Genomic DNA, 72,089 nt, shown 5'->3' with positions numbered 1-72,089 from the left:
GGAACAATTACCTCATATCGAATAAGGAGTTGTTCAACATTGTCTTGTTAAGGTTTTGGATTCACTTCTTGATCAATGATAGGTATGAGAACTTTCACATCGTCGAAAGTGATAGCAGGAACTAAGTTAGAATCCAATTCCTCCTCAAAAGCAATGTCTCTAACCTTATTTCTCCCTCCAAACTCAACATCCTCAAAAACTATTGCAGTTCCCATCTAAAAAATATTCCTAATTGTGAGATCATAAAACTTATAGCCCCTGGACCACTTAGAATAATAAATAAAATAGCTACTCACTGCTCTGGAGTCCAATTTCTTTTCATGTGGCCAATAAGGCCTTACCTCAACTGGACATCCACCAATGTGAAATTGCTTTAGACTAGGCATTCGACCTGTCCAAATCTCATAAGGTGTTTTTGTAGCTGCTTTAGTGGGTACTATATACAGAATGTAAGTTGTTCTCTTTAATTCTTCTCCCTAAAGGGACTCAGGTAAGGTAGAATAAGCTATCATACTTCTTACAATATCCTTAAGAGTCATATTTCATCTTTCAAGTACACCATTCATGCTAGGTGATCCCAGCACAGTGTATTGTGGGACAATACCGCATTCTTCTAGGAATTTCACAAATGGTCCTGGACGTTTTGCACCTGAGCCTTCATATCTACCATAGTCCTCACCACCACGATCAAATCTGATGTTCTTAATCCTTTTGTTGAGTTGGTTCTCAACTTCAACTTCATAAGCTTTGAACACGGCTAGAGACTGAGATTTCTCATAAATGAGATATAGGGACCCATAATGTGAGTAATCCTCTTTGAATGTTATGAAATATTATTAACCATTCTAGGATCCTGTAAGGAATGACTATAACACCTTATACCCGGTCCGATCGCCCAATTAAAGCTATAAGGTATTACAACTATAAAACTTTAACATCCTTCACAATTTAATAAAAAAATAACCAAATAATTCATTTGCAATCATTTTCATTCTATTCAATCAAAATGGGACCTATATCAAATTTACAGAACATTTAAAACAAACTGGAAATAATTTTGGATTAAAATAAAACTTTCACAAAAATTTAAGTAAAAAGTAAAAATAGGGGTCACACGGTTGTGTGACAGAGCTCAACCCGTGTGGCTCAATAACATGGTCGTGTGGCCAAACTGTGTAACAAACTGTGCCTGTGTAACTCAGGGTCACACGACCACGTCACCAGTCCATGTAAACCTAGGTCATATAGCTGTGTCCCTAGGTCGTGTACAAATTGTGACCGTCTGAACAAATCTACACCATAAATCAAAGATATCACAAGGTTGTGTCATACAACCATATGGGCTACACGGCAGTGTGGTAGACCGTGTCGTAGGCCATGTGTGCCCAAAAACACCTTCAAACACAGGCCAATTCACATACTAATTCTTAGGTTCCAAGCCAATCATTAACTAACACTCAAACCTATTCAAAATGTTCCAAAGCATGCCAAAATATACCAACTCACAATCAACCTATGTGCCTAAGCAATATGTCCTCATTGGCACCACATTTCAATATAAACAACAACCATACAAAATAACACATAACCAACATATCATCCTTATTCATTCATCAAATAAATTCCAAATAACATATGCCATAATCAACCATTTATACCAAACTTTCTAATGCCAATTTATCTCAACCAAAGTTTCAAAAGTTACCAAAACAAAATAGCCATTTCAACAACAAATCACCAAGAAAGACATCAAATGACAAGTTACCATTTCAAGATACCAAATACAAAAATCATGTTTACAATTTAAATAGCATAAGTCATCATCTCACAAAATAGAATCAATATGATATTCCAAATTAGTTTCACCACATCCATCCCAAGTTTATCATGAAACATTAAATTTAATATTATATACCAACTTTAACCATATTACAAATCCAACTAGAACTTTAAGTTCATCAACTTAAAAACCCTATATATATATATGCCACAAAACCGAAATAACAAATCAAAAACTACCAAAATAGAAGCTTGATAGTGTAAGCCTTGAAGTTGATCCATCTGACTAGTTCTACAAAACGTTAACTATAGAAAACAAGAACAAACAGAGTAAGTTTAAGTAGCTTAGTACGTTCATAGCTAATATTCAAATCAACTTACCTAAATTAAACATTTAAAAACTAAAATAACTTTGATTAATTAAACCTGACAATCAATTACAAGAACACATAGAATTAGTACTAAAATAATTCATCATATATTTCATGCTTATCCATGGTTTAACCAAAATCATTCATATATATACATTACATCACATCAATTCCAAAATGAACATTCTTGCATGATTATACTTTGATACAAACATTCTAATGGATAAACATTGGAAACATCAAATCATTATAAGATTAAATACAAATTTTCATAGCCCGATGAACTATAGTAACATGACTCGGATACTCAGGTAACCATATCACACTAGAGAGTATCAGAATGCTAACAGAGGCACCAAAATGCAAACAAAGTTTACCCCATTTAATAATTCAAAGGTACTTTCAGAAATACATTCGTACACATGTTGCTAAACAACTAAGTTTTTTCCAAAATCATGAAAATCATACTTCGCAAATGTTCAACAACTACCAAATATTAACTTTCTCATCTATAATTAATTACAAACAATTTATAATTTCAATTTAATCATCAAAACTAACCTTAAATACAATTAAATCAAATCAAAATAGCACAAGTTCAAAAAATTTATAGATCTATACTATGAACTTACCTAGTATATTTAGCTATTGAGTAGACTTGTAGGGACTAATCTGCGGTTTTCCCTTTTACCCGGTTATCCTCCGTATGGTTCAATTATTGATCTATATAATGATTAAATTCACTTTACCAATTTCAAATGCATTATCAAATTCATTTCTATTCACATGACCAATAAATTTCATTTTATAAATTTTCCTTGAACTTTTACACTTTGTTTAATTCATTCATTAAAATTATTAAAAACATCACAGTTGATCCGAATATACCCAAAACAAATTCAATATCACCCCAAATCAATTTTCAAACACTTGAGATTTTTCTAAATTTACATGCTAAGTTTTACTTATTTTCATATTAGCCCCTAAATTAAAAACTAATAAAATTATTTTACAAAATAGTCCTAAACAACAACTGAGTTAACAAAGTCATCATTTAATCACAAGAACACCTAGAATTCACTAATGGCGAGTTTCAAAATCTTTAATAGTATTACAAAATAGTCCATGGGTTAGCTAGATTAAACTACAATGATCTCAAAAACATAAAATTTACTAAAACTGGGTAAAGAAATCACTTACATGCAAAAGCTTCAACTTCGCTAAAAATTTCTAAAGTTAGCTATGGTAATTTCGGGTGGAAATATGAAATGGAGAAGATGACTCCTATTTTCTTCATGTTTTTATTTTATTAATATTATTATAACCTTTAAAATAACATATAATTTATGATAAAAATGCTCACGAACCGTCCACTTTAAAAACAAATGGTTTTTTTTCTAATTAAAACCTTAAACATTAATTAATTAACCATCGAAGCACTAAAATTCCCGAATCAAACCTTCACACATCAATATAAATACTCCGTAAATATTTAATAAAAATATTTACGAACTCCGTTTACAAAAGTGAGATCTTGATAGCTCATTTTTCAAAACTACTTTACTTTAAGGACAAACCACTTATACTTAACTATTTGTTCAATTATAAAAAAGTTTATCAAATCAAAATTCAATATAAACTATATTTTACTCATATGACTTAAATAATAATATCTGACTCATTTTTCAGATTTGTGGTCCCGAAACCACTATTTTTGACACCACTGAAATTAGGTTGTTACAACTCCCCCTTAGAAAATTTCATCCTCAAAATTTCTTACATGAAAATAAGTTCGGGTATTGTAACTTAATAGATTCTTTCGTCTCCCACGTAGCTTCCTTAACTCCATGCCAGTGCCATAAAACTTTAGTCAATGGTACTTATTTATTTCGCAATCCTTTCACTTCCCGAGTTAAAATTCTAATCAGTTCTTCACTATAAGTCAAATCGTGCTGCAGCTCAATCTCATCCGTAGACAATACATGTGATGGAATAAAATAATAGTGACGAAGCATCGAAACATTGAAAAAATTATGAATTTTATCAAGTTTTGGAGGTAATGCCATACTATAAGCCACCATTTTGATTCTTTCTAAGATTTCATACAATCCAATGAACCTCAGACTGAGTTTTCCTTTTTTACTGAAACGCAACACTTTTCTCCAGGGCAAGACATTTTGAAACACTTTCTCACCATCAGAAAACTCTATATATTTACATTTCAAATTAGCATAAAATTTTTAACATTCGAATGAAGTTTTCAAATTATCATGGATGGTGCGAACTTTATCTTCAGTTTCCTGAACTAGATCAACTCTAGCCAATTTTCTTTCATTCAAATCAGACAATATAATGGATTTCTATATTTATGCTCATATAAAGCCTCGTATAGTGCCATCTTTATACTCGACTTATAACTATTATTGTAAGCAAACTCAGCTAACTGATAAGTCATAAAAGTAATATGTTTTTAATCCCATTCTTGATGCATTTTTGGATGATTTATCATGTAAATTAGTGAATTTGATCTTTAAATCCATGTTTCTTTACTTAGGCGAGCATAGGATAGTGAAAGGAGTGAAAAATGGGCCAACATCAGATAAAAAGAGTTGTTTTCAAGATCCACATGACCTGGCCATTTCCAACGGGCTGAGCACCCATTTCGCACCCTACTTCTCTTTTACGTGGAAAAACCCAATTTTTAGGGTTTCTGAGCATTCTAAAGTTTATAAATACATATTAGAAGAGGACTTAAGGGGGCACACATAGAAGAACGAAGAAAAGACTCGAGGAAAGCCACCAGATTCAACTCAAAAGCGGATCTCCTTCAAGATTGAAGATCTTCGTTCAATTTCCTTAGAAGTTTTATTGGGTTTCTTTATGTCTTGTTGTTATCCTAACTTTGAGATGGTTTTATTCCAAATTATGAACTAAATTCCCTAGATACTTAGAGAAGACGAAACCTATGATAGATCTTATTATGATTTCTAAATTACATGATAAATACTTGATTCTTGTTCTCAATTATGTATGCTTATTTCTTGTTTTAATATTTTTGAGATATTGATTCAGGTTTAATGTGCTTATTTTAGTAGAGCAAAAGTCAATGTTTAAGAGTAGATCTAGCATAATTGAGTGGAGTTGCATGCAATCCTAGAAATAGGATGACATAAATCCACCGGATTAGAGTCAAATCTAATAGGGGTATCCATAGATTGAGTTAATGCGACAATAGGAGTTTTAATTAGAAAGAGATTTCAATTAATCAACCTATAGTCAGTTGTTCTTACTCTCGAAAGAGATTTTAACATAATTTAGGAATTTTTACGGATCAAGTCACAAGTGAATAATCATTTAATTCAGATTCAGATTAATAAGTGAAGTCTAGGTGGATTCTTTGCTGGGTATTGTCTATCTCATTGGTTATCTTCGTTTATTTTTCCCAATTCAATCTCTGACAATTCTTAGTTAATTTAGATTAGTAAATTTAGATTAAAATAATTCCATCAATTTATTTGCTAAATAATAGAAAAATAGTAATTACTACTACTTTTAGTCCTCGTGGATACGATATTCCCTTCTCACCATAGCTATACTATTGTTCGATAGGTGCGCTTGCCTTTGTCGTAATTATAGTTAGTTTAGTGACCATCAAGTTTTTGGCGCCGTTGTCGGGGACTAAAATATTATGAACACTTGATTTTTATTAATTTAGCCATTTATTTTTACCATATTTTTTTAGTTTAATTTTTTGTTTTCTAATTTTTCTTTTATTTGCTTCTGCCAGATTCCTTTAGTTTATGACTAGAAGAAACCCGTCGGGACCATTACTTTTTGATAGTGAAATTGAAAGTACAGCTCACAGAAATTGTAAAAAAGCAAGGCAGAGTCGACAAAGTATTGTAGATGAGCAAGAGGACGTTGTTATTATTGAGGAGATGGGTGATAATCGAAATAATCAGCTACCTCCTGTAGTTGATGCAAATCCAGATCCTACCCCTCGTACTGTGTACGATTAGGGCAAGCCCACTCTAACTGGGTCTAAATCTAGTATTGTGAGACCCACCATTACTATGAATAACTTTGAACTGAAGCCGAACACTATTTAGATGATCCAATAGTTTGTTCAGTTCGATGGTTCGCAAGACGAAGATCCAAATTCTCATTTGGCTAATTTCCTGGAAGTCTGTGCTTCTTTCAAGATAAATGGTGTTTCTGATGATGCCATTCGCTTACGGTTGTTCCCTTTCTCATTGAGGAACAAAGCTAAAAAGTGGTTGAATTCCTTACCACAAGGTTCTATCACTACATGGGACCAAATGATAGAGAAATTTTTACTCAAGTATTTCCCACCGGCTAAGATGGCCAAGTTGAGGAATGATATCTCTTCTTTCGTTCAGATTGACTTAGAGACCCTATGTGATGCATGGGAGAGGTATAAGGATTTATTTAGACGGTGCCCTCACTATGGGTTACCTTTATGGTTACATGCTCAAACCTTTCTATAATGGTTTGAATCCCTCAACTAGGTAATTGATCGATGCAGCAGTCGTTGCTACACTGAACAATAAAACACCTTAAGCGGCTTATGAGTTTAGAGAGGAAATGTCACAGAATAATTATCAGTGGCAATTCATGAGGACAAAGCCGACGAAAGTAGCTGGTGTTTTTAACCTAGACGCGGTCACCATATTATCAAATCAGGTAGAACTTTTGAATAAAAAAATTAATGGTTTATGTGTTTCTATGCAAGTACATTCGGTGATGCAATGCGACGCAAATGGAGGTGGAATAAATAATTTAGAATATTTACCCTTCGGTCCTAGCATGGAGAATGAGCAAATAAATTATATGGGTAACAATTTTAGACCTCAAAATAATCCTTATAGTAATAATTATAATGCAGGATGTAGGAACCACCCAAATTTCTTATGGGGTGGTCAAGAAAACCAAAGATCACAACCCCCTCCAGGCTTTCAAGAATAACCTTATCAGCAAGAGAAAAAACCTAACCTTGAAGAGATGCTAGCAAAATTTATTTCGGTGTCAGAGACTCGTTTTCAAAACATCGAGACAGCTTTAAAAAATCAACAAGTGTCTATTCATGGGATCGAAAATCAAATTGGACAGCTCGCTAAAATTGGTTTCAAAAAGACAGCAAGGTAGTTTATCTAGTAACATCGAACCCAACCCAAAAGAGCATGTAAAAGCAGTTACACTAAGAAATGGGAAAGTGTTGACTGAACCTGAAAAGAAGCTACAATAGGAATCTGATAAGGAAAAAGATTAGGGGTACAACCTGAAGTGAGTGAAACACAGGTACTTAAAGAATATAAACCATCGATCCCATATCCAACAAAGTTTAAGAAAGACCGCATAGATGCACAATTTGGTAATTTTTATGAACTTTTTAAATAGTTGCATATTAACTTACCTTTGTTGAAGCTATTTCGCAGATGCCAACATATGCAACATTTTTGAAAGAGCTATTAAAAAATAAAAGGAAGTTTGAAGAGCTATCCACTGTGGAACTCAACGAGGAATGTTCAGCTATTCTTCAAAATAAACTACCAACTAAGTTGAAAGATCCAGGAAGTTTTACTATTCCCTATTTTATTGATAGTTTAAATATTGAGAAAGCATTTGCTGATTTAGGTGCTAGCATTAATTTGATGCCTTATAAAATGTTCAAGCAGCTTGGTCTTGGGGAACCAAAACCCACTAGGATAAGTATTCAATTAGCTGATAGATTTGTTAAATATCCTAGGGGTATTATTAAAGATGTCCTCGTAAAAGTAGATAAATTCATTTTCCCTGTTGATTTTGTTGTGCTTGACATGGATGAGGATGTTGAGGTGCCTTTAATTTTAGGTCGTCCATTTTTAGCCACTGCCAGGGCTATCATTGATGTGGGTGATGGTAAACTTGTGCTTAGGGTAGGTGATGAAGAGATTATTTTTAAAAATATATGATGCCATGCGATTCTCTAGAGAATAAGATGATTCATGTTATTTTATTGACTCTATTGACCATGTTATTCAAGATTCATTACAGGAAATTGTTCATAAAAACACGTTGGAACTATGTCTTGTCCAAAGAGAGGAGGTAGCCGATGATATTATTGTGGTAAGTGCGACAAAAATTGATTTAGATTCTAATGAGTCTTCACTAAGACAGAAGAATTATGAGGGCATTGAGGTAAACGATAAATTAAAATTAAAACCCTCTACTGAAGAACCTCCCAAATTGGAACTGAATCAATTACCAAATCACCTAGAGTATGCATTTCTTGGAAATAATTCTACATTACTAGTGATTATTCCTTCAAACTTGTAGCCAAATGAGAAAAATGAGTTATTGCAAGTATTAAAGGAGCATAAAAGATCTATATCTTGGAAGATTTCTAACATTAGAGGGATCAGTCCTTCTTTTTGCACCCATAAGATTTTAATGGAGGATGAATACAAACCATGCGTACAAGCTCAAAGACGACTAAATCCTAACATGAAAGAAGTCATTAAGGCTGAGGTAATTAAAATTTTAGATGCTGGAGTTATTTATCCTATTTCTGACAATACTTGGGTGAGTTCAGTGCAGGTTGTTCCTAAGAAGGGAGGCGTGACTGTTGTAGCCAACGAGAAGAATGAGTTGTTTCCAACAAGAACAGTTACGAGATGGAGAGTTTGCATTGACTATAGGAAGTTGAACGATGCCACGAGAAAAGATCATTTTCCTTTGCCATTCATTGATCAAATGTTGGAAAGATTATCTGGGCATATGTATTATTGCTTCCTAGATGGACTCTCTGGCTACATTCAAATCCTGATAGCTCCCGAGGACCAAGAAAAAATGACATTTACATGTCCATATGGTACGTTTTCTTATCGAAGAATGCCTTTTGGATTATGTAATGCTTCTGCTAATTTTTAGCATTGCATGTTGGCTATTTTTGATGAACTTGTAGAAGACATTATGGAGGTATTCATGGATGACTTCTCAGTATTCGGTAATTCTTTCCATCTTTGTCTTAAAACTTAAAACGAGTTCTAATGAGATATGAGGAAACGAACCTTGTGCTTAATTGGGAAAAATGTCAATTTATGGTTCGAGAAGGGATTGTGTTGGGCCATAAAATTTCTAGTAAATGGATTGAGGTTGATAGAGAGAAAATTGAAACCATTGAAAAATTACCTCCCCCTAGTTCAGCTAAGGTTATTCGAAGCTTTTTAGGACATGTTGGGTTCTATAGAAGGTTTATTAAAGATTTTTCTAAAATAGCTAAGCCTTTAACGAATTTGCGAGAAAAAGATGTGCCCTTCTATTTTAGTCAGGAATGTTTAGAAGCATTTAATACTCTTAAAGAACAATTAATTAATGCTCCGATTGTGGTTGCACCTGATTGGAATTTACCCTTTGAGCTAATGTGTGATGCAAGTGATTTTGGAGTAGGTGCAGTTCTTGGACAGCGAAGAGACAAGCATTTTCAACCAATTTATTATGCTAGCAAGACGTTACAGAAAAAGAATTACTGGCTGTGGTTTTTGCATTCGATAAATTTAGACCATATTTGATATTATCTAAAGTTATTGTTTATACTGACCATTCAGCTCTTCGTTATCTCCTAACTAAATCAAATGCAAAACCTTTACTTATAAGATGGATTTTATTATTGTAAGAATTCGATTTAGAAATCCAAGATAAGAAGGGAGCTAAAAATCTTGCAGCAGATCACCTTTCCAAGCTAGAGAATTCACATCTCAATGAGCTTAATGAGAATGAGATACATGACTCGTTTCCTAAGGAACAAATCTTAGTTATAACCGACTCTGAAGTCCCTTGGTCTGCGGATATTACGAATTACTTAGCTGCTAACATCCTACCAAAAGGGTTGACACATCATCAAAAGAAGCGATTCTTTGCCGATGTGAAAAATTATTTTTGGGAGGATCCTTTTCTTTTTCGTGTATGTACCGATCAAGTAGTTCAGAGGTGTGTTACGAAATCAGAAGCGAGTAAAATTTTGGAACACTGCCACTCAGGACCAACAGGAGGACATTACAGTGGGACTAGGATCACACATAAAACACTTAAATCAGGTTTTTGTTGGCCCATACTGTTTAAGGACGCAAACAGGTATCTTACTTCTTGTGATAGATGCCAGAGCACAGGTAATATTTCTAAACATGATGAAATGCCTCAAACTTTTATGCTCTCATGTGAAATATTTGATGTTTGGGGCATTGATTTTATGGGCCCATTTCCTAGCTCATTTGGTAATAAATACATCCTAGTAGCGGTCGATTATATGTCAAAGTGGGTAGAAGCTCAAGCTTTACCTACTCGGAGTCAACGACAACCATGAAACAATGTCCATAGTGACACACTCCCATTTCTACTCGGGAATCATCCCAGGTTGTAACAAACCTAATGGAACCTGATGTTTGGCTTGAACTTGGTGGCATATCAAGCATCTGGATATTTCACTTTTCATTCCCAGCCACCAATAACTTTGTTTCAGATCGTTATACATTTTATTGTTTCCAAGATGAATCGAGTAAAAACTCTTGTGAACTTTGTTTAACAATTCTCATTTCAACCCAGCATCACTTGGTACACATAATCGATTACGATAGTATAAGAAATCATTAATTCCGATACAAAAATTAGTCGTCAACCATTTTTCACTAGATCCCGCATCGCTAACAACTCCAGATCTTTTTTTTTTGAAGTTCTTGAATTTGCAATAGGGATACCGGCTTCACTTCCAACTCAGCCAAAATAGAACCATCATGTTCCAACGTCAAACTTGCATTCATAGCCCTCAAAGTAAAGAGAGAGTTATGGATCAAAGCATCGGCTACTATATTAGTTTTCCTGGGATAGTAGTCAATCACTAAATCATAATTTTTTAGTAATTCAAGTCACCTACGTTGTCACAAGTTCAAATCTTTTTGAGTTATCAGATATTTTAGATTTTTATGATCAATAAAAACATGACATTTTTCACTATATAAATAATGTCGCCAAATCTTTAGAGTAAAAACAACCGCGACCAACTCTAAATCATGTGTTGAATAATTTCTCTCATGAGGCTTCAACTATCACGTGGCATAAGCAATTACTTTCCCGATCTACATCAAAACATAACCCAAACCGCAAAGGGATGCATCCCTATAAACGATAAACTCTTTCCTAATCTCAGGTTGAGTTAGAACTGGAGCCCCAGTTAACATATTCTTTAATTGTTCAAAGCCTTTTTGACATTTATCGGACCAAACGAAGATAACATCTTTTTGCAACAACTTCGTTATTGGAGATGCTATGATCGAAAAGTTTTTAACAAATCGCCGATAATACCCGGCTAAGCCTAGAAAGCTAAATACCTCAAAAACATTCTTTGGAACCTTCCAATCAACAATTGTTGATATTTCATTTGGGTCTACTCGAATGCCATCAATGAAGACTACATGACCCAGGAATCCAACTTCTTGAAGCCAAATTTACATTTACTAATTTTTTCATAAAGTTTTATGAGCCAAGTCTGCAATAGAATTCTCAAATATTCGACGTGATCTAACTTGTTCAATGAATAAATCAAAATATAATCTATAAACACCACAACAAAACGATCTAAATATGGTTGAAACACTCAATTCATTAAATCCATGAATGTGGCATGGGCTTTAGTCAAACCAAACGGTATTACTAAAAACTCATAATGGTCGTAACAAGTTTTAAATGCAGTTTTTGGTACGTCTGGTTCTTTAACTCATAACTGATAATAATTGGGTCACCAACCAATCTTCGAAAACACGGTAGCTCATTTTAACTAATCAAACAAGTCATCGAATTAAGGTAGCGAATATTTATTCTTTTCTGTAACTTAGTTCAACTGCCGGTAGTCTATGCATAATCTCCTCGATCCATCTTTCTTTTTCACGAATAATACCGGTGCACCCCAAGATGACACACTTGGTTGAATAAAATCACGATCTAACAATTCCTATAGTTGTACTTTCAACTCTTTTAACTCAGTAGGAGACATTCTGTAAGGAGCTATTGAAATCAGAGCTGTCCCAGGCACAAGTTCTATAGCAAATTTGACTTCTCGAATTGGTGGTAACCCTGGTAATTCTTTGGGAAACACATCAACAAATTCTTTAACTATTAATACCTAGTCTACTTTTATTTAGATAGCCGAGAATCAAGAATATATGCGAGATACGCTTCACACCCTTTTTTGATCAATTTTTGAGCCGATAATGTTGAAATTATATTCATCACATAACCTGTCCCAAAAGCCTCAACATGGAGAAGTTCACTATTTTTACATTTCAAAGTGATTTGTTTTTGTTGATAGTTCACTATAGCATCATCTTCAGTCCACCAATCCATACCAAAATGAGATCAAAATCAGCAAATAGTAATAGCATCAAGTCAGCAAGAGAGTGGTAACCTCGGATTTTTTTTAGTGGACACATTTTACAAATTTGATTAATTAAAACACACTGACCCAACAGATTTGTGACTCTGATATTGTAATCAATTGAGTCGATAGGTATATTCTTTTTGTTTACTAATGTAGTGCATATATTCTTTTTTGTTTACTAATGTATTGCATATATTATTTTTGTTTACTAATGTAATGCATATATAATAATGTGTTGACCTAGGGTCAATCAATGCATATACATCAATATAAAAAAGGGAGAATGTATCTGCAATAACATCAGAAGCAGAAGCTTCCTCTCGAGCTCTAATAGCATAGGCCCTAACGGGTGCTCTCGCCTCTAATCGATCGGTCCTATCATTAACTTTTCCTCATCCGATTGTGACGCCTTTACTATTTCCCGACTTCTTACCTCTCTGTGCAATATTCTCAGGTTTAGTAGTTTGATTCCCAGAGTCATTGAATCACTTTGGATAGTTCTTGAGGAAATGATCAATAGAACCACATTTGAAACAAGTTCCCTTTTTGAATCGACATTCATTGAAATGGTTTTTTACCGCAATGTTCCCAAACTAGTTTTTCCACATTTCTAACACTGCCTACACTAGCAGTTGGTGAGTTTAGAAATCTCAAATTGCTTGGTCTTCGTCTATCTCTAGTAGTGAACCCTGAAGAAGAAGCGAATCGACTAGCATCATTACGAAATTTCTTCGTTGGAAAAGTCTGAATTGATTTAGCTTGCCCTCTTTTACTAAAATCTCAAGATCTCATATTTCACGGCCTTTTATCTTTACAAATCCCTTCTATTTTCTGTGCACACTCTGACAATTCCACAAATTCTCATAATTTCAAAGCTCCGACCAACATTCAGATTTCATCAATTAACCCATCCTAAAAACGAATACACATATCTTTTTCAGTCGATACAATATTTCGAGCATATTTACTCAAACAAACAAAATCTCGTTCATACTCTGCTACTGATCGATTTCCTTGTTTCAACTCAAGAAACTATTTCTTTTTCTTCTCTAAGTATAAACGACTAACATATTTCTTTTTGAATTCCATCTAAAAATCCAAATTAATCTGATCATTCGGAACCATAATTGTCAATGTACACCACCACGAGTATGCTTTGTATTTCAGTTTCGAAATTACACATTTCAAATTGTCTTCGGGTGAACACATTAATTCTGCAAAGACTCTCTGTGTATTCTCAAACCAGTATTCAGCTTTGGTAGGATCGTCATCAACTTTACCTTTAAATTCTTCAGCCCCACACTTACGAATTTTATCAACATGGGGTCGATTAACCATTACAGGTATGCGGTTTTGAGGATACGAGGTGTTAAAAGAGGAATAGTCGTGGGTGGAGGTTGCGGAGTCGTAGGGTTAGCTCGCATAAAATTATTGAACCACTAATTCATCATACCCTAAAAGACATTTTTCATTTCATTATCGAACAATTGCGGAACTAACATACTTTGAGTCATTCCCTGACTGGAAGCTTGAACATTACTTTTGGCTTCATTCATTACGGCACAATTTGATCCAGCTGACATGTTGTGTCTAAAAGAAAAACAGAGTCAGATTGGATTAAAAGCATCGCATTATCACATGTATATGTAGCATGTATATTCTAGACTCGATACACATTATGTTAGTCCTAGAATCGATTAAACTGTAACTCTGATACCGCTAAATGCAACACCCTATACCCAGTCTGATCGCCCGGTCCAAGCTATAAGGTATTACAATTATAAAATTTTAACATCATTCACAATTTTATAAAAAATAACCAAATAATTCATTTACAATAATTTCCATGCTATTCAATTAAAATGAGACCTATATGGAGCTTACAGAACATTTAAAACAAACCAGAAACAATTCTGGACTAAAATGAAACTTTTACAAAAAATTGAGTAAAAAGTAAAAACACGGGTCACAAGGTCGAGTGACAGAGCTCAGCCCATGTGGCCAAACCGTGTAACAAATGTGCCCGTGTAAGTCAGGGTCACACGATTGTGTCGTCAGGTTGTATAAACCTAGGTCATACAGTCTTGTCCCTAGGCCGTGTAACAAACTGTGACCGTGTGGACAAACTTGAACCATAAATCAAAAAGAGCACATAGTCGTTTATACAGTTGTGTGGGACAAACGACCTTGTCACAAAATGTGATCGTGTGGACAAAACTGAACCATAAATCAAAGATACCACAAATTCGTGTCATACAATTGTATGGGACACACGACCATGTGGTAGACCGTCTCAAAAGTCGTGTGTGCCCAAAAACACCTTTAAACACAAGCCAATCCACATACCAATTCTTAGGTTCCAAGCCATGCATTAACAACACTCAAACCTATTCAAAATGTGTCAAAATATGCCAAAATATACCAAATCACAATCAACATGCGTGCCTAACCAATATGCCCTCATTGGCACTACATTTCAATATAAACAACCATATAAAATAACACATAACAAACATATCAACCTTATTCGATCATCAAATAAATTCCAAATAACATATGTCATAATCAACCATTTATACAAAACTTTCTAATGCTAATATATCTCAACCAAAGTTCCAAAAGTTACCTAAACAAAATAGCCATTTCAACAACAAATCACCAAGAAAGACATCAAATGACAAGTAACCATTTCAAGATACTAAATACTAAAATCATGTTTACAATTCAAATTACACAAGTCATCATCTCACAAAATAGAACCAATATGATATTACAAATTAGTTTCACCACATTCATCACAAGTTTATCATGAAACATTAAATTTAACATTATATACCAACTTTAACCACATTACAAATCCAACTAGAACTTTAACTGCATCAACTTCAAAACCCTGTATAGATGCCAAAAAACCAAAATAACAAATCAAAAACTACCAAAATAGAAGCTTGATAGTGTGAGCTTTGAAGTTGATCCATCTGACCAGTTCTGCAAAAACGTTAATTACAGAAAACAAGAACAAATAGAGTAAGCTTAAGAAGCTTAGTACGTTCATAGCTAATATTCAAATCAACTTACCTCAATTAAACATGTGAAAACTAAAATAACTTAGATTAATTAAAGATGTCAATCATTTACGAGAACGCATAGAATTAGTACAGAAATAGTTCATCACATATTTCATGCTCATCAATGGTTTAATCAAAATAATTCATAGATATATATATATATACATTTCATCACATCAATACAAAGTGAACATTCTTGCATGATTATACTTTAATACAAACCTTCTAATAGATAAATAGCGGTAACATCAAATCATTAAAAGATTAAATACAAATTTTCATAGCCCGATGAACTATAGTCATATGGTTCAGATACTCGGATAACCATATCACACCAGAGAGTATTGGAATGCTAACAGAGGCACCGAAGTGCAAATAGAGTTTACCCCATTTAATAATTCAAAGACACTTCCATAAATACATTTGTACACATTTTGCCAAATAACTAACTTCATTTAAAAATCATAGAAATCATACTTCCCAAATGTTCAACAACTACCAAATATTAACTTTCTCATTTGTACTTAATTACAAATAATTTATAATTTCAATTTCATTATCAAAACTAACCTTAAATAAAATTAAATCAAATCAAAATAGCACAAGTTATAAGTGTATATATATAGATCTATACAATGAACTTACCTAGTATATTTAGCTATCGAGTAGACTTGTAGGACTAATCTACAATTTTTCCTTTTCCTAATTATCCTCCGTACAATTCAATTCTTGATCTATATAATGCTTAAATTCACTTCACCAATTTCAAATGCACTATCAATTTCATTTATATGCATATGACCAATAAATTTCATTTTATTAATTTTCCTAAACTTTTACTAATCGTGTTTAATTTAGTCATTGAAATCAAAACTATTTAAAACTTCACAATTAATCCCAATATATGCAAACCAAATTAAATATCATCACAAATCAGTTTTCAAAAACATGAAATTTTTCTAAATTTACGTGCTAATTTTTACTTATTTTCATATTAGTCCCTAAATTTAAAAATCATAAAAATTCCTTTACAAAATCGCCCCAACAACAACCAAGTTCACAAATTCATCATTTAATCACAAGAATACCTAGAATTCACTATGAAAAGTTCCAAAATCTTTAACAGTTTTACAAAATAGTCTCTAGATTAGCTGGATTAAGTTACAACTATCTTAAAAACATAAATTTTACTAAAAAGGGTAAAGAAATCAGTTATGCAAAAGCTTCCACTTGGCCAAAAATTTATAAAGTTAACTGTGGTGATTTCTGGTGGAAATATGAAATTGAGAAGATGACTCCTATTTTCTTCATGTTTTTCTTTTCTTAATACTATTATAACCTTTAAAATAACATATAATTTATGATAAAAATGCTCACTAACCGTCCACTTTAAAAAGAAATGGTTTATTTGCTAATTAAAACCTTAAACATTAATTAATTAAACATTTTGGTTAATAAAAATAATAGTGATTTAGTTTTACATCTTTTACTATTTAGTTCTTTTCTTTAATTAACCATCCAAACACTAAAATTCGTGAACCGAACCTTCACATTTCAATATAAATACTGTAGATATTTAATAAAATATTTACAAACTCGGTTTAAAGAAATGAAGTCTCAATACCTCATTTTTCGAAACCATTTGACTTTAAGGACAAACCACTTATACTTAACTATGTGTTCAATTATAAAAAAATTATGACTCATATGAATTAAATAATAATTGATTAATCTCTCAGATTTGTGATCCCGAAACCACTTTTTCTGATACCACTAAAAACAGACTGTTACAATGACCCACAAATATTGGTATGAATTAATTTTAAGACATCTAAAGATCTATTGGCACCCAATCTCTTGGCTTTGGCTTGTTTTCCATTGATGCAATTGACACAGAAATCGAAGCCTGTGAAGTCAAAGGGACTCTAAAATACCATCAAACATAAGATGCTTAACTATACCATTTGAGATATGACTTAAGCGCTTATGCCATAATGATGCCAAATTTTTCTTATTTAATTTGCGTTTAATATGAAGTGATTCCACATTCAAGGTTTCATTATAGGATGCAAGTGTTTCTAGCAAATAAAGATTGTCATAAGTATTTAAAGAACTAGTTCCAACAACATTCAAATTTAAAGGCAAACTAAACTGATTGTTTCTAAATGAACAACAATATCCAAATTTTTCCAACAAAGAAACATAAACTAAATTCCGTGTAAAAGCCAATACAACAAAAGTGTCTTTTAAATCCAAATAAAAACCAGTTCCTAAAAACAACCTAAAATGCCCAATTGCTTTCACTTCTACCGATTTTTCATCACACACAAAGATGTGTCTTTCACCATCACTTGACTTACGGTAGCTTAGACAACCCTGCATAGAAACACTTATGTGAGTAGTAGCACAATAATCTATCCACCAATTGTTTCTAGGTACTAAGCTAAATTGACCTCAGAATAGACCAAAGAAAGAATTATACCTTTCTTTGCACGCCAAACATGATATTTGGCACATTTTTTCTTCATGTGTCCATACTTGTTACAAAAGAAACAACTCTCTTTAACCTCTTGTTATTTCTTTTGAGCTGGACCCTTAGCAGCTTGATTCTAATATTTTCTTTTCTTGCCCTTGTCTTTAGAGGCTTTGGCCAAATGAGTGCTTTCAGACTTATCATGCTTCAACCTTTCTTCCTCTTGCACAGAATGAGAAATGAGCTCATTTAGAGTCCATTTCTCCTTTTGACAATTGTAACTAATATTAAATTGGTTAAACTGTGCAAGAAGCGATACCAAAACTATAAGAACAAACAATTCCTTAGAAAGCTCGATTTTAAGTGTCTTAAGTCTTGAAGCAACATGGAACATCTCCATAATGTGCTCCATGTTTCCTTGACCCTTATACTTCATAGGCATCAAAGAAGTCAGAAGTGATGTCATCTTAACCTTATCATTTTTGGCAAAACGTTTCTCAATTTCGCCAAGGAAACACTTGGCCTGAGTAATCTCTTCAGATTTTGTGCCCCTAAAGGCTTCTGAAATGTTGTGCTTCATGATCATTAGACTCATGCGGTTTGAACAATCCCACCTCTCAAAATCCCTTTAAGCATCAGTGGTGCTTATTGCAGTGAGAGCTGCAAGTTGTTCTTCCCTTAGTGCAAGGTTTATGTCCATACAACCAAGCACTATAAGTAAGTTCCTTTTCCATTCCTTGAAATTAGTCCCATTAAGCAAGGGTATAAAATTTATATTAGCAGATATCGTGGCGACAGAAGATGAACTAGTTGAATACAGAACAAAATATATAAAAACAAGCTCACATCAATATTCATAAGTAAATAATAAATTTAAAATAGTGGCTAATCTCGTCTCAAGATACAAAACACAACATTAATATCGAGTCTTTGGATAGTAATATTAATAATAAGTGATACTCTTGTTTTAGCAATCAAAGATTGACAATAAACATGTATTTCATGCTAATATGATACTTTTTTCTTATATGTCGCATCAACAAATAATTTAAAAATTATAAGAATTTTAAAAATAAAATAAATATTGATAAAAATTAGCATAAGGCACACATAAATTGTTATGCGGGCCGCCATGTTTGAAAATTTAATATTTTAATTAGTATTTTCATTAAAAGAATAACAATTGAACTCTTTTTAATAGTTGATGATCAAATTCCTTTTATCAATAGAAAATACATATTTTTAACTGCAGTGAAAATCTTTAAAAAAAATTGAAACATCGCTTGAAATGAATCAAATGCATTCACTCAATTATTGAAATCTCAAGGAAAGTGTGAGAGCAAAGTGTTATCATTTTCTAGCCTGCTTTTCGACATTATGTAAACAGTAAAAGTTTCTTCTCAAGACTTTCATTTTATTTTCAAATATTTCATATCCCTTTCTACTTTTAAATTTTACGAAAAATACATAGAATTATAACTTATTTTATTTTATTTCCATTCCAATTCGTGGGTATTAATTGTAAAAGAAATTAATGCACTGATTGTTTGTTGAAGCTTTTATTTACAAATTGCAGTAATCCTTTGGCTACTAAACTTCAAAACCAAAACCAAGAAATCCTAGTTTATATTTTTGAGCTTCAAATCCTTTTGATTGTTTTCAACCAGTGAAGCATCTTCTCAGCACCAAGTCTAGTTTGATTTTGAATTTCACAAGTGAGGTAAAGCTATTTATATATGCTTCATTCCATGAATTGTGTTTAGATACATATATATTTCTTGATCTAATAATCTCTTACTATGTTTTTTTCTTGAAGCAAATCAAAGCTGAAAAAGTGTTTGGAATTTTTTCTCTTTGCAATCAAATACTTGGAATTATTACTTCATTTTGAAGAGGTAAGAGGGGAATGTTTATTATATTTTCCGTTGTTATATGTATATTATTAGTGTGAGGGTAAAATTTTAAAGAATATTGAATTACCTCTTTAAATAAGATATCTATGGACAATTACTTGAAATGATAATTACTTATGATTTGCTACAGTGTCTATTGCTAATAGCCTTGGGAGATTACAAACTCTGAAGATATGGGAGTACTGCTCCCAATTGGAAGTGTCAGACATAAACCTCCAAAGTTTAAGGGAAGTAGAAGTTAGAAACTACAATAATTTGAGGTATCCCTTCCCAATGGCTATTTCTAATAGCCTTGGGAGATTGCAAGCTTTGAAGATATGAGACTGCTCCCAATTGAAAGAACAATCCAAGGCTCAAAAGTGTCAAACATAAGCCTCCAAAGTTTAAGGGAAGTAGAAGTCAGAAACGGCAATAATTTGATGTATCTCTTCCCAATGTCTATTGCTAATAGCCTTAGGAGGTTGCAAACTCTGCAGATAAGTGATTGCTCCCAATTAGAAGAAATAATCCAAGGTTCGGAAGTGTCAAACATAAGCCTCCAAAGTTTAAGGGAAGTAAAAGTTGAAAACTGCAATAATTTGAGGTATTGGGGGATTGCAAACTCTAGAGAGGTGCTTTGGATTGGAAGAAATAATCAAAGCAAAAAAAGAGTCCAACATATGTCTCTATAGTCTAATGGAAGTATTTGTACGTGAATGCAACATGTTGACATCTCTTTCCTCATTGTCCCATGGTCGCATTTTGAAAAGTTTGACAAAACTTGAAATTTACGATTGCCTTCAATTGGAAGACACTTTTCCAATATCAATGGCTCAAGGTCTTCCTCTACTGAATGAGGTTGTGTTGGAAGATTTACCTCAATTCAAAGGAAGGGATGGAAACGAGATTGTGCTCACCCTTTCATCATTGCAGAAGTTAAAAGTGGAGAATTGTCCCGGATTGACATCTTTTATCATTTCAGCTAAATTACAAGTAAGCTTTATACATTGTTTATTAATCTTTTATTGATTTTCCCTCTTGATAATTTATTGTCTGGCTATACAAATGCTTGTATATCATTTTATAATTTTGGTCTAAAGATTCATCAAAATAAACTTTTAAATAGCAAACTAAATTGTATTACCCTTTAGCAACATAATTAATTGTAATATACGAGAAATATATTATTTATAAAGAAAACATTGTTAACACAAACTTTAGTTTTTTTAATACCTATGTAATATTATTTATGTTATTTTTAAATTTATCTTAATTATATGTATTTGTTTGAACTGTGATTTTTTTAAAAATTTGATATAATTGGCTATAAAAGATTGGAAAGAAATTTTGGGCTTATTCTTGAAGGAAAAAAATTAGATAAAAGAATTTAGCTTCGTACACAAGTGTTCAAACTTAAATAATTTGATAAATTTTTTAAATAAACCTTCATTTAAAGCAAAATTTTGTTAAATTAATAAAAGTTATGTAAGAAAATTAATTAACAAAATGAGAGATAAGTTGTTCATTGCTTTGAACATTTTGAAATTGATGACTAATGATAGGGAGAGGAGGATCATCTGTAAGTATGGAATATTTAAAAGTTTCCAATTTTAAAGAGTTCTTTGATTCTAGCTATAACCTTTCAAGCCTGAAGTTCCTAAGTTTGATGGAACTAACTGAATTGCGAGTGATATGGAATGGTTCCATCCAAGCTGTAAACTTTCAAAATCTCACTGAATTGAATGTTGGAGACTGTATAAGCTTAAGATACATCTTCTCACCTACCATTGCTCGAAATTTGCCACGATTGAGCGTGTTACGAATATCTGATTGCAAGGAATTGGAGCAAATTATTGAGAATGATCAAACGTCATCACAACATCATCTCCAACCTATTTGCTTCCCTAGTCTGGCTGAAGTTAGTATCAGGGATTGTTAAAATTTGAAATATCTCTTTCCGTTTACTTTCGCCCCTGGTGGCATTCTAAAATTGAAGACAATAAGCCTTGAAAAGGTCTCCAAATTAGAAAAGGTATTTGAAGGAGATGAAGCAAATGTAAGTAAGGATGAAGAGAAAGTGATACACCTACCTCAATTAACCGACTTAAAGCTCAGTGAGCTACCAAACCTCATGAGCTTCAGCCCTGTAAGTTATCATTTTGTTTTCCCATCATTGGAGGATTTAAAAGTAGAAGGTTGTCCCAACATAACCACAAGGTTTAGTGTTGATTCGAAGCAATCAGTGCATGCCAAAACACAGGTGCACTTCTCTCCCAAACTCAATAATGAGCTTTAAAACAAATGTTCATCTGTTGAATTATTTTCTTTGTGTATTCACCCAAACTCTTTAATTTCTATGAATTAATGAAATATTTTTGTTTTGGTTGTCTGAGGCAAATTATTTTTTATGCTTTAATTACTAAATGAAACTATCCGTTTGTTTCACTGAAAATGGCTTCTGGAAAATGATTTCTAGAAAATGACTTACTTTTCTGGAAAAGTTAATAATTTCTGATATTTGGATGAATCATGTAAAATATTTTCTTTTGTTTATGTGTTCTTTAAAAATATTTCATAAAAGTCATTTTCAATTAAACAAACATACATTTGAGATTTTTTTATTTTTATTGTTTAATTGAGTTTATTTTATATCTATAATTTTATATTTTACATTGTTTTTACATATATTAAAAATATTTTGTTAAATTTAGGTTCATTGCAATGATTATTTTTAGTTACATGACTACCAACTGAGTATTTTTTATTTAAAAATGTGACTTTAACAAAATTGACCAAAAAATGAACAATATCGCTAGTTGGACTTGATTTTCAAATCTGGAAAGTAAAGGGACTAAATTCTTGAAAATAAAAGTATAGAAACTAAATTGCAAATTTTTGAAGAATATATAGACTTATGACATATTTTAACATTTATACTACAAAACATTAATTATTAATATATTTATAATTGTAACAAATATTTAGTATTAAAATATTAATATTGATATTTTTCAATAATATGTGAATAATATTATTTAAAATTATTATTTTAAAATTTACTATTAAAATAAAATATAAATACTTATTAAAAATAATAAATTATATTAATTATATTAGTAATTTATTATATGACTAAATATAAATAATTAAATACGTATGTTTAATAATATTAAAAATATAATATTTTAAATATTTTTAAAAATAAAAATAAAATTTATTATCAATATAATAATATTAAACTTGATTTAAGTTAATTTTTATATAAAAGTAAAATTATCTATTGAGGAGATCTTTTCCGGAAAATGACTTACGCTTTTCAAAAGGGTAAGTCATTTTACAAGGAAAAAAGCTTATTTTCCGTTGACCTGTAAGTCATTTTCTGTTAACCAAGCTGTTTTCTGTGAAACAAACACAGGAAAATGCAAAAAAACATTTTTCGTAAAACCTTTTACATGTAAACAAATGGACCTGTAATTAATTTTTGTTGGCTATTAGTAGTGCTTTCTTGGATACCCACTACAGCAAAATAGACTTTTAGCGACATTTTTTTAGGCCTTTAGCGACGTTTTTAAGCTCCATGAATTAGCAGCGCTTGTAAAGCGCCGCTATAGACAACGTCATGTGAAAAAAACATAGCTAAAGACCATGACATTTAGCGGCGCCTTTATCACAAACGCCGCTAAAGACCATGACATTTAGCAGCGCTTTTATCATAATCATAAACACCGTTAAAGACCATGACCTTTCGACGCTTTTATCACAAACGCCACTAAAAACCATGACATTTAGCGACGCTTTGGTCACAAACACACTAAAGAACATGACTTTTAGCGGCGCTTTTGTCACAAACGCCGCTATATAACAAGCCTTTAGCTGCGCTTAAAAGTAGAAGGTTGTTCCATCTTTGGAGGATTTAAAAGTAGAAGGTTGTCCCAACATAACCACAAGGTTTAGTGTTGATTCGAAGCTATCAGTGCATGTCAAAACACAGGTGCACTTCTCTCCCAAACTCAATAATGAGCTTTAAAACCAAATGTTCATCTGTTGAGTTATTGTCTTTGTGTATTCACCCAAACTCTTTAATTTCTATGAATTTTTGTTGGCTATCAGTAGTTCTTTTTTGGATATCCACTACGGCAAAATAGACTTTTAGCGGCAGTTTTTTAGGCCTTTAGCGACGTTTTTAAGCACTGCTACACAAGCGCCGCAAAAAGTGCCACTATAGACAACGCCGCTAAATTTAGCGGCGTTTATGTGAAAAAAAGGTCGCTAAAGACCATGACCTTTAGTGGCGCTTTTATCACAAACGCCGCTAAAGACAATGACTTTTAGCGGTGCTTTTATCATAAACGCCGCAAAAGATGACCTTTAGCGACGCTTTTATCACAAACGCCGCTAAAGACCATGACTTTTAGCGGCGCTTTTGTCACAAACGTCGCTATAGAACAAACCTTTAGTGGCGCTTCTCACAAAAACTGCTAAAAATATAACATTTAAAAAAATTATTTTAGTCAAATAATATTTATTTTTATGATAAATATTATATTATGTTTTATTTTTAAATTTGAAATTTAAATATACTTTTAAGGATAAATAAAAAATATTATTTAAATTAAATTTTCTATAAAATTTTAACTTTAAAACTAAATATAAAAATTAATGAATTTAATTTTAGAATTTAAAATAATAAATTAATAACACAATTAAAATCCAAAAGTTAAAACTCAAGTTGTCGTAAATATTAAAGTTAAAATAAAATTTAGAATCAAAACTAAAATAAATAATACATATGAGAAACAGATTGACTAGTTGAATCTGCCTATGACTATACACATTGCAAGGTAATAAAAAATACAATGCATTTTCTTAATCAAGTAAATCTTGGTAATAAAAGATATAATACATTTACTTAATCAAGGAAATCTTGTAATGAACTCAAAGCAATGAGCCTTAGAGAAAAACTTTTAAGCATGGCTTCGAATTTGAACTGCAGATTTAGTGCCTACATGCCCATTATTATTGGCAGGCCCCATTCTCTTTATATAACTACAGCAGCTGGACTTGATTTTTAAATCTGGAAAGTAAAGGGACTAAATTCTTGAAAATAAAAGTACAGAAACTAAATTGCAAATTTTGGAAGAGTATATAGACTTATGACATATTTTAACATTTATACTACAAAACATTTAATATTAATATATTTATAATTGTAATAAATATTTAGTATTAAAATATTAATATTGATATTTTCAATAATAAGTGAATAATATTATTTAAAATTATTATTTTTAAAATTTACTATTAAAATAAAATTTAAATATTAAATAATTTATTAAAATAATAAATTATACTAATTATATTAATAATTTATTATATGACTAAATATAAATAATTAAATACATATGTTTAATAATATTAAAATATATAATATTTTATATTAATATTTTAAATATTTTTAAAAATAAAAATAAAATTTATTATCAATATAATAATATTAAACTTGATTTAAGTTAATTTTTTATATAAAAGTAAAATTATCTATTGAGGAGTACTTTTCCGGAAAATGACTTACGCTTTTCAAAAGGGTAAGTCATTTTACAAGGAAAAAAGCTTATTTTTCGTTGACCTGTAAGTCATTTTCCGTTAACCAAGCTGTTTTCTATGAAACAAACACAGGAAAATGCAGAAAATATTTTTCGTAAAACCTTTTACATGTAAACAAACGGACCTGTAATTAATTTTTGTTGGCTATCAGTAGTTCTTTTTTGGATATTCACTACTGCAAAATAGACTTTTAACGGCGTTTTTTAGGCCTTTAATAACGTTTTTAAGCGCCACTAATTAGTGGCGGTTGTGAAGTGCCGCTATAGACAACACCGTGAAAAACGCCGCTAAAGACCATGACCTTTAGCGGCGCTTTTATCACAAACGCCACTAAAAACATAACATTTTCAAAAATTTAGTCAAATAATATTTATTTTTATGATAAATATTATATTATGTTTTATTTTTTAAATTTGAACTTTAAATATAATTTTAAGGATAAATAAAAATATTATTTAAATTAAATTTTGTATGAAAATTTTAACTTTAAAACTAAATATAAAAATTAATGAATTTAGTTTTAGAATTTAAAATAATAAATTAATAACACAATTAAAATCCAAAAGTTAAAACTCAAGTTGTCGTAAATATTAAAGTAAAAATAAGAATTTAGAATCAAAACTAAAATAAATAATACATATGAGAAACAGACTGACTAGTTAAATCTGCCTATGAATATACACATTGCAAGGTAATAAATAATACAATGCATTTTCTTAATCAAGTAAATCTTGGTAATAAAAGATATAATACATTTACTTAATCAAGAAAATCTTGTAATGAACTCATTGTAATGAACTCAAAGCAATGAGCCGTAGAGAAAAACTTTTGAGCATGGCTTCGAATTTGAACTGCAGATTTAGTGCCTACATGCCCATTATTATTGGCAGGCCCTTTCTCTTTACATAACTACAGCAGCTGTAATGGCAAAAACAAAACAAAACAAAACATGCTGACTTCAACAATAATGCAGCGTGTGTCAGGCAAATGTTCAAATTTAAGTCAATTCTTAACTTATTCTCTGCAATACCAGGGCACAGCTAGAAGGAACTCAACTTCCCTGTAAACCTACGAGTGATTGATTTCAAGAGTAAAAACAATTGAGTATGTCAGCTCTGATAAGAGTGGAATGATCGGGATTAATAAATTAGAATCAAAATTTGCATTCAACCTATGGCTCAAGCAAACACCTTCAAGACGTGGCATCTGGGATTCAAATCCCAACATCATAACCATTTTAGTATATCTAATGTTATATAAAATGGGGTACAGCAAAGGATGAGAAAACTTACTCGTTATTATTGGCAGGCCCCATTCTCTTTACCGTTTATGGAATTGCCATAATGAAATGATGAATCCAACCATCCGGTAGTCTTTGCTTTTTCAACATGTGCTAGAAACTGTTTTCGGGCATGAGCAGAACATGATCCTTTGCCAATCAGAGAGGAGAATTAAGATATAAACAGGATGAACCAATTTAATAAATGCAAAAACTTGATTTATTACCTGTAGCGTGGCCATGGGGTAAAAGATCACCATAATTCTCATGATTATTTGCAGCATCAAACATGAAGGACGCTTCAGGATTTGCATCCAAGGAGGAACCAGTAGGAAGAAGTCCTACATTTTTAACCCAAAAAATAAAAAAAAATAAGTAAACATAAGGGTAAATTTTACTAACAAAGAAGCATTTTTTTTCCGGTACTGTTAAGCTTTCATTACATTTTAAGTTAGGAGGAGACAGGAGAGAATGGCACTATATACATATTCGAATCATGGACATCATGGCAACAGAACTTAAACCTACACAACTTATTTGCCACTAGACTAGTGGAGATCATGCAGGTAGAACTTAAACCCCCACAAGTTATTTACCACTGGACTATTAGGTGTGATAAAAACATGGGGCAATTGGAGAGGAGAAATAAAAAAAATACAATAAACAAGATAAACTAATATGATGAATGCAAAAAAAAAGAAAAAGAAAAAATACTCGATGTATTACCAGCACCGACGACATTGTTGAAAATGTTATCATGATTGTTCGTAGCACCATACTCAGGCAAGTTATAATTTGCAGTAGCAGAATCAGTCCAGTCTCCTAAATTAACAAGAAAGTTAATTCAGGAAGCCGTGAGAAAGACCTTGAAATTTAAGAGTTAAATTAACCAGCATAAAGCCAAAAATTTTAATACCGAAAAGACATGAAAATCCTTCGGACAAATTGGGGGGAAAAAAGACACAAACCAAAAATATATGATGATAAGTACAAAAACCTGCTTTATTACCCTGACTATTAGGGGCATCAAACCCAAAGCGCAAGTTATGGTTTGCAAAACCAGCAGCAGCAGCAGGGGCCGTAATGTTGTAGTCCTGGTCTGCAAACATGTTAAAGGAGTCTATCAATACAACACCAAGCAATTTATTCAAGTTGTGGCTCGTGACTTATATATTACCAAAGCATGTTTGCTGAAGAAAACCAGCCATGGAAGGTTGAAAGTATGTCGCCCCTGTCTCTCCCGAACTCACTAATTCATTAACACTTTGTAAAACAGCTCCCGAAGTTGCTAAAACTTGACTGCCTTGCACATTGGTCTGCAACGCAAACCATTCTACCAGCTGCAATGTAGAATTCAATTCAACACTCAATAGAATATCAGAAACTCAAATATTCAATATACAGCATAATCGGCATACCTTTTCCAAAGAAGTAAGCATTTGCCCCTGCAATTGAAGAGAAATGAATTATAAACTTTATCTAACATAAGAGAATACTACCTCCAATGACACTTAAACAATGAACTATCTGACTGATAACTAATAACTAATATATATGTATGAACAAATCCACAAAATAAATTAGAATAAATATAGAAAACTACATCCAATGACACTTAAACAAGGGATCAAAAGTTCCCTTAATTTCCTTTCTACTACTAAGTTATGGCCTTATCATAAAAAAGAAACAAATAGTGATAAATCTATGAATAAAAGATACATAAACTTAACCAAATGTTGAGTAGTAACTACTAAGTAAAATGGCAATAAACATAAATTATAAAAATTTACAAGAAACAATTTTCTAAACAAGTATTTTTTTAAAAAACAAAGATTTATATAATACAAATTTCCGTACATCAACTTCCCATCCAGTGGGATTCCCCTCATTTGTTCTTCGTTCGCTGTCTATAAAAAAGCAATTATGATTTCACAAAATAAGATTAAAAAACAGTCATATAAATGGGTATTCTAGGAGATTTCAAGGCTTCCCATGTGATTCAAACAAATTTATGATAGTTTAAGCAAATTATTATTGAAATGAAACGAAAAGTAGAGAGGAATGGGAGTGCAGAACCTGTGCCTCAAGCTTTCTCTTAAGTTGTTGGATCTCATTTCCCATAACCCCAATTTTAGACTTGTATTCCTCTAGCTCCATTTTCGTCATCTGGTGTTCATCCTTCAACTTTGGGATCTCTTGTTCCTTCTCCTCATGCCTCATCTTTAGTTATACAAACACCAAAGCAAAAATTAATTAATTAATTAAAGATAAAAATAAACGAAGGGGAAAAGTTGACGATCACTGTACTTTAATTTTCAGTCGATATCGTTTACAGCTCTCGTTATGTTTATCCTTCTGAGCTGGCGTTTTCAGAGATTTGGTAGCCCTTCGTTTGGGTTGGGTTGAATTCCGGTCTCAGCCTTCACCGCCGCTTCAGCGCCGCCCGTACCGTCCATTTCTGGAGGAGGCCGCTGCTTTCTTTTCACCGTCAAACTAGATTACAAGAATAAAGCTGCCTCTCTACTTGATTACCCGAAATTTGTACTACACACAACTTTCGATTCCAAACAATTGATTGAATCTTTCAAAAAACTTGCTTAGGGAATGGATCAAAGATTCAAAAAAAACAACTTTAATAATTAAAGAGTAGATTTAAATTTTCATATTTTGTTTTGTTTTTTTGGTTTTAGCCTTGGGCTTATTGTGATTTACAAACTAATAATTTGACCCAATTTTCATTTTAAGTTAGTTTGTTTTTCATTTAAAGTTTTACTTTTAATAATTATGTTATTAATATTATTAAAAAGTAAACCAATTTGGATTCAACTAAATCCTTGCTTTTAAGTAGTATCTTAAAAGAGTAGTAATTCATATTTGAATTACAATATCAAAGTAATGTAACATCATTTTAACAAAGGATAAGATAATATAAATTATATTTATATTGTAATTTTGATTTTGATTTTTTAGAAAACCAAAATTTAAGATATAATATTTAATGATGTTGTGAAAAGTTAAAAAATGTTTTTGACAATGAAAATCTTATACCGTTGAAAATGGAGTGGTTATAAAAACATTTGATAATTTTATTAGTATTCATAATAATGAATGAAATTTTATACCACTGTCAAAGAAGCAATTTTTTTAATGTATTGGCATGATAACTTGCGTGGCAGTGTACGCGTGACATGACACTATTTTTCTTATATGTCATACTAATGAATAATTTAAAAATTATAAAAAAATTTAAAAATAAAAATAAAAGTTTATAAGTAATTATAAAAATTAGCATACAGCACACATGAATTGTCATGCGGGCTAGCATGTTAAAAAAATAATATTTTAGTTAATATTTCTGTTAAAAAACAATAATTCAATTCCTTTTATAAGATTAATGGCCAAATGAATAAAAGATATAAACGTGAAGGATTAAATTTATCATTATACCCTTACAAAACAATAAAAATATGATAACTTTAAATGAATAAAAATGAATTAAGGAAAACTAATTTTCATTCCATAGCAAATGAAAATTAAGAAGATAGATTATTTTTGTCAATAGAAAATACATATTTTTAAATGCCGTGAAAATGTGAGAGCAAAGACTAAGGGTGCGTTTGGTTCGCTGTATTGGATTAGAAATGTATTGGATTAGAGGTGTATTGGATTAGAGGTGTAATAGCAAATCAACTGTTTGGTTGACTGTAATGGAATAGAGGCGTAATAGTAATATTGTGTTTGGTTGAATGGAATAGAGCTGTAATAGCATAGTGGAAAAAACTAAAATGACTAGAATACCCTTAGCATAAATTTGTTTTGGTAAATGATTATTGTTATTGTTATTTAAATTTTAATAAGATTATTATTATCAATAATAAATATTTTAATCATATTTAAACATAATTATTATTAAATATATTTTAATTAAAATATATAATTTAATAAAATTCTTAATAATTACCGAAATTTGTTTTGGTAAATTATTATTGTTATTGTTATTTAAATTTTAATAAGATTATTAATATCAATAATAAATAATTTAATCATATTTTAACATAATTATTATTAAAACATTTTAATTAAAATATATAATTTAATAAAATTCTTAATAATCAATATTCTTATATAAATTTACTAAAATCATAATATATGATACTATAAAATATAATTTAACATAATTATTATTAAAAACATTTTAATTAAAATATATAATTTAATAAAATTCTTAATAATCAATATTCTTATATAAATTTACTAAAATCATAATATATGATACTATAAAATATAATTTAACATAATTATTATTAAAAATATTTTAATTAAAATATATAATTTAATAAAATTCTTAATAATCAATATTCTTATAACAAAAATTCAAAGTAATTTCCGACGGCTAAAATGTTAAGACTACAATTGTAATAGCATTACATGTTAGATCAGTAAACCATATAATAAAAGTATTGGCATATCAAACACTGCCTAAACCATGGAAAATGACAAAAAAAAGTGGCGATTCCAAAGTATCTTAACAAATAAGCATTCTGGATTCACAACAACTACCACAGGCAAATGCAAAGATGGGAAACCCCCAGTTGGGAATGAGAAGTCATTGCTTGTGCATCCTCCATTTGCAATGTATTGTTTGGAGCTTGTTGATATACTTGAACCAACAATAGGACCATTTCCCATGGCTTTGGTTGAGTACACGTTCATGTTACATACTTTTTTGACTTTCTTCTCTTGTACCTTTACAAGTTTGAAATGACATTAGAAGTACCCAACAGGATGACAAGGTTAAATTTGTAGATTTGCTATGTTGCTGCTTTTGGGATATTGATATTCCTTGGGAAAAAATAGTGGAGTTATCACAATAATAATTTGTGTATAACTTCATAACTGTAAAATCCAGAATAGAAAATATGCCTTTACCTACCTTCCATAACTTTATTGTTTTGTCATTTGTCGACAAAAGAAAAGAGCACCATTAGATGACCTGGCACCACCTAATTTTGTTAATTTTCTCCTCAATTTCCAAGCTCTTCAGATAGTCAAACCAGATTAAACCAAGGAGTACACGTTTTCAATATTCAAGTCCGAAAGTTTTTAGCATGTACTCCCAATAATCATTATGTTTATGTCTACCACAAACCAAGCATAAATACCTCGGTTCATGGCTTTGAAACTCGTTTTATAGCGAAACTCGGGATGCCTATTGATTGGATAATCCATCTTCTCTAGATCTCTTCGATGTCCAACATGCTACATATTATAAAACGGTATGACAAAGTGTGAGAACGAACAGGAGAATCACGAGAAGTGAAACAAGTAGGTTCGAAATATTAAAAGAAAAATGGTCGAGAACGTCGTCTTGAGTGTCAGTCCTTTCAAACAAAACCACCCGACCCCCACGATCACCGATAGCAAGGTGATCGCCATTTCTATTGAATTCAATTACAGATATGATATCAACTGAAAAAGAAACAATGGCATGTAAATGAAGTGAAAAGAGAACTCATAAAGAATGATTTATTCCTAGTGATGACAATTGAGAACTCATCACATCGCATGCATCAAAAAATGACAACTTAAAGATCACACCTCAGGTTTCTCCCACATTATGCAGTGACAAATAATTTGAAAATAAAGATCCACGACACTTTAAGACATACAGATGCTCCAAATTTAAGAATATTAAGTCCTAATCTTCCCAATTTTATGGAGGTTAAGCATGCAGTAATTGCACAGTTCATTTTTCAACATTTCCTCTATTTTTCTTTTGTTTACTTTTGCTTGGTGATAATAACCCCAGTCATACGCCCTATCTAATTGAGATATACTATCCTATCAGTTGAAGTTGCATCTAGATAATGTAACTGGCACCAACAATCTTCGCATTTTATAGTTTTTATTGAAGACATTTACAAATTTCAAACAAGGAAAATATGGTCTTAAACACAACATTCCCTGTTAAACCAATCCAAACAGCTATGAATAATCACTATGAAATCAATCATGGTATTACCCAATAAAGAAAAAAATGAGGTGTTCGAATAACATAGATCTTTAATTCCCTTTAAACGGTTCTCCAAACCAATAAAGATTGTACCAATACCTTATCCATTTGAATTTACATTCTATCTTAGTTACCATTATTTTATCTAGATTTTAGGTGAGTATCGAATATGAATATGCAAGTATACTCAATTTTCTTGAAGATCATATCCTATAGTTATGTCCAAATAAGTATCAAATACTATCAGATCCACTCTCCAAACTCCAGCAAACACAATTAATTTATTTACTTTGCATGATTCAAAGCAAGAGGTGGTTTCCATTCAATATGTCTCAGTATGTACAATAACAATAATCCATCAACTATGTATATAAACATTATTGAATCACATTACTAAGAAACTAAATAAATAGGAAAATAATGCGGTGTATAGGACGATTTGTAAGATTGCACTTTGTTCTAATATTTCTAATTTTATTACATATATATTAATTTTTCTGATGATTCTTCAATTGAATTTATACAAACAAAGAGAAAGAGATATCACTGAATCACCGATCACGTAAGGATTCATTTAGAACAAATTCGAAACACACTGTTATGGAACAAAATAGAAAGCCAGAAGAAAAGCAGAAAAAGAAAGGAGGACAGAAACAACAGAGAATGCAGAAGAAAATAGAAAAAATAGAGACAAAATAGCAAGGACGAGGAGAAAGGAAGAAGGGAGACGAAACAGATTTAATTCATCAAAAAAGCCTTAAAAAAATACATAAAGAGGATTCAAATGAGAAACACAAATAACTATCGTTTGAATCGAACACAAGTTAGATAACAAGAAAGCATAAAAACAAACTGATCAACCAATTGATCAACCAAAATCGCAAGCAAAGACAATGAAAGCGATGTAATAGGGTAATCGTTCAAGATTCATACCTCAACAAAAACCAAACGCCGAGACCGGAGAGAAAAAATGAAGCGAGAGATTTCGGTAAAGAAATGGGAGACCAGAGAGAGAATCGGTAAAGAAATGAGATGAAATGATGAGACGAGAAAAAAGAGAGGGTGGAGGACGATTTCGGGTAGGGAGGGAGGGTAAAACAGAGACTTGGGGAGGGAAGCCGGACGTAATGTGTAATACTCGATTTGGGAAGGGATTAGAGAAGCAGGGAATTTGGGGATTAGGTCGGGATTGTATTACGCGCGTAATACCTATTACAGCGAACCAAACGCCGGAATAGGGGCGTAATGTAATAGGCGCGTAATCGGGGCGTAATGGATTAGCTAATACACTGAACCAAACACAGTGTAAACATTTTCTAGTGGCGCTATTTAGGTTTGCTTTACCGACAAAACAAGCGTAAACTACGGCCAAAATTTTGTCCCAACACTTTTTTTTTTTTAGATATTTTTCAAATTTATTTCCTTAACTTTTATTTTTAAAAAGTCAATTCAATCAATGTACGGGGCCCACAAAGATTCCCCTTGTCTTGTCAATCCACTAAAAAGCAACTACAAATAATTGTTGAAACTTTTATTTACAACTGACAGTAATCTCATAACACAAATCCTTTGGCTAAACCAAAACCAAGAATTCCTACCTTATATTCTTCAGTGTTGGAATTTTCCAAGCACATCAACTCCAATTTCTTCGTTAAGGTTTTTCGTCATTTTAGTGCTACCTTCATCCCTCTTCTTTTCTATTTCCCCTTTCCCGCTGTTTTACCTAAATAATTCAAAAAAATATTATATTTACAAAAATAATTCAGGTTTAAAAATAATCACCAAAATAACCTAAAATGAACAGTACCCACTCTTTTTTTGCACCAATGATTGGCTAATTATTGTGTCAGACTTAAAAAAATTATTTTTTGGGTTACGGCTGTCAATGGCGGAACCCATGTATTTTTTTTTAAAATTGTGTAATCTTGAAATACGGATATCTGAAAAAAAAAAAAAAAAAAATTTTTGGGTCTTTGGCACATCAATGGCGGCACCAAGACACAAGACACGAAAAAAATTTATTTTTTTCGTGTCGAATCGATAAAAAATACGAAAAAAAAAAAAAATTTTGGGTCTTGGCACATCAATGGCGGCACCAAGACACAAGACACAAAAAAAATTATTTTTTTCGTGTAAGAATCGAGATAAAAAATACGAAAAATAAAAATAAAAATTTTTTGTCTTGGCTGTCAATGGCGGCACCCAGACACTGAGAGAAAGAAAAAATTTTAATTTTTTCGTGTCGAATCGAGATAAAAAATACGAAAAAATTAAAAAATTTTTGGGTCTTTGGTCATCAATGGTAGGCACCCAAGACACAAGACAAAGAAAATAAATTTTTTTATTTTTTTCGTGTCAGAATCAAATAAAAAATACGAAAAAAAAAATGTTGGGTCTTTGGCACATTAATGGTCGGCACCCAAGACACAACAATAAAAAAAATTTAATTTTTTTTCGTGTCAGAATCAGATAAAAAAATACGAAAAAAATTAAAAAAAATTTTGGGTGCTGGCCTGTCAATGGTCGACACCCAATGCAATCTGAAAAATTTTTTTTTTTTTTCGATGTTAGAATCAGATAAAAATACGAAAAAATAAAAAAATTTCTTTCTATGTATGACTGGGTGCCGCCATTGATGTGCCAGCACCCAAATTTTTTTTTATTTTCGTATTTTTATCTCGATTACGACGAAAAAAATAAAAATTTTTTTCTTGTCAGATCGGGTGCCGCCATTGATGTGCCAAAGACCCAAAATTTTTTTATTTTTTCGTATTTTTATTCGATTCGACACTAAAAAAAATAATTTTTTTCGTAGATCAGTAATCGGTGCCAACCATTGATGCATCAAAGACCCAATTTTTTTATTTTTTTTATTTTTATCGATTCTGAAAAAAAAATAAAAAAAATTTTTTCGTGTACTGGGTGCCGGCCATTGACAGGCCAGCACCCAAAAAAAATATTTTTTTGTTTTTTTTCTTTTTCGTATATCCGTATTTCAGTATTACAAAATTTTAAAAAAAATACATGAGTTCCAGTCATTGACAGACTAGAACCTAAAAAAATAATTTTTTTAAGTCTGACACAATGATTAGCCAATCATTGGTGTAAAAAAAGAGTGGCTACTGTTTATTTTAGGTTATTTTGGTGATTGTTTTTAAACTTGGATTATTTTTGTAAATATAATATTTTTTTGGGTTATTTGAGTAAAACAGCCTCCCTTTCCATAAAGCCAAAAAAAAAAAAGATCAAGTTTACTCTTTGTGTTCAGTTTTTCCTTTCTTTTATTCCAAAAAATACCTAATCTTCAAATCCTTTTGATTGTTTTCAACTAGTGGAGCATTTTCTCAGCACCAAGTCTGGTTTGATTTTGAAGTTCTCAAGTGAGGTAAAGCTATTTATATATGCTTCATTTCTTAATTGTGTTTAGATACATATATATTTCTTGATCTAATAATCTCTTATTCTGTTTTTTTCTTGAAGCAAATCAAAGCTAAAATTAGGTGGCATTACACTCGTATATTTGATTTTGTTAACTAGTATGAATTGATAAGCAACAAATAAAATGTAATAAAAGCTTCTCCACTAAGTCTTCTTTCTTTCTACTTATCTCACCAATTCTGCACCATACTTACAAAATTTCTATGGTATAAAATTATTTTTAGTTCGGCATCATATCAATTCTGCTGTCGGTATAAGTTTATCATAGTATTCACTTTTTGTGTTTTGTCTGCAGCTGGACTGAGTCAAATAAAAGCCGATTAATTTTCATACTTGGAATTGTCTTTTACCTTGCGTGGTATGTCTAAGAAGTAGGTGTTCATCTTCAACATTTTTTAATTCTTTAATATTTTTTTCTAATGATAATTACTTATGATTTGCTACAGTGTCTGAACTTGGAAAATCGTATTCTTCAATCGAGCTTGTCAAGAATGGGTTGTGAATTTTGCGACTCTGCTCTTGCTAACGCCGTTGGAACACTAATTGTGGACAATGTGGTAAAGCCGGTGGGACGTCAACTTGATTATGTCCGCCACTTTCATGAAAATGTTGAAAAGCTGGTGGAAAAAAAGGGTGAACTTGGAAGGGCACGAACTCGTCTGCAGCATGAGACTGGGGTTGCTGAAAGGCAGCTTTTACATATTGAAGATGATGTAGGGGATCTGCAAAGGAAGGCAGTGGAAATCCTATCGAATGTGGAAACTTTGGAAATGGAAATTCAACAGAATAAGAGGTGTCTCAATTGGTGTCCTAATTGGAGTTGGAGATATCAACTAAGCAAGCAAGCAATGAAGAAAACTCTGGATATATCTAAGCTTTTGGAGAAGATCAACAAATTTGGTCAACCTGGACGAGTCGGTTACCGTGCTCCTAGTACCCTTCCCACCATAGAATTCCTATGCTCTAAGGAATTTGTGGTTTCGGAAGCTTCAAAGATTGCTTTCCATCAAATCATTGAAGCCCTACAAGATGACAATATCAGCATGATTGGATTGTGGGGGATGGGAGGGGTGGGCAAAACCACCTTGGCTCGTGAAGTTGGAAATCAAGCTGAAAAACTGAATTTGTTCAATAAAGTTGTGATTACAACTGTGTCTCAAAATCCAAACTTCGAAGTAATTCAAGACCAAATTGCACAATTCATAGACTTTGATATGAAGAATGAACGAGGAAGAAGATCAGTGCAAGATTTATGGTTGAGACTGAAGAAGGAACAGAGGATTCTTATTATCCTTGATGATATTTGGACAAATATCAACTTAAAGGAGAAGATAGGAATTCCGACTGGCGAAGATCATAAAGGTTGCAAAGTTCTTTTAACAACACGCCGTCAACAAGTATGCCTTGCTATGGATTGTCAAAAGGTGGTACAACTGGGTTGTTTAGATGGCGATGAAGCTTGGAATTTGTTTGCAACGAAAGCAAGTTTAAATGGCTCTGCTGATGACGCTATTAGAAAGGTGGCAACTAAAATCATCAGAAAATGCCAAGGTTTGCCCATTGCTATAGTTTCGTTGGGAAGTGCTTTGAAAGGTAAAAGTTGTCACGAGTGGAAAGCGGCATATCGGAGACTCAAAGGTCGTAGATTAACTGAAATTGAAGATGTTAATGAAGAAAATGCTTATCTATGTCTTGAGGCGAGCTTCGATTACTTGAAGGGTATGGAGACGAAGACTTGTTTCTTATTGTGCTCTTTATATCCCGAAGATTATGAGATTTATGTGGAGGACTTGGTGAGATATGCATGGGGATTGGAGTTGTATAAAGGTATCAACTCAATTGAAAAAGTTAGAAGTGAAGTGCTTGCATCGACTGAGATCCTCAAGAACTCTTGTTTGTTGTTAGATTGCAGAAGAAAAGGGCATGTCAAAATGCATGATGTGGTTCGTGAAGTTGCTTTATGGATTGCATCCTCCAGAGAGGAGTTTCTTTTGCGAGTGTTGAAACATTGCCGATGGATGAAAGTTTCAAGCATTTCATAGCAATCTCCTTCAACCGTGATCAAATGGGTGAACTTCCCGAAGGATTGGTTTTCCCAAATCTCAAATTTCTTTTACTTGGTGGAACAGGTAAGGGTCGCATGGAAACTTCAAGTGAATTCTTTGAGGGTATGAAAGCATTAAAAGCTTGTACTTTGGCTGATCTATTGTTATCTCCAGTTGCATTTCAATTCCAAATGAACCTTAAAACATTGAAGTTGTGTAACTGTAGATTCTCTGACATCTCAATGGTTGGGAAGTTGAAGACACTTGAGATTTTTTCCTTAAGTGGATCTCTTATCTCTGAATTGCCGAACGAAATTGGTGATTTAGAAAATCTAAGACTTTTGGAGTTGTCAAATTGCACAAACCTACGAAGAATCCCTCATCGATTAATACAAAGATTGTCCAGTTTAGAAGAACTATACTTGCATGGTTCTAGCTCAATAATATGGGCGACTGAGAACACAACTGAAAAAGAATGCTATTCTAGCCTATCAGAGTTGAATTTATTGCCCAAGTTGGGTGTACTATCGTTGGATTTGTATCCTCAATATCTTTCAGATGGCTTTGTGTTTCCTAAATTATGGAGATTTGATGTTCTCATTAGTTTGGTTTGGAGGACGCCATTTGAACCTTGTCCAATCTCAAGATCTTTGACAATATTTAATGAGTCCATAGATGCATGCAAGCAACTATTTGAAGATGTAGAATCTCTTGACCTGATAGGAGTGCAGGGCTCTCCAAACCTTATTCCAAGCTTGGAGTTGGAATTCAGTAAGTTGGCTTCTCTAGATCTTCGTAGTTGCAATGGTATGAAATGCCTAATTGATGCATCAAAGCAACAGGTGCCAACCACTGCATTCTCTAATTTGAGAAGCTTATCATTAGCATCTATGCTTGCTTTAGAAGAGCTGTGCAATGGCCCTCAACCACAAGGTTTCTTACAAAAGTTAGAAACCTTGTCCTTAAGGGATTGCAATGAAATGATTGGTGCAATTCCAATTTTACAAAATCTTGAAGAGCTTCAAGTTCATCAATGTGGTAAAATGCAAGTGCTATTCCAGACTGTTGAATTGAGGAGCATAGAACAGTGGCCCAATCATCATTTAAGCCTCCAAAGCCTAAAGGTTGTACAAATAAGTGACTGCAACAGTTTGAAATATCTCTTCCCAATGTCAGCTGCTAATAATAGCCTTGGGCAATTGCAATCTCTGGATATACGGAGATGCTCACAATTGGAAGAAATAATACAAGGGACAGAAGTGTTAAACATAAGCCCCCAAAGTCTAAGGAAAATAAGAGTAAGTGAATGCAATAAGTTGACATCTCTTTCCTCATTGTCCCATGGTCACAGGTTGCAGGAGTTACTAGTGGATGATTGTCCCCGGTTGACACCTCTTATCATTTCGGCTAAAATACAAGTAAGATTTATAAATTATTAATTATTAATTGAATTGCTTCCTTTTCTTTCTTTTTTTTCCCTTGCTAATAATTGGTTATCCCAATTGAGAAAATGCTTGCATAGCTGTTTAAAGGATACATAGTTTTCATTTTATAATTTTGGTCTACAAACTAATCCAAATTACAGTTAGCTGACTATAATACCATTTAATAACTCAGATAAAATTTCATTAAGAGACTTTTTATGATTTGTAAGAGAAATTAATTAGTAAAATGATAAGTTGTTCACTTTCTTTAAACATTTTGAAATGATTTGTTTATAGAAATTGGAGCTACGGAGAATAACAAGTGAGCAATTGAGCAATATAGATATATTTAATTGTGAAGAAGTGGAGCAGATTACTGAGAAGGATCAAACTTCATCACATGATCATCGACTCCAACCTATTTGCTTTCCTAATTTGACTCAGATTAGTATCTTCAATTGTGAAAACTTAAAATGTCTCTTCCCGATTACTGTTGCTCATGGAGGCTTTCCAAAACTTCTAAGTGCGTCCAATTTGCAAACTCTGGAGATAAGCAACTGCTCCCAGTTAGAAGAAATAATCCAAGAGCCACAAGTGTCAAACATAAGCCTTCAATGTTTAAAGGAAATAAAAGTTGTAAACTGCAATAATTTAAGGTATCTCTTCCCAATGTCTATTGCTAATAGCCTTGGGGGATTGCGAACTCTACAAATAAGTTGGTGCTTTGGATTGGAAGAAATAATCAAAGCAAAAGAGGCATCCAACGTATGTCTCCATAGTCTAATGGAAGTATTTGTACATGGATGCAACAAGTTGACATCTCTTTCCTCATTGTCCCATGGTCACATATTGAAAAGTTTGACAAAACTTGAAATTTACGATTGCCTTCAATTGGAAGACACTTTTCCAATCTCAATGGCTCAAGGTCTTCCTCTACTGAATGAGGTTGTGTTGGGAAATTTACCTCAATTCAAAGGAAGGGATGGAAACGAGATTGTGCTCACCCTTTCATCATTGCAGAAGTTAAAAGTGGTGAATTGTCCCGGATTGACACCTTTTATCATTTCAACTAAAATACAAGTAAGTTTTATATATTGTTTATTAATCTTTTATTGATTTTCCCCTCTTGATAATTTACTTTCTGAACTATACAAATGCTTGTATATTATTTTATAGTTTTGGTCTAATGATTCATCTAGTTTTTGTAATTTGATATAATTGGCTATAAAAGATAGGAAAAAAAAATTGGGCTTATTCTTGAAGGAAAAAGAATTAGATAAAAGAATTCGTACAAAAGCGTTTAAACTTGAATAATTTGATTTTTTTTAAATTAATAAATGCTATGTAAGAAAATTTATTAACAAAATGAGTGATAAGTTGTTCATTGCTTTCAACATTTTGAAATTGATGATTGATGATATGTTTATAGAAATTGACCCTTCGGAGGATGGAAGAAAGGAAGAAAATGAGCAACATGATGGGGGAAGGAGGATCATCAGTAAGTATGGAATATTTAAAAATTTCCAATTTTAGAGAGTTATTTGATTCTAGTTATAACCTTTCAAGCCTGAAGTTCCTAAATTTGTTTGGACTAACCGAATTGCGAGTGATATGGAATGGTCCCATCCAAGCTGTAAACTTTCAAAATCTCACTGAATTGAATGTTGGAGACTGTATAAGCTTAAGATACATCTTCTCACCTACCATTGCTCGAAATTTGCCACGACTGAGCAAGTTACATATATCTTGTTGTGAGGAATTGGAGCAAATTATTGACAAGGATCAAAAGTCATCACAACATCATCTCCAACCTATTTGCTTCCCTTGTCTGGCTGAAGTTATAATAGATAATTGTGAAAACTTGAAATATCTCTTTCCGATTACTTCTGCCCATGGTGGCCTTCCAAAATTGAAGACAATAAGGCTTGTAAACGTCCCCAAATTAGAGCAGGTGTTCGAAGGAGATGAAGCAAATGTGAGTAAGGATGAAGAGAAAGTGATACACCTACCACAATTAACCGACTTAGACCTTGGTAGGCTACCAAACCTCATGAGCTTCAGCCCTGTAGGTTATCATTTTGTTTTCCCATCTTTGGATGATTTAAACGTACAAGATTGTCCCAACCTAACCACAAGGTTTAGTGTTGATTCAGAGCAATCAGTGCATGCCGAAACACAGGTGCACTTCTCTCCCAAACTAATGTTCATCTATTGAATTCTTTTCTGTGTATTCACCCCAACTCTTTAATTTCTATGAATTCATGCAATATTTTCATCATAAACAAACAGTAATATGTCAAGCTTTAATTCGTTTTGCAGGCAAGCCAATCAGTTGATGAAACTATAGTGGAAGAATCTGCTACAGCTCAGGAAACTACATGGCCAGCTGGTAGCAACATAAGTTGGAGTGCAGAACACTGAAGAAGACATTGATGAACAACTTTTTGAATACGAAGATTCAAGTGAATGAAGGCAATTATATAAAAGGAGGTTACCTGAAAATCCATCCATTGTGAACCTCTGGTAGTTGTTTCATTAAACAACTTTGGAAAAATTACTTTATTTAAAACAGTTCATATTTTTTAATGTTTGAATATCTTATATAAAATATTTTTCCTCAAACGATTAAATCATAATATTAAACAACTAAACAATAGCTAGAGTCAATAAGTAAATAAAACAAATTTTCTAATCTACAAAAATCTTTTGTTGTATGATTTTATTTGTTATGATGATTTAAAATAGTACGTGATAAACAAATATGTTAGTTTTATAATTAATTACAACATATAATATATTTTATTTTTTTTCTACTAAATATTATCAGTATGGTTATTAATCATTGTTTATATGTTTAAATCTTTTCAATTTTATTTTTATTTAATTTTTGGATCGAGATTTAAATTTTAACTAGGGCAAATTACCCTATTCATCACCCTAAAACACTTACTATGGAGCTTGGAACCTTGAAAACCCTAAATAGGGCTTCTCCCTTGCTGATTTCGTTCACCATGGAGAAGATGATATTTTTGGCCATCTTTTTCCCTTTTTAATTCTTTTTATTACTAGATTACAAAATTGCCCCTAACTTAAAAATTTCCTATTTCACTTATCTCATGTCCATTTTTATCTACCAACTTAACCAATGGTCTAATTACCATATAAGGACCTCCAATTTAAAGTTTCATAACAATTGGACACCGCTAACATGTAGAACTCAACTTTTACACTTTTTACAATTTAGTCCTTTTGACTAAATTGAGTGCCCAAACGGACAAATTTTCAAATGAAATTTTCACGAAATCATTTTTTGAAATCGTAGACCATAAAAATATAAGAAAAATAAATTTTTCCTCATCGGATTTGTGGTCCCGAAACCCAGTGTTCCGATAACCTTGAATTTAGGCCATTACATAAGTGATAAGAGGCCTTTTGGGTGTGTGTGGATGCTTCCAAGAACAAATCCGTGAGGGCCATGTACACCCAAAGTGGACAACATCTTACCGAGTTGGGTGTTGGCTATGACATTTATTAGTATTAGAGCCACTTGTCGTGCCTTTTAAGCAATGGTGGGGCAAACCTCAGCAAAGACGTTGAGTCCCTAAGGGGGTGAATGTAACACCCTAGGTAAATCCCACATCAGCAAAGCACAGGAAAGGTCTAGACTATATAAAGAGGTAGCAACACTTAAGTGGTAAGAGGTCTTTTGGGGGTCTATGGTCGCTCCCGAGAACAAATTCGTGAAGGACATGTGTGCCCAAAATGGACAATATCTTATCAGGCTAGGTGTTGGCTATGATAGTTTGGTTTGTGGGGGGGGTTGTTGTTGGCAAGATGATGTTTATCCGGGCAAATGAGTTAGCAAAGTTGGTGGAGTTGGAAGGGTTTGGGGGTTGGGGGTAGCATCATTCTAAGAGTAGATTATAATAATTCCATTAATCAGTTATTTATTTTTATTAGTGATAAATTACACTTATTATTTTATATTAATAATTATAAGTTATTTAATTAATATTACAATTAAATACCAACTAAAACTAAATTTAGCATATAGATGCATTAGTATCCAACAATTATAACAATTAAAGAGTAGATTTAAGTTTTCATATTTTATTTTATTTTTGGGTTTTAGCCTTGGGCTTATTGTGATTTACAAACTAATAATTTGACCTAATTTTCATTTTAAGTTAGTTTATTTTTCTTTTAAAGTTTTACTTTTAATAATTATGTTATTAATATTATTAAATAGTAAACCAATTTGGATTCAACTAAATCATTGCTTTTAAGTAGTATCTTAAGAGAGTAATGCAGTATCTTAAAAAGAGTAGTAATTCATATTTGAATTACAATATCAAAGAAATGTAACATCATTTTAATAAAGGATAAGATAATATAAATTATATTTAAATTGTAATTTTGATTTTAATTTTTTTATTTTTAGAGTTTTTAAATTTTGAAAACCAAAATTTAATATATAATATTTAATGATGTTGTGAAAAGTTAAAAATCTTATTGACAATGAAAATCTTATACCATTGAAAATGGAGTGGTTATAAAAACATTTGATAGTTTTATTAGTATTCATAATAATGAATGAAATTTTATTCCATTGTCAATCAAGCAATTTTTTAATATATAAAATATTAATTTTTTAATGTATTGACATGATACCTTGCGTGGCAGTGTATGCGTATTTCATGTTGACATGACACTATTTTTCTTATATGCCACACCAACGATTAATTTAAAAATAAAATAAAAATTGATAAGTAATTATAAAATTAGCATAAAGCACACATGAATTATCATGCGGGCTGCCATGTAAAAAAATAATATTTTAGTTAATATTTCTGTTAAAAACAACAATGCAATTCTTTTTATAAGATTAATGGCTAAATTAACAAAAAGATATAAGCGTTAAGGATTAAGTTTATCATTATACATTTACAAAACAATAAAAATATGATAACTTTAAATGAATAAAAATGAATTAAGGAAAACTAATTTTCATTCCATAGCAAATGGAAATTAAGAAGATAGATTATTTTGTCAATAGAAAATACATATTTTTAAATGCAGTGAAAATGTTAAAGAAAAATTTTAAGTGTGAGAGCAAAGACTTAACATTTTCTAGTGGCGCTATTTAGGTTTGCTTTACGGACAAAACAAGCGTAAACTAGGCCAAAATTTCGTCCCAACACTTTTCTTTTTTAGATATTTTTCAAATTTATTTCTTTAACTTTTATTTTTAAAAAAGAAATCAATGCATGGGGCCATTGACAAATCAACCAGTCAATCCACTAAAAAGCAACTACTAATAATTTGATCCATTGATTGTTTGTTGAAACTTTAATTTACAATTGACAGTAATCTCATAACACGAATCCTTTGGCTAAACCAAAACCAAGAAATCCTACCTTATATTCTCCAGTGTTGGAATTGTCCAAGCACATAAACTCCAATTTCTTTGTCAAGGTTTCTCATCATTTTAGTGCTACCTTCATCTCTCTTCTTTTCTATTTCCCCTTTCCATAAAGCCAAAAAAAAAAAAAAAATCTTCAAGTTTACTCTTTGTGTTCAGTTTTTACTTTCTTTTATTCCAAAAAATACCTAATCTTCAAACCCTTTTGATTGTTTTCAACTAGTGGAGCATTTTCTCAGCACCAAGTCTAGTTTGATTTTGAAGTTCTCAAGTGAGGTAAAGCTATTTATATATGCTTCATTTCTTAATTGTGTTTAGATACATATATATATATATATATATATATTGATCTAATAATCTCTTATTCTGTTTTTTTTCTTGAAGAAATCAAAGCTAAAATTAGGTGGCATTACACTCGTATATTTGATTTTGTTAACTAGTATGAATTGATAAGCAACAAAGAAAATGTAATAAAAGCTTCTCCACTAAGTCTTCTTTCTTTCTACTTATCTCACCAATTCTGTACCATACTTACAAAATTTCTATGGTATAAAATTATTTTTAGTTTGGCATCATATCAATTCTGCTGTCGGTATAAGTTTATCATAGTATTCACTTTTTGTGTTTTCTCTGCAGCTGGACTGAATCGAATAAAAGCCGATTAATTTTCATACTTGGAATTGTCTTTCACCTTGTGTGGTATGTCTAAGAAGTAGGTGTTCATCTTCAACATTTTTTAGTTCTTTAATATTCTTTTCTAATGATAATTACTTATGATTTGCTACAGTGTTTGAACTTGGAAAATCGTATTCTTCAATCGAGCTTGTCAAGAATGGGTTGTGAATTTTGCGAGTCTCTTGCTAACTCCGTTGGAACACTAGTTGCGGACTATGTGGTAAAGCCGGTGGGACGTCAACTTGATTATGTCCGCCACTTTCATGACAATGTTGAAAAGCTGGTGGAAAAAAAAGGTGAACTTGTAAGGGCACGAACTCGTCTGCAGCGTGAGACTGAGGTTGCTGAAAGGCAGCTTTTACATGTTGAAGATGATGTAGGGGATCTGCAAAGGAAGGCAGTGGAAATCCTATCGAATGTGGAAACTTTGGAGATGGAAATTCAACAGAATAAGAGGTGTCTCAATTGGTGTCCTAATTGGAGTTGGAGATATCAATTAAGCAAGCAAGCAATGAAGAAAACTCTGGATATATCTGAGCTTTTGGAGAAGATCAACAAATTTGGTCAACCTGGACGAGTCGGTTACCGTGCTCCTAGTACCCTTCCCACCACAGAATTCCTCTGCTCTAAGGAATTTGTGGTTTCGGAAGCTTCAAAGATTGCTTTCCATCAAATCATTGAAGCCTTACAAGATGACAATATCAGCATGATTGGATTGTGGGGGATGGGAGGGGTGGGCAAAACCACCTTGGCTCGTGAAGTTGGAAATCAAGCTGAAAAACTGAATTTGTTCAATAAAGTTGTGATTACAACTGTGTCTCAAAAGCCAAACTTCGAAGTAATTCAAGATCAAATTGCACAATTCATAGACTTTGATATGAAGAATGAACGAGGAAGAAGATCAGTGCAAGATTTATGGTTGAGACTGAAGAAGGAACAGAGGATTCTTATTATCCTTGATGATATTTGGACAAATATCAACTTAAAGGAGAAGATAGGAATACCGACTGGCGAAGATCATAAAAGTTGCAAAGTTCTTTTAACAACACGCCGTCAACAAGTATGCCTTGCTATGGATTGTCAAAAGGTGGTACAACTGGGTTGTTTAGATGGCGATGAAGCTTGGAATTTGTTTGCAACGAAAGCAAGTCTAAATGGCTCTGCTGATGACGCTATTAGAAAGGTGGCAACTAAAATCATCAGAAAATGCCAAGGTTTGCCCATTGCTATAGTTTCGTTAGGAAGTGCTTTGAAAGGTAAAAGTTGTCACGAGTGGAAAGCGGCATATCGGAGACTCAAAGATCGTAGATTAACTGAAATTGAAGATGTTAATGAAGAAAATGCTTATCTATGTCTTGAGGCGAGCTTCGAGTACTTGAAGGGTATGGAGACGAAGACTTGTTTCTTATTGTGCTCTTTATATCCCGAAGATCATGAGATTTGTGTGGAGGACTTGGTGAGATATGCATGGGGATTGGAGTTGTATAAAGGCATCAACTCAATTGAAAAAGTTAGAAGTGAAGTGCTTGCATCGACTGAAATCCTCAAGAACTCTTGTTTGTTGTTAGATTGCAGAAGAAAAGGGCATGTCAAAATGCATGATGTGGTTCGTGAAGTTGCTTTATGGATTGCATCCTCCAGAGAGGAGTTTTCTTTTGCGAGTGTTGGAACATTGCCGATGGATGAAAGTTTCAAGCATTTCATAGCAATCTCCTTCAACACTGATCAAATGGATGAACTTCCCAAAGGATTGGTTTTGCCAAATCTCAAATTTCTTTTACTTGGTGGAACACGTGAGGGTCGCATGGAAACTTCAAGTGAATTCTTTGAGGGTATGAAAGCATTAAAAGCTTGTGCTTTGGATTATCTAATGATATCTCCAGTTGCATTTCAATTCCAAATGAACCTTAAAACATTGAAGTTGCGTAACTGTAGATTCTCTGACATCTCAGTGATTGGGAAGTTGAAGACACTTGAGATTTTTTCATTAAGTGGATCTGCTATATCTGAATTGCCGAACGAAATTGGTGATTTAGAAAATCTAAGACTTTTGGAGTTGTCAAAATGCAGAGAACTACGAAGAATTCCTCATCGATTAATACAAAGATTGTCCAATTTAGAAGAACTATACTTGCATGGTTCTAGATCAATAAAATGGGCGACTAAGAACGCAACTGAAAAAGAATGCTATTCTGGCCTATCAGAGTTGAATTTATTGCCCAAGTTGGGTGTATTATCGTTGGATTTGCATCCTCAAGATCTTTCAGATGGCTTTGTGTTTCCTAAATTATGGAGATTTGATGTTTTCATTTTGGCTTGGAGGACGTCATTTGAACCTTGTCCAATCTCAAGATCTTTGACAATATTTAATAATGCGTCCTTAGATGCATGCAAGCAACTATTTGAAGATGTAGAATCTCTTGACCTGGAAAGAGTGCAGGGCTATCCAAACCTTATTCCAAGCTTGGAGTTGGAATTCAGTAAGTTGACTTCTCTAGTTCTTTATAGTTGCGATGGTATGAAATCCCTAATTGATGCATCAAAGCAACAGGTGCCAACCACTACATTCTCTAATTTGAGAAGCTTATCATTAGCATCTATGCTTGCTTTAGAAGAGCTGTGCAATGGCCCTCAACCACAAGGTTTCTTACAAAAGTTAGAAACCTTGTCCTTACGGGATTGCAATGAAATGATTGGTGCAATTCCAATTTCACAAAATCTTGAAGAGCTTCAAGTTCATCAATGTGGTAAAATGCAAGTGCTATTCCAGACTGTTGAATTGAGGAGCATAGAACAGTGGCCCAATCATCATTTAAGCCTCCAAAGTCTAAAGGTTGTACAAATAAGTGAGTGCAACAATTTGAAATATCTCTTCCCAATGTCAGCTGCTAATAATAGCGTTGGGCAATTGCAATCTCTGGATATACACAGATGCTCACAATTGGAAGAAATAATACAAGGGACAGAAGTGTTAAACATAAGCCCCCAAAGTCTAAGGAAAATAAGAGTAAGTGAATGCAATAAGTTGACATCTCTTTCCTCATTGTCCCATGGTCACAGGTTGCAGGAGTTATTAGTGGAGGATTGTCCCCGGTTGACACCTCTTATCATTTCGGCTAAAATACAAGTAAGATTTATAAATTATTAATTATTAATTGAATTGCTTTCTTTTCTTTCTTATTTTTCCCTGTTAATAATTCGTTATCCCAATAGAGCAAATGCTTGCATAGCTGTTTAAAGGATATATAGTTTTCATTTTATAATTTTGGTCTACAAACTAATCCAAATTACAGCTAGCTGACTATAATACCATTTAATAACTCAGATAAAATTTCATTAAGAGACTTTTTATGATTTGTAAGAGAAATTAATTAGTAAAATGATAAGTTGTTCACTTTCTTGAAACATTTTGAAATGATTTGTTTATAGAAATTGGAGCTACGGAGAATAACAAGTGAGCAATTGAGCAATTTAGATATCTGTAATTGTGAAGAAGTGGAGCAGATTACTGGGAAGGATCAAACTTCATCACATGATCATCGACTCCAACCTATTTGCTTTCCTAATTTGACTCTGATTAGTATCTTCAATTGTGAAAACTTAAAATGTCTCTTCCCGATTACTGTTGCTCATGGAGGCTTTCCAAAACTTCTAAGTGCGTCCAATTTGCAAACTCTGGAGATAAGCAACTGCTCCCAGTTAGAAGAAATAATCCAAGAGCCACAAGTGTCAAACATAAGCCTTCAATGTTTAAAGGAAATAAAAGTTGAAAACTGCAATAATTTGAGGTATCTCTTCCCAATGTCTATTGCTAATAGCCTTGGGGGATTGCGAACTCTACGAATAAGTGGGTGCTTTGGATTGGAAGAGATAATCAAAGCAACAGAGGCATCCAACGTATGTCTCCATAGTCTAAGGGAAGTATTTGTACGTGAATGCAACAAGTTGACATCTCTTTCCTCATTATCCCATGGTCACATATTGAAAAGTTTGACAAATCTAGAAATTTACGATTGCCTTCAATTGGAAGACACTTTTCCAATCTCAATGGCTCAAGGCCTTCCTCTACTGAATGAGGTTGTGCTGGAAAATTTACCTCAATTCAAAGGAAGGGATGGAAACGAGATTGTGCTTACCCTTTCATCATTGCAGAAGTTAAAAGTGGTGAATTGTCCCGAATTGACACCTTTTATCATTTCAACTAAAATACAAGTAAGTTTTATATATTGTTTATTAATCTTTTATTGATTTTCCCCTCTTGATAATTTACTGTCTGAACTATACAAATGCTTGTATATTATTTTATAGTTTTGGTCTAACGATTCATCTAGTTTTTTAATTTGATATAATTGGCTATAAAAGATAGGAAAAAAAATTTTGGGCTTATTCTTGAAGGAAAAAAATTAGATAAAAGAATTCGTACAAAAGTGTTTAAACTTGAATAATTTGATATTTTTTTAAATTAATAAATGTTATGTAAGAAAATTAATTAACAAAATGAGTGATAAGTTGTTCATTGCTTTGAACATTTTGAAATTGATGACTGATGGTATGTTTATAGGAATTGACCCTTAAAAGGATGAAAGAAATGAAGAAAATGAGCAACATGATGGGGAGAGGAGGATCATCAGTAAGTATGGAATATTTAAAAATTTCCAACTTTAGAGAGTTATTTGATTCTAGTTATAACCTTTCAAGCCTGAAGTTCCTAAATTTGTTTGAACTAACCGAATTGCGAGTGATATGGAATGGTCCCATCCAAGCTGTAAACTTTCAAAATCTCACTCAATTGAATGTTAGAAATTGTAGAAGCTTAAGATACATATTCTCACCAACCATTGCTCAATATTTGCCACGATTGAGCGAGTTATATATATCTGATTGTGAGGAATTGGAACAAATTATTGACAAGGATCAAAAGTCATCACAACATCATCTCCAACCTATTTGCTTCCCTCGTCTGGCTGAAGTTATAATCTTTTATTGTAAAAACTTGAAATATCTCTTTCCGATTACTTCTGCCCATGGTGGCCTTCCAAAATTGAAGACAATAAGCCTTGGAAACGTCCCCAAATTAGAGCAGGTGTTCGAAGGAGATGAAGCAAATGTGAGTAAGGATGAAGAGAAAGTGATACACCTACCACAATTAACCGACTTAGACCTTGATAGGCTACCAAACCTCATGAGCTTCAGCCCTGTAGGTTATCATTTTGTTTTCCCATCTTTGGATGATTTAAACGTACAAGATTGTCCCAACCTAACCACAAGGTTTAGTGTTGATTCAGAGCAATCAGTGCATGCCGAAACACAGGTGCACTTCTCTCCCAAACTAATGTTCATCTATTGAATTCTTTTCTGTGTATTCACCCCAACTCTTTAATTTCTATGAATTCATGCAATATTTTCATCATAAACAAACAGTAATATGTCAAGCTTTAATTCGTTTTGCAGGCAAGCCAATCAGTTGATGAAACTATAGTGGAAGAATCTGCTACAGCTCAGGAAACTACATGGCCAGCTGGTAGCAACATAAGTTGGAGTGCAGAACACTGAAGAAGACATTGATGAACAACTTTTTGAATACGAAGATTCAAGTGAATGAAGGCAATTATATAAAAGGAGGTTACCTGAAAATCCATCCATTGTGAACCTCTGGTAGTTGTTTCATTAAACAACTTTGGAAAAATTACTTTATTTAAAACAGTTCATATTTTTTAATGTTTGAATATCTTATATAAAATATTTTTCCTCAAACGATTAAATCATAATATTAAACAACTAAACAATAGCTAGAGTCAATAAGTAAATAAAACAAATTTTCTAATCTACAAAAATCTTTTGTTGTATGATTTTATTTGTTATGATGATTTAAAATAGTACGTGATAAACAAATATGTTAGTTTTATAATTAATTACAACATATAATATATTTTATTTTTTCTACTAAATATTATCAGTATGGTTATTAATCATTGTTAATATGTTTAAATTTTTTCAGTTTTATTTTTATTTAATTTTTGATCATGATTTAAATTTTAACTAAGGTAAATTACCCTATTCATCACCCTAAAATAAGGTCGTTTCTATTTTGGTAACTCTAAATTTTTTGTCAATTTAGTCATTGACGTCAGAAAAATTGTTCAAAATCGTCACTCATTTGTTATTTCATTAATGGATTGCTTATTGAACCTTCCACGTCAGCATTTTTTCACAAAATTACAAAATTTTAAGTTAATGTAACACCACATACCCAGTCTAGACGTTAAGACCAAGTCTGGAGGCTACACCAAAGCATTTTAAACCACAATAATAACAATAATTTAAAAAGGAAGACTCAAACCCTCTATCTCAAACACATAAACAAAACACTTAACCACAAATACAAAAACTTAATTACTAGTAGACTTTAACAGAAAAACATTCAAATTTTGAGGCATTACACTTAATATTTTGACCCAAATTCATAACCAACAAACCACTGGTGTCCAAGTCATCATCCCCGTAAATCTACAAAGAGCTCTAACCGTTGATTCTCATTATTATCATCATCATTAACTAAAGGAACGGCCGTCATCGAATAAGGAGGCAACACCCTCCCATTAGTAAACAATGATCGTCCATTCCTTGCTTCATGATGCTCACCGTGAGTTATAACTCTAATTTTGTAATAACAGATTTTGCCCGGGCTTTAAAGGGCTCAATTTACAAATCGGCCTATGTGGCCCAATTAAAAATAAACTGAGGCCCAAACAAAATTCAGTGGCCCAAACCAAACACGGCTCGAAACAGACAGAAACCCTAGGGTTTCCACAGCGCCGCAAGCCCCAAATCTTCCCCGATCTCCACCTACAAAACAAAGAAAGAAATCAAACAACATATGGAAAAAATCATAGATTTGAGAATCAAAGATATATCCAGATTTATTCTTTCTTTGATTTATTTTCATTCGATTATAAAAGGACACTGGATACATTGTAATGTGATCGATTTTTTGAAATCAATAATAAAAAACACGTTTTACAGCACAAATAGAGATACAGCGAAAATCAAAGGTTGTTTTTACATTCTGTTATTCATTATTCGTTTATATACTATTAATAAAGAAGGAAAAGAGAGATATAACCTCCTTTTTGAGCCCTAGACCGCCGTGAATGGCTGAGGGTGTCATCTCCGATGAAAGACGACCGGAAGCCGAAAGGTTTCGTTGCTTTTAGGGGCACTTTCGTTGGTGTTTTGTGCGATTTGAGCCCAGATTTAGACTCAGGGGGGCTAAAAGGTCAAACCTGGAAATTTTTCCCCCTCCGGCCACTGCAGACGGCGGTGCTGGCGCCGGAGATCGGCGGCCGGCGTCGTGGCCGGTGACCGTCCGATGACCGACCGATGGTCGGAGGACGGAAGGGCTGAGAGAGTTTTTTGAAAGACTTAGTTTTTTTTTTTCTTTAAAAAAGTTTTGAAATGAAATTTGGCTTTAGTTTTGGCTTAAATAGCCACTTGAAAACGGCGCCGTTTTGAGGGGAGGATCCGCGCGTCGACCCGACCCGGACCCAGGATCCGCGTGTTTTTATGCGGAGGGGCAAATTGCACTTTAGCCCCTCCGCCTTTAAATGTCTTTATAATTAGGTTTTTTTTATTTTTTTTAAATTCGCTCTTTAATTTATTTTAATTTCAATTTAACCCTTCTTGAACGACACCGTTTTAGAAGAGAAGGGAAAATTGCCCTTCCAGCCCCTCTATATAATTCGCGCGTTCAATTTGGTCCTCCGGACTTTATTTATTTTGGATTCACCTGTTTTTTACTTGCTACCCAATTTAGTCCTTTTCCATTTTTTTCTTAAAATTAGTATTTCTAATAATTTTTTGAAATTATTATTATTATTATATGTATATATATATAAATGTTTCTTTTGTATGTATTTATACCTTAAAAACTAATATTTTTTCGTATATTTTAGACACATGTTTTATTAATTTTGATATTATCTTAATTATTTTAAACTTATTATTTTCAAGGGTACATGTATATTTTTATTTATTTCAATTATTTGTTTATTAATTTATGTTTATATATATTTTTATTATCTTGTCCATTTATTTGATATTTGGTAGGCCATTATTTTATTTATTTGTTCATATATTTGCATTATTTCTATCCTATCGTAGTATTTATTATTGCATTATATATTTAATGTAGCATAACATTACATTTTTCTACTCGATTTTTTAAAAATCAAACGCTTTCAAAATGGATATTCTTTAAATCAAAATAAAAACTCATTATTGGGAATTCAACACGTTGTGTCCTAACGTATTGGATGTGACGCATTGATTTCTCGAAATGAAGATTTTTTAAAATCATGAAGGAGATATTCCTAGTTTGAGATTCTAATGGAATTGTGCCCTAACGTATTGGGTGTGATTTCTTAAATATTGGATAAGTGGATGTTCTTTTAAAGTAAAGGAAATATTCCGAGTTTGGGATTCTAAAGGGATCGTGCCCTAACGTATTGGGTGTGATTTCTTAAATCTTGGATGAGTGGATGTTCTTTTAAAGTTTTATTGTATAAGTATTCTGACCTAATTCATTTTGGGGGAAATTAGAATGTTGTGCCCTAACGTATTGGGTGTGGCATTTTTGCTTCTCTGAATTGAAAAGGGCCTTAATATGCAACGTTTTAAGTTTTTAAAGATTATATTTTTAAAATTTTCGACCTTAAGACATTAATTAATTAACTAGGTACCAATTTTTGGGCGTAATGAGGGTGCTAATCCTTCCTCATACGTAACCGACTCCCGGACCCATTTTTCTAAAATTCGAAGACCAAAGTCGTTTTTTTAGGTGACCCAATCACACCTTACTAAAAGATTGGTGGCGACTCCCAATTTTCATTTTTTAAAGTCGAAAACCTAAAATTTTTGTTTTTTTCAAAAAAAAACGATTTCGACAGCTTGGCGACTCCACTGGGGACCCTTTTTAAAAATAAGAGAGTCGAGCCACAAAGTTGATTAATTTTTGTCTTATGGTCGAGAAAATATTTAAAAAAAAACTCATGACATCCTTTTGCATTCATCATCTTCTTATTTGCATTATACATTTCATGAGTTGAACAATGTTACCCTTTTAAGTGGGAGTGAGAAACTATGCCTTCGTGAGGTTTTACCTCCGTGTAGGGTAGTGGATTGCTTTCGGGATACATCCGTACCTATGTCTTCGTGAGATTTTTCATCTCCGTGCAGCCATAGGGAAATGTATTCCCCTGAACTGAACTCAGTCCATATGAGCCTATAATGTGTGAGGATTGAGGAATCTGCTGGTTCGGGTACCTTTACTCTAGAAGCCAAACTTCATATAATGAACCTTAGGAATCCACCTTAGGTAGAAACATACTAAACCCTAGTAGATATCCAATTAGGGATCTTTATTATTTCTTGATTATATCTTGTGTTTCTATGTTATACTGACTTTTGATGTTTTATTTGCATGACATGACATTTCATTTCATCATAAAAGGCGTCAATTCAAATTCAGTTGCTAAATAGAAGGCTTATCATGGAAAGCGGGTTTCTTGATAAAGTGGAGGACAAGCGGCTGTTCGAACTTGGTCTGAAACAACGCAGCAAGAAAAGGGTGATAGTTTGGCTGATGGGCATGTATCAGAGTTATGGGACTTTACGCATATCAATGCAACTCAAAACAATTTGCAAGAATTGAAGGAAATCTGGGGTCAGTGGAGTGATGAGGTTAGACAGCTCTTTTATGATAATTATAGGGATTTGCCTTATTTGCTTGATGTGAAGGTAGACAAGCATTTGTTTCAAGCCCTCGCCCAATTCTGGAATCCTGCTTACAGCTGCTTTACGTTCGGGAAGGTCGATTTAGTGCCTAGATAGAGGAGTATATGGCTTTACTCCGTTGTTCAAAGTTTCAAGGGGACAGGGTCTATTCGAGAGCGGTGAATGTGCCAACCTTTTCCAAGAAGTTGATGAGTATAACAGGAATGAATGAGCAGTGGGTTGTCGCACGAATTAAGCAAAAGGGGGACAGTAAGTGCTTTCCTTGGAGAGGCTTGAAAGATGTAATCCTCACACACCCAGATGTCAGGAAAAGGTTAGATGTTTTTTCTTTAAGTATATACGGCTTGGTTATCTTCCCTAAAGCCTTAGGGTATGTGGATGAAACAGTCACTGATTTATTCGACCGGCTCAATAAGAAAGTTACACCAATTCCAGTAATTTTGGCAGAGACTTTCAGGTCATTGAGTGCATGCCTGAAGGCGGGTGAAGGTAGATTTATTGGATGTGCACAGCTTTTACTCGCGTGGTTTCACAGCCACTTTTGGAAGGTGGATAAAGTGTCGTATCGAGGTTTCTCTGAAAATTATTCACCACTAAAGGAGATAGTCGTTACGCCCAGGAGAGATGACATTTCGAAGGAGAAATGGATAGCAATTCTTCAAAATCTTCGAGAGGAGGACATTGAGTGTAGAGCTCCTTGGTTACTTCCAGATGAGATCCTGTATAGGTGTGGTAGTTTTGATTGGGTTCATTTGCTAGGGGTTTGGGGAGCTACTGGATACGCCCCATTATTGGTACTAAGGCAATATAGGTCAAGGTAATTTATACCTGCGACCCAAGGGATAGCTGATTGTGAATTTTCGTACAAGGATGATGGTTATAGAAAGAAGATTCAAGAGATGGCTAGTGCGTGGAAACAAACTCGCCGAATGAAGAGGCTAGCTGTGGTTCCAATGACAACTCCTGGGTATCATCAATGGTGGGCTAGAAGGATAAATGATAATACACCTAAGTTAAATCAGGAAGAAGGCCAGTCAATAGAAGAGCATTTGCGAGTCATTCCTTCTGAGTTGGAAATAGTAAGACAAGATTTTGAGAGGAAGAATGCGGATTTGGAGAAAAGGATAGAGCAAATGGAGGTGGAAAAGACGAACTTGAGATTGGACATAGACGTTCAGAAGCTTCAGAATGAGAGGTTGAAGAAAGATAAAAATAAGGCTGATGAGGAACTGGGCAGTCTAAAGACGAATTATAAAAAGTTACGTTTTTCAATAAGAACTGTTGGGTTGGGAAAGACGTCAGAACTGTGGCGAGTAGAAATCCAAGAAGAAAAGGACAAGGACAATAAATGGGAACAGAGATTTCAAGAGATGCAAAGTCGAAATGAGGCTTTAGAAAAGAGTTTGTCAGAAAGCCAGAAGGAAAAGGGTGAGTTAAATGATAGAGTGATTGTGTTGGAAAGATCTCTTCGTCAGTATCGAAGCCGAAACTCTACGATAGAGTTAAAAGCAAGCTTAAGCAAGATTGACAAAATGAAGAAAAGAATTGAAGAGCTAGAAACAGTGCTGCAAAATTGTGAGATTCAGATCAAGCACTTGAAGGAAAATGAAAGTCGTAATAATGAACAGCTTCACTACTTTCAGAGCCAAGTTAGAAGCAGAGATCATCTTATCGAGGAAGCTGTGGTCCAGGTTCGAGAAGTGGCTGATTATATACAGACTTTAGCAGTACAGGCTGACACGCTGAGTGTGAAGTATGAATTAGAATCAGATCGGGGGTAAGAATTAGCTTTATTACTTAGAAAGATTAGAGTTCTGGGTACTAGTGCAAATGCTTATTTGTAATTCACTTTATGTAAAGGAATTTAATTTCTAGTAAAGTTTTCTTATATGGAATTGAATTAAAATTGACGTCTTTTCTGCATTCATTTCATGCGTTGCACTGTTTCATATGCATTAATAAATACATTAAAGGATTCTAATAAATCTAAATCACTCCTCAGCTAATCTGGAAACCAACCAACCTACCAAGCACCACTACGGTACTCGATCAAAAACCAAGGATATGGATCAAATAATGGAAAGATTAGAACAAACCCAAAAGGAAATGCAGGAGCTGCTTCAAAAGCAAATGAATGAGCAGCAAAAGATGATAGACAAAATGATGGAGTCTCAAGGGAGTGTGATGGCTCAGTTAACTCAGTGGTTTAATAAAGGAACTGATAAAGGAAAGGGTTCTGTGCTCAATATTGAAGAAGGAGACAATGAGGGACTTGTCTATCCTTCGGACTTTACACCCCAACAAGTTGAGATGTACCCGCGAAGGTCTTCTGTTACCATTAATCCTCCGGGTGATGCTGCAACGCAAATGAATTTCCAGATGGGATCAGGCTCTAACCCCAGTGCCAATTTTGTTAATCCTGCTATTCCTGATTTTGATGAGACGGCTGGAAAGGAAAAAATGAATGATGAATTATCAAAACAGCTCGAGGAGAGGTATAAATGGCTGGAGGAAAAACTTAAAGTGATAGAAGGTACTGAGAGCTATTACGGAATTGATGCTAGAGAATTGAGCTTGGTTCCAGGACTGGTACTTCCTCACAAGTTCAAAACGCCAGAGTTCGAGAAGTACAAAGGGACTAGTAGCCCCGGAGCACATATTACTATGTTCTGTAGGAGGATGACTGGATATGTTAATAATGACCAGTTGCCGATACATTGCTTCCAGGATAGCCTCACAGGGGCTACATCCAAATGGTACAATCAACTGAGCCGTTCCCAGATTAATTCATGGAGAGATCTAGCACAGGAATTTTTAAAACAGTACAGCCATGTGACTGACATGGTACCTGATAGAATTACTTTGCAGAGCATGGAGAAACAGCCTGGTGAAAGTTTCAGGCAGTATGCACAGAGATGGAGGGAGGTTGCTGTCCAAGTTCAGCCATTTCTTCTAGAGAGAGAGATGACGATGCTTTTCGTCAACACATTGAAGGCACCATTTATTACACATATGTTAGAAAGCGCTACTAAAAGTTTTTCCGACATAGTTATGAATGGCGAGATGATAGAAAACGCTATCATAAGTGGGAAAATAGATGCTGGAGAAAGTAGCAGAAGGACGGCCTTGAAGAAGAAAGAGAACGAGGTTAACAACACGAGTTCATATTGAAGACGATTCTGATGAATCAGTAGGAAAAGTGGTCATTAATCGTGAGGATCATCAAGCGGAGATCGATACAAGATAAAATACAGAGAAAATGTAATTTACGCCAATTCCAATGACGTATAGGGAGCTATATCAGAATCTATTCAATGCACACGTGGTTGCCCCTTTCCATTTGAAACCACTGCAGCCTCCATACCCCAAGTGGTACGATGCAAATGCACGGTGCGACTATCACGCGAGAATTGAGGGGCATTCTATAGAGCATTGTACGGCGTTCAAAAAGGTGGTGGAAAGACTTATAAGCTTGGGCGTGGTAAAATTGGATGATTCACCCAATACAGAAAATCCGTTACCTGATCATAATGGAGTGAACATGATAGGTGGGAGTATGGGTAGAAAGATCAAGGAAGACATATCAGAGGTGAAAATTCCTTTGAGGTGGGTCTGGAAAAATATGGTGAAAAGGGGATTGATCATCCTGAGTTCAGAGAAACGCTTCGAAAGGGTGGAAAATTACTGTGAGTTCCATCACGAGGAGGGACATAAAATCCAGGAATGCGCAGAATTCAGAGCCTTGGTTCAAAACCTGATGGATAACAAGGAGATGGAATTTTATGAAGAAGTTAAGGAGGAGGGGAACATTTGCACATCAGAGGCTTCGAAGGTTCCAAGAATAGTGCAGCCTGTGGTCATTATCTCGCGACCTAAGAAGGATGAGGTGAGAGCACCAGCAATGCCAAAGATCATAATAAAGAAACCTGCAACCTTTCCCTACCAAGATAGAAAGAAGGTCCCATGGAACTACGAGTACAATACGACTATCCCAGGAAGTGAGACGGTAAAGAGCCAGTGTGTGAGTACCAATCCAGAATCTATGAAAGAGGCTATAATAGGGGAGTAAAAAGGGAAAGTAGTTGAGCCAGTGAAGGAGGAAGAAGCTGTGGAATTCCTCAAATTTTTAAAGCATAGCGAGTATAATGTCGTTGAGCAATTGCATAAACAACCAGCCCGCATATCTGTACTGTCCTTACTCTTGAGTTCAGAAGTGCATCGAAATACGTTGATGAAGATGGTAAATGAGACTTATGTGTCCAAGGATATTTTTGTCAGTAAGCTAGATCGGTTGGTCAATAATATCAGTGCTGATAATTTCATATTTTTCAATGATGATGAAATACCTTCAGGGGGCATGGGATCTACCAAAGCTTTGCATATCACTGCACGATGCAAGGGGCATATTTTGCCAGGAGTACTGATTGACAATGGATCAGCTTTGAACGTATTACCGTTATTCACACTGAACAGGCTACCTATAGACAGTTCGCACATGAAAACGTGTCAAAATGTAGTGAGGGCATTTGACAGTACAGAAAGGAAGGTCAAGGGAAGAATTGAGGTACCTTTACTAATTGGTCCAACAGTTTATGAGGTAGAGTTTATTGTGATGGACATCAAACCTTCCTATAACTGCTTATTAGGGAGACCATGGATACATTCGGCAGGGGCAGTTCCGTCATCATTACATCAGATGTTGAAGTTAGTGTCAGATGGTCGGCTAGTGACAATAAAAATCGAAGAGGATATAATAGCAACTGTATCCAATGAGATGCCATACGTGGAGACCAATAACGAGTTAGTTGAATGCTCATTTCGATCTTTGGAGTTCGTAAATGCGGCATTTGTTCCTGAATGGAGTAAAATTGTGGCTCCAAAATTATCCAAAACCACAGAGATGGGTTTACAATTGTTAGTAGGGAAAGGAGCTTTACCCGGAAGAGGGCTAGGGAGATATCTGCAAGGGAAGACTAAGGTTCCAATGCTGAAAGAAAAGCAAGATCATTTTGGCTTAGGATACAAGCCGAATAGAGGACAAATAAAGAAGGAGATAGAAAAAGGCAGGAAAGAAGAAGGACGCGTTTGAATGGGGAAGAAGCTAAGTGGGAGCCAATGATAATTCCCCACATATCCAAAACTTTCGTATCTAGAGGAATCATTCATCAGGAGAGAAAAAAATCGGTTGAGGAAAGTATCGAGGAGACGTTGGGAAATATGCACATTAATGTCATTCATGAGCTTGGGAATGAAGAGAGAAGTTGGCTAGACATTCGTTCTTATGAGCCTGGGAGTGTTCTAGACAATTGGACTGCGGAAGAAATACCTAAAGTCTTTAGAACTGTCTCAGAGTAATATTCAGAACAAACTTGTTGTTTTAGCCTAGAAATAACAAGAATTCTTTTGTGAAATAGGCTTATGTTTAGAAATCATTATTTTAATAAAATACATCTTTGCAATTATTTCGAGTAAATATTCTTTCATTCTTTCATTCGCCTAAAATATATTCTTTCATTACATAAACAAATTGTACATAAATTCATACATTCTTTTGTAACCATAATAGGTCTCTGTGTATCAATGACATGAATGACACTGCTACGAGCTCAGAGTGCCCTTTTGAACGAAACGTGTGTTTAGAGGGATCGCATGACTTTGAAGGTGATGAAGAGGGTGGTCTATCTTTGGACTTGTTGAGGATGGTGGAACAAGAGGAAAAACAAATCCTACCTCACAAAGAGACAGTAGAAGTTGTGAGCCTGGAAGAAGGGAAATAGGTGAAAATTGGAATTGAAATTCTCGCAAAAACAAGACGAGACCTCATTGAATTACTCCATGAATTCAAAGATGTCTTCACATGGTCATACCAGGATATGCTCGGATTGAGTGCTGACGTTGTAGTGCATCGCTTACCTATAAAAGAGGATTGCAAACCAGTTCAACAGAAGTTCAGAAGAATGAGGCCTGATATTGTGCTCAAAATAAAAGAGGAGGTTAAGAAACAGTTTGATGATGGTTTTTTGCAGGAAGTCAAATATTCTGAGTGGGTAGCTAATATCGTCCCAGTCCCTAAGAAAGATGGAAAAGTACGAATGTGCGTCGATTACAGGGATTTGAACAAAGCAAGCCCAAAGGACAACTTCCCATTGCCACATGTTGATACGCTGGTGGATAATACGGCGGGATTTTCGTTGTTTTCTTTTATGGATGGGTTCTCAGGATATAATCAGATAAAAATGCATCCAGAAGATATGAGAAAGACTACGTTCATTACTTTATGGGCAACGTTTTGCTATAAGGTGATGCCATTTGGATTAAAGAATGCGGGAGCAACATATCAGAGAGCCATGGTAACCTTGTTCCATGACATGATGCACAAAGAAATCGAGGTGTATGTTGATGATATGATTGTCAAATCCAGAACAGAGAAGGAACATGTGCAGGTCCTGAGAAGATTGTTCTTAAGATTAAGAAAGTTCCAGCTCAAGCTTAGTCCGACAAAGTGCACTTTTAGAGCCAGATCAGGAAAGCTGTTAGGTTTCGTAGTCAGCAAAAAGGGAATTGAGATCTACCCAGACAAAGTCAAAGCAATACGAGATTTATCGCCACCACGTACCCAGAAAGAAGTTCGAGGTTTCTTGGGAAGATTGAATTACATTGCTCGGTTCATTTCACAGTTGACCGAAAAATGTGATCCCATATTTCGCCTTTTGAAGAAACATAATCCTGACGTTTGGAATGAAGAATGTCAAAAAGCCTTTGAAAAGATAAAGTAATACTTATCCAATACCCCAATTCTGTCACCACCCAGCCCAGATAGACCCTTGATTTTGTATTTAACAGTGTTCAACAACTCTATGGGATGTGTGCTGGGTCAACATGATGCGACTGGAAAGAAAGAAAAGGCGATTTACTATCTCAGCAAGAAATTCACTGATTGTGAGATGAGATATTCGCCTATCGAAAAATTGTGTTGCGCCTTGATTTGGACGACCAAGAGGTTGAGGCAATACTTACTCTATCATACGACTTGGCTAATTTCAAAATTAGATCCTTTAAAGTATATGATGGTGTCAACAGCATTGAATGGAAGAATGGCTAGATGGCAAATCTTGCTCTCTGAGTTTGATATCGTATATGTAAGTTAGAAGGACATCAAGGGAAGTGCGGTAGCAGATTTCTTGGCTAGCAGGGCTCTGGAAGATTATGAGCCTCTAGACTTTGATTTCCCGAATGAAGATTTGATATATGTGGCAAATGCTGAAGAGGATCCCCAAGAAAATCATTCTTGGAGATTAAGCTTTGACGGAGCATCGAATGCATTAGGCAATGGGATTGGGGCAGTCTTGGTGTCTCTGAATGGAGATTATCATCCTTTCACCAGTAAATTAGACTTTGATTGCACCAATAACATGGCTGAGTATGAAGCTTGCATCATGGGTATACGGGCAGCCATAGAACGGAAAATCAAGACATTAGAGGTGTACGGAGACTCAGCATTGGTAATATACCAGCTAAGAGGGGAATGGGAGACGAGGGATCCTAAATTGATCCGTTACCGGAGATTGGTTTTGGGATTGATCGAAGAGTATGACAACATTACCTTCTGTTATCTCCCATGAGAAGAAAATCAGATGGCTGATGCTCTTGCTACTTTAGCTTCCATGATTAAAGTGAATCAGTTAGACGACATGAAGCCTATTCAATTTAGTATTTATGAGATCCCAGCCCACTGTTACAGTATTGAGGAGGCGGAGAATGATAATCTTCCCTGGTACCAAGATATACTGCAATATGTGAAGAATCGTAAATATCCTGATCAGGCAACGGAGAATGATAAGAGAGCATTGAGGAGGCTAGCTGTTGACTATGTCTTAGATGGGGAGATCCTATACAAAAGGGGAAAGGATCGAGTACTATTGAGATGCGTGGACGCTGTAGAGGCTAAGGAAATTTTAGAAGAAGTCCATGAGGGTGTTTGTGGAACACACGCTAATGGATTCACCATGGCTAGATAAATTATGAGATTCGGGTATTATTGGTCCACCATGGAAGGAGATTGCATCAATCATGCCAAGAAATGCCATAAATGCCAAATTTATGGGGATAAAATGCACGCGCCTCCTTCTCCTCTTCACGTCATGACTTCTCCATGGCCTTTCTCCATGTGGGGTATGGACGTTATTGAACCAATATCACCGAAGGCTTCTAATGGACATCATTTCATTTTTGTGGTTACTGATTACTTCACTAAGTGGGTAGAGGAGGCCTCATATGCCAATGTCACGAAGTCAGCAGTCAGCAAGTTTTTGAAGAAGGAAATTGTATGTCGATATGGAATGCCTGAAAGGATCATATCTGACAATGCGTTGAATCTAAATAACAGCACAATAGCAGAAGTCTACGATCAGTTCAACATTAGACACCATAATTCATCACTGTATCGCCCGAAAATGAATGGTGCAGTGGAAGCAGCGAATAAAAATATCAAGAAAATCGTGGCAAAAATGGCTGAAACTTACAAAGATTGGCATGAGAAGTTACATTTCGCTCTTTTGGCTTACCGAACATCTGTCAAGACTTCTACTGGGGCAACACCTTTTTCTTTGGTTTATGGAATGGAGGCAGTGTTACCCATTAAGGTTGAAATTCCTTCTCTTTGGCTATTAGCTGAGTTAAAATTGGATGAAGCCGAATGGATCCAATCTCGGTATGATCAACTGAACCTGATTGAAGAGAAAAGATTACAAGCCATTCGTCATGGCCAAATGTATCAGAAGCGAATGATGCGAGCTTACAATAAGAAGGTTTGTCCCAGAGAATTTCATGAAGGGGATTTGGTTCTGAAAAAGATCCTCCCTTTACAAAAGGATTTCAGAGGGAAATGGATGCCAAACTGGGAAGGACCTTATGTTGTGAAAAAGGCTTTTTCTAGAGGCGCTTTGATTTTGAGTGAAATGGATGGCAAAAATCTTCCGAATCCTGTAAATTCAGACTCGATTAAGAAATATTTCACTTGAAGAAAGGGAGAAATCAAAATGAAAACCCGCAAAGGGCGCTCTAATTTCTAAAAAAAAGGAGAGGCCAAGGTGAAAACCCGAAAAGGGTGCCTTGAGACCAAATGGGGTTTGAGTTGAAAACCCGAAAAGGGCGGCTCGAACATTGTCAGATTGGGGCATATGGTGACCTTGCTAAAGTCAACAATAAAGGGATGTACGACGTCTTGGAGGCATTAACAAAGTACTGTAGATCTCCTAAACACATGTTAAATGCAGAATGGTTCTTGGCTTGTATGGAGAAGTTCAAGCGGCGATATCCAAAGCACCTAGTCTTCATAATATTTGTACTAAGTTTGTTGGTTCTTGTAAAAAACTTCATTTCTTTCCTGTTCTTGAATACTTTTTCTTTTCAGGACACTTACTATCAATAAATTCTTGAATTAATTCATCTCTTACTTAGTATTTTTTATCTTTGCATAAGCATGTTGCATTAGAATAATGATTGATAGACTAATAATCTTTCACAAAAGAAGTTTTGTATATTACTTTGGGAATTTCTAAATAATTTAGTAACTGAAGCAGAGCTATTGTTTAAGAACACCCCAAGTTCAAAGATTAAAGAGCCTAAGAAGGAGAAGTCTAAATTACGACTGCTTTTTCAGATTTGGTTGTCTAAATATAGAATGAGACAGCAAGAAGTCCAGATGGGGATGGAAGAAATCCCCTATAGAAAGGAAGTTCCTCATTTGGGCATGAATATTTGGCAGGACACCTTGAGAGTGGTGTGAACAAATTTCATAATTCGTATCCTTGAATTACAATAGGAGAAGACTGAGAAGAGTCAAAATTTTCCTACTCTTAAAGTCACGGGGGAAGGAATATAGTACGAATTCTGCGTCCTAGAGAGATGAGCTTTGAGGTGCACAACGGGGGGCAGTTTGATTAAGCGTTCTTTTTGGAAATATCAGCCAAGCAAAAGGCGTCAACGACAAAACCTTAATAAACCTCAAAAATGATAATTCTTGAAAAATGGCATTCTGCATTCATTCAAATGTTATTCACACATGTCTACGAGCACTTGATGCATTTTTATGTCATCCTACTCATTAGGCATAATTAGGTTCACTATACAGGTCATGTTCCCCAGAGAGCAGATTAGTGAAGATAACAAATCACAACTAGTCTTATCTCCCTGAAGTTACAATGGAGCAGACTAAGTTAGCAAGTCTTATCCTCCTGAAGTTGCAGTGGGGCAGACTAAAGATCGCATCTAGTCTTATCTCCCTGAAGTTGCAGTGGACCAGACTAAGCAAAGCAAGTCGTATCCTCCTGAAGTTGCAGTGAGGCAGGCTGAAGATGGCAAATCTTATCCCTGAAGTTGCAGTGGAGCAGATAAAAGCCGATAATCCTATCTCCCTGAAGTTGCATTAGAGTGGATTAAAACCTCAGATCTTATCTCTCTGAAGTTGCAGAGAGCAGATCGCATCTAGTCTTATCTCCCTGAAGTTACAGTGGAGCAGACTAAGCAAAGCAAGTCGTATCCTCCTGAAGTTGCAGTGAGGCAGGCTGAAGATGGCAAATCTTATCTCCCTAAAGTTGCAGTAGGAACAGATTAAAGCCTACAATCCTATCTCCCTGAAATTATAGTGGAGTGGATTAAAACATCAGATCTTATCTCTTTGAAGTTGCAGAGAGTAGATCGCATCTAGTCTTATCTCCCTGAAGATGCAGTGGAGCAGACTAAGCAAAGCAAGTCTTATCCTCCTGAAGTTGCAATGAGGATGGCAAATCTTATCTCCCTGAAGATGCAGAGAAGTAGATTGAAGCACTAGTTCCTGTACCTTTAGGAAGGAATACCAAAGTCGGGTCTGACCGGGCAAAATTGTTTTTGGTCTTTGCTCTGTTCTCGTTACTCGATAACAAGCAAAGAGGGGCAGCTGTAATAACAAATTTTGCCTGGGCTTTCAAGGGCTCAATTTACAAATCGGCCTATGTGGCCCAATTAAAAATAAACTGAGGCCCAAACCAAATTCAGTAGCCCAAACCAAACACGGCTCAAAACAGACAGAAACCCTAGGGTTTCCACAGCGCCGCAAGCCCCCAAATCTTCCCCGATCTCCACCTGCAAAACAAGGAAAGGAATCAAACAACATATGGAAAAAATCATAGATTTGAGAATCAAAGATATATCCAGATTTATTCTTTCTTTGATTTATTTTCATTCGATTATAAAAGGACACTGGATACATTGTAATGTGATCGATTTTTTGAAATCAATAATAAAAAACACGTTTTACAGCACAAACAGAGATACAGCGAAAATCAAAGGTTGTTTTTACATTCTGTTATTCATTATTCGTTTATATACTGTTAATAAAGAAGGAAAAGAGAGATACAACCTCCTTTTTGAGCCCTAGACCGCCGTGAATGGCTGAGGGTGTCGTCTCCGATGAAAGACGACTGGAAGCCGAAAGGTTTCGTTGCTTTTAGGGGCACTTTCGTTGGTGTTTTGTGCGATTTGAGCCCGGATTTAGACTCAGGGGGGCTAAAAGGTCAAACCTGGAAATTTTTCCCCCTCCGGCCACCGCAGAAGGTGGTGCTGGCACCAGAGATCGGCGGCCGGCGCGGTGGCTGGTGACTGTCCGATGACCGACTGATGGTCGGAGGACGGAAGGGCTGAGAGAGTTTTTTGAAAGACTTAGTTTTTTTTCTTTAAAAAGGTTTTGAAATGAAATTTGGCTTTAGTTTTGGCTTAAATAGCCAATTGAAAACGGCGCCGTTTTGAGGGGAGGATCCGCGCGTCGACCCGACCCAGACCCAGGATTCGCGTGTTTTAAATTCGGTTTAAATGTCTTTATAATTAGGTTTTTTTATTTTTTTAGCCCCTCCGCCTTTAAATGTCTTTATAATTAGGTTTTTTTATTTTTTTAAATTCGCTCTTTAATTTATTTTAATTTCCATTTAACCATTCTTGAACGACACCGTTTTAGAGGAGAAGGGAAAATTGCCCTTCCAGCCCTTCTATATAATTCGCGCGTTCAATTTGGTCCTCTAGACTTTATTTATTTACAGATTCACCCCTGTTTTTTTACTTGCTACCCAATTTAGTCTTTTTTCCATTTTTTTTCTTAAAATTAGTATTTCTAATAATTTTTTTTTGAAATTATTGTTATTATTATATGTATATATATATATAAATGTTTCTTTTGTATGTATTTATACCTTAAAAACTAATATTTTTTTCGTATATTTTAGACACATGTTTTATTAATTTTGATATTATCTTAATTATTTTAAACTTATTATTTTCAAGGGTACATGTATATTTTTATTTATTTCAATTATTTGTTTATTAATTTATGTTTACATATATTTTTATTATCTTGTCCATTTATTTGATATTTGGTAGGCCATTATTTTATTTATTTGTTCATATATTTACATTATTTCTATGCTATCGTAGTATTTATTATTGCATTATATATTTAATGTAGCATAACATTACATTTTCTATTCGATTTTTAAAATCAAACGCTTTCAAAATGGATATTCTTTAAATCAAAATAAAAACTCATTATTGAGAATTCAACACGTTGTGTCCTAACGTATTGGATGTGACGCATTGATTTCTCGAAATGAAGATTTTTTAAAATCATGAAGGAAATATTCCGAGTTTGAGATTCTAAAGGAATTGTGCCCTAACGTATTGGGTGTAATTTCTTAAATCTTGGATAAGTGGATGTTCTTTTAAAGTAAAGGAAATATTCCGAGTTTGGGATTCTAAAGGGATCGTGCCCTAACGTATTGGGTGTGATTTCTTAAATCTTGGATGAGTGGATGTTCTTTTAAAGTTTTATTGTATAAGTATTCTGACCTAATTCATTTTGGGGGAAATTAGAATGTTGTGCCCTGACGTATTGGGTGTGGCATTTTTGCTTCTCTGAATTGAAAAGGGCCTTAATATGCAACGTTTCAAGTTTTTAAAGATTATATTTTTAAAATTTTCGACCTTAAGACATTAATTAATTAACTAGGTACCAATTTTTGGGCGTAATGAGGGTGCTAATCCTTCCTCATACGTAACCGACTCCCGGACCCGTTTTTCTAAAATTCGAAGACCAAAGTTATTTTTTAGGTGACCCAATCACACCTTACTAAAAGATTGGTGGCGACTCCCAATTTTCATTTTTTAAAGTCGAAAACCTAAAATTTTTGTTTTTTTCAAAAAAAATGGTTTCGACAAATATCTTAGAGTTATTTGTCTTTTATTTAAGTAGGATTTTAATTTATTTTATAAGTTAATTTTAGTAGATTTTAATAATTTTATTTTATTTATGTTTTAGTTAATTATATATTAGTAGTGTTAAATCATACTTTCAAGTGTTTCTTACCCAATGTATGGAGAATGGATAGCTTGACATAGGCAATTAATGTAGATTTTTGCTCCGACGAAAGATGTTTCCACCCCAGTGAACGTAGATAGACAACTCTTCGCTCTAGTGAAAAGATTGTCTATTGGAGCAACGCAATTACATGAACAATTTTCAAGAGTTGTGATTTTTAGGGATTATAAATGGGAAAAAAGACCTAAACTCAAGAGATAAAAGGAAAAAAAGAGAAGCTGCCAAAGGCTTCCCGTATCAAGAACCAACAGATTTCATTGAGAAGGTTGAGTTTCTCCATCTATTTTCTTTTTGTTTCCTTTTTCTATGTCTAGTTAATGTTTTTATTTCTAGATGTTTTTCAATTCCTCCATGAACTAAGTTCCTTTTCTAGGATTGCAATAGATTCCATGTTTAGTTAATTTAATGTTTTCTATTTTTGTCTCTTTTTATTGTAACAATCTAATTTTCATAAGTATCAAAAAAGCAAAATCATGACCGAATTCACTAAGTCAAAATGTCCAGGAATTAAATTAAGAAGGTTACGACTTAAAAGTGAGTCTACAAGATGAAATTAGAAAGAAAATAATTAGATGAAGCTAGTAAATAAATGGTACAAAGACTAAATTAAAAGTGATGTCAAATAAATAAGTTAATTAAAGTTTTATGCATGTCCTTGATTAGTGATATTTCTATGTCCTTAAAAGTATTTATTCAATAATTAACATAAGTTAGTGGCTTTAGATGATCTAAGTCATTGATGATCAATTAGTTTAGCATGAGATAATAATGGCCATTGATTATAATAAATAAATTTTAGTTAATTGAAAGTAATTAATAAAGATGGTGGAATGAAAGAGAAAACATATTTTCTCATCTTCCACATTTGGTCTTAGTAAAGAAAGAGAAAAGAAGAAAATTGTCATGAGTTTTGCTTCCATTGCCACAAGCTTTTAGGATTCGAAGCTTGAACATTACTTTCAGCTTCATTAACTATAGTTAGGTTTGATTTAACTAACATCTTGAATCTATAAGAAAATACAATATTAGAACGGATCAAAGGCATCACACTACCACAGGGTATATGATTCATGTATATACTAAACTATACTCCGCTACGTTAGTCCTAGAATTGACTAAATTGTAACTCTGATACTGCTAAATGTAACACCCCTAACACGTATCCGTCACCAGATTAGGGTTACAAAGCATTACCGTACAAACAGAACATTAAAACATACATTTCATACATCATTGAAATCATATTATAATACATTCATTCACATACATATTGTCCCTTAATCGAGCTTTCGAGGCCTAAAACTACCTTATAAATAATTCAGGACCAAATTTGAAACATTTGGAGAGTTTAAGAAAAAGTTAGAAAAATTTGTCTACAATGGTCACACGGCCGTGTAGCCAGGCCGTGTGCCTCACACTGCTAAGACACACACCTTTGTCTCAGACCGTGTAACCTTCGAGCTAGGGACACACGTTATGTCCCAACCTGTGTCCTCACCTGTATAACTCTCTGAGTAGGGTCACATAGTCGTGTTACATGAGTAGGGTCACACAGTCGTGTTACATGTCCGTATGTCAAGCCGTGTAACTCTCGAAATAGCCCCACACGCCCGTGTGTCAGGCCGTGTGCTAGGCTGTGTAACTAACTGACTTGCATGCAAAGAAACCTACAGGAGACACACGGCTATGTCGCTTGGCCATGTGTCATGCATGGCTGAGTCACACACCCGTATCCCAAACCATGTGGACCTAAAATTTGCCTAAAATCAAGCCATTTCCAAAACCAACTCATGCATGATCCTTTAGGCCAATTGTACACATATTCAAGGCATCAAAACCCTATCAAAACATACATATAAATACCAATTTAAGAGTCCTAAATCAACTAACCAATATGACATTCAAGGCACCTCAATTGCAATTCATCAAAACCTATCTAAACATGCGTATTTCATTACTTACCATTCCTCAACTATTAGTTCCAACAACTTACTAAACATACAACATAAGGTAGCTCAATGACACAAATCATCAAATGATACTAATAAACCATTTTCATCCATTATCAAAAGCGACCAAAAGTACTTTCTAAAACAAACATTATAACTTATTATGCATACATGACACCAAAACACAAACACATTTTGTTGTTATTTACATATTCATCAAACATCACTTTAAAACATCCTATATACATTTCAACCACAAATTCAACTACATAAGTTTATACATGACACTACCCTATGAGATACAAAAACTAACAATATCGATGGATAGTATGATCCAAAGATTTGATCTGTCCAAAATGTCAGCAGCGATGATATACAAAACAATCCATAAAAACGAATAAGCTTATAAAGCTTAGTAAGAACATAGTATATCATTTAATCTAACAATAATTGAATACGATTCATATATTATTCAATTTAGAGTTACCAAAGTCTAAACAGGGTAGAAAAACTCATTCAGAGGTACCAACGTACAAACAAGGGCACACATGTGCAATTCAACAATAATATTCTAAAAACATAATAATTAAAGCATTATAATATAAGTACACAAATAGAAATTCTTTTACATATTAAAACACTATAAACTTACCTTGAGACTAGGGCGTAAAAATGAGATTAACTAATCAGAGGCTTTAACTTTTCTCTGATCTAGATCCGTACGTGGTCTATCTTGATCATGCAAGCAAGAAGGTTTGGCCGAATACCCTAGCTAGCTCCCATGGTGTATTTTCGGTTGAGTTATCAAAATGAAGAAGATGATACCATTTTCTGTTTACTTTTGTTTTATGTTTTATTTACCATTTTACCATTTTTCCCTTTAAAAACATTAATAATTTCAATAGAACCTTGCCATAAACATCCACTAACTATAGAAATTGTCTAATTTAGTCCTTTTTACTTAATTAATCATGCAAACATCAAAATTTCTTAATGAAATTTTTATACGATCATACTAACATCTCATAGACATT

General features: G+C 33.7%; 5 protein-coding genes and 1 non-coding gene across 11 annotated transcripts; 3 read left to right on the top strand and 3 right to left on the bottom strand.

Annotated features, from left to right (window-relative positions):
• Positions 1 to 6,517: 6,517 nt before the first annotated feature.
• On the bottom strand, positions 6,518 to 6,624 carry LOC128041533 (small nucleolar RNA R71). Its single transcript, XR_008196542.1, has one exon. It is a non-coding gene; the product is annotated as a small nucleolar RNA R71 (small nucleolar RNA).
• Positions 6,625 to 18,256: 11,632 nt separating this feature from the next.
• LOC105767116 (uncharacterized) lies at positions 18,257 to 18,700 on the bottom strand. Its single transcript, XM_012586634.1, has one exon. It carries the CDS (start codon positions 18,698 to 18,700, stop codon positions 18,257 to 18,259), a length of 444 nt encoding a protein of 147 aa, XP_012442088.1.
• A 7,482-nt stretch (positions 18,701 to 26,182) lies between these two features.
• LOC105766301 (uncharacterized) lies at positions 26,183 to 29,614 on the bottom strand. 4 transcript variants are annotated; one of them, XR_001125161.2, is made up of 10 exons: positions 29,203 to 29,613; positions 28,972 to 29,115; positions 28,314 to 28,340; positions 28,073 to 28,235; positions 27,893 to 27,994; positions 27,622 to 27,717; positions 27,123 to 27,236; positions 26,909 to 27,045; positions 26,631 to 26,684; positions 26,183 to 26,534 (listed from the first exon to the last, which is right to left on the bottom strand). XR_001125161.2 is itself a non-coding variant. In XM_012585705.2 (9 exons), the coding sequence occupies exons 2-8, from the start codon at positions 29,113 to 29,115 to the stop codon at positions 26,915 to 26,917; spliced, it is 777 nt and encodes a 258-aa protein (XP_012441159.1). In that variant the 5' UTR covers positions 29,203 to 29,613; the 3' UTR covers positions 26,183 to 26,684; positions 26,909 to 26,914. The 4 variants fall into 4 exon arrangements, 2 of the variants coding, with proteins under 2 accessions (XP_012441159.1, XP_012441160.1); XR_001125166.2 differs by having other exon boundaries at positions 26,183 to 26,684; positions 26,909 to 27,016; positions 29,203 to 29,614; XM_012585705.2 differs by having other exon boundaries at positions 26,183 to 26,684.
• Positions 29,615 to 36,168: 6,554 nt separating this feature from the next.
• On the top strand, positions 36,169 to 51,666 carry LOC105766299 (disease resistance protein At4g27190). Of its 3 annotated transcripts, none has more exons than XM_012585700.2 (6): positions 36,169 to 36,293; positions 45,874 to 45,936; positions 46,025 to 49,039; positions 49,342 to 50,124; positions 50,474 to 51,223; positions 51,364 to 51,666. In XM_012585700.2, exons 3-6 carry the CDS (start codon positions 46,070 to 46,072, stop codon positions 51,463 to 51,465), a joined length of 4,605 nt encoding a protein of 1,534 aa, XP_012441154.1. In that variant the 5' UTR covers positions 36,169 to 36,293; positions 45,874 to 45,936; positions 46,025 to 46,069; the 3' UTR covers positions 51,466 to 51,666. The 3 variants fall into 3 exon arrangements, with proteins under 3 accessions (XP_012441154.1, XP_012441151.1, XP_012441153.1); XM_012585697.2 differs by lacking the exon at positions 36,169 to 36,293 and adding an exon at positions 45,169 to 45,513; XM_012585699.2 differs by lacking the exon at positions 36,169 to 36,293 and adding an exon at positions 45,169 to 45,513 and having other exon boundaries at positions 45,874 to 45,949.
• On the top strand, positions 36,838 to 38,285 carry LOC105767115 (disease resistance protein At4g27190-like). Its single transcript, XM_012586633.1, has 2 exons — positions 36,838 to 38,139; positions 38,259 to 38,285. Exons 1-2 carry the CDS (start codon positions 36,838 to 36,840, stop codon positions 38,283 to 38,285), a joined length of 1,329 nt encoding a protein of 442 aa, XP_012442087.1.
• Positions 38,159 to 42,437, top strand: LOC105766300 (uncharacterized). The gene is made up of 4 exons (XM_012585701.2): positions 38,159 to 39,809; positions 40,113 to 40,895; positions 41,245 to 41,994; positions 42,135 to 42,437. Exons 1-4 carry the CDS (start codon positions 38,307 to 38,309, stop codon positions 42,234 to 42,236), a joined length of 3,138 nt encoding a protein of 1,045 aa, XP_012441155.1. The 5' UTR covers positions 38,159 to 38,306; the 3' UTR covers positions 42,237 to 42,437.
• Positions 51,667 to 72,089: the final 20,423 nt, after the last annotated feature.

Source organism: Gossypium raimondii, chromosome 5 (assembly GCF_025698545.1).
Source record: "Gossypium raimondii isolate GPD5lz chromosome 5, ASM2569854v1, whole genome shotgun sequence".
NCBI classification, from domain to species: domain Eukaryota; kingdom Viridiplantae; phylum Streptophyta; class Magnoliopsida; order Malvales; family Malvaceae; genus Gossypium; species Gossypium raimondii.
Note: the sequence above shows the minus strand (reverse complement) of the source record. Positions and strands in the feature narration are given on the sequence as shown.

Bases quoted from the DNA above. Each gene is read 5' to 3' on its own strand.
- LOC105767116 (XM_012586634.1), bottom strand. From the start codon at position 18,700: ATGAAGCACAACATTTCAGAAGCCTTTAGGGGCACAAAATCTGAAGAG.
- LOC105766301 (XM_012585705.2), bottom strand. From the start codon at position 29,115: ATGAGGCATGAGGAGAAGGAACAAGAGATCCCAAAGTTGAAGGATGAA. The intron at 28,341-28,971 runs GTTCTGCACTCC...CTTCAATTGCAG, and splicing joins AGAGAAAGCTTGAGGCACAG to GGGCAAATGCTTACTTCTTT. The intron at 28,236-28,313 runs GTATGCCGATTA...TCTACATTGCAG, and splicing joins TGCTTACTTCTTTGGAAAAG to CTGGTAGAATGGTTTGCGTT.
- LOC105767115 (XM_012586633.1), top strand. From the start codon at position 36,838: ATGGGTTGTGAATTTTGCGACTCTGCTCTTGCTAACGCCGTTGGAACA. The intron at 38,140-38,258 runs GTGAGATATGCA...GTTAGATTGCAG, and splicing joins AGATTTATGTGGAGGACTTG to AAGAAAAGGGCATGTCAAAA.
- LOC105766300 (XM_012585701.2), top strand. From the start codon at position 38,307: ATGGATTGCATCCTCCAGAGAGGAGTTTCTTTTGCGAGTGTTGAAACA. The intron at 39,810-40,112 runs GTAAGATTTATA...ATTTGTTTATAG, and splicing joins TCATTTCGGCTAAAATACAA to AAATTGGAGCTACGGAGAAT. The intron at 41,995-42,134 runs GTGCACTTCTCT...TTCGTTTTGCAG, and splicing joins CAGTGCATGCCGAAACACAG to GCAAGCCAATCAGTTGATGA.
- LOC105766299 (XM_012585700.2), top strand. From the start codon at position 46,070: ATGGGTTGTGAATTTTGCGAGTCTCTTGCTAACTCCGTTGGAACACTA. The intron at 50,125-50,473 runs GTAAGTTTTATA...GTATGTTTATAG, and splicing joins TCATTTCAACTAAAATACAA to GAATTGACCCTTAAAAGGAT. The intron at 51,224-51,363 runs GTGCACTTCTCT...TTCGTTTTGCAG, and splicing joins CAGTGCATGCCGAAACACAG to GCAAGCCAATCAGTTGATGA.